General features: G+C 33.1%; 8 protein-coding genes, 1 long non-coding RNA gene and 1 other non-coding gene across 12 annotated transcripts; 6 read left to right on the top strand and 4 right to left on the bottom strand.

Moving 5' to 3' along the window:
* Positions 1 to 12,988: 12,988 nt before the first annotated feature.
* LOC144559652 (uncharacterized) lies at positions 12,989 to 13,874 on the bottom strand. The gene is made up of 2 exons (XR_013513196.1): positions 13,592 to 13,874; positions 12,989 to 13,223 (listed from the first exon to the last, which is right to left on the bottom strand). It is a non-coding gene; the product is annotated as an uncharacterized LOC144559652 (long non-coding RNA).
* A 1,191-nt stretch (positions 13,875 to 15,065) lies between these two features.
* LOC144559709 (Alkaline phytoceramidase (aPHC)) lies at positions 15,066 to 18,348 on the top strand. Of its 2 annotated transcripts, XM_078308815.1 has the most exons (7): positions 15,072 to 15,316; positions 15,413 to 15,512; positions 16,026 to 16,146; positions 16,518 to 16,639; positions 17,066 to 17,187; positions 17,537 to 17,696; positions 18,084 to 18,348. In XM_078308815.1, exons 1-7 carry the CDS (start codon positions 15,118 to 15,120, stop codon positions 18,091 to 18,093), a joined length of 834 nt encoding a protein of 277 aa, XP_078164941.1. In that variant the 5' UTR covers positions 15,072 to 15,117; the 3' UTR covers positions 18,094 to 18,348. The 2 variants fall into 2 exon arrangements, with proteins under 2 accessions (XP_078164942.1, XP_078164941.1); XM_078308816.1 differs by lacking the exons at positions 17,537 to 17,696; positions 18,084 to 18,348 and adding an exon at positions 17,335 to 17,487 and having other exon boundaries at positions 15,066 to 15,316.
* Positions 18,349 to 18,722: 374 nt separating this feature from the next.
* LOC144559961 (GDSL esterase/lipase At1g09390-like) lies at positions 18,723 to 21,695 on the top strand. The gene is made up of 5 exons (XM_078309127.1): positions 18,723 to 19,045; positions 19,293 to 19,478; positions 20,283 to 20,443; positions 21,166 to 21,436; positions 21,541 to 21,695. The coding sequence occupies exons 1-5, from the start codon at positions 18,814 to 18,816 to the stop codon at positions 21,693 to 21,695; spliced, it is 1,005 nt and encodes a 334-aa protein (XP_078165253.1). The 5' UTR covers positions 18,723 to 18,813.
* A 2,534-nt stretch (positions 21,696 to 24,229) lies between these two features.
* LOC144559131 (GDSL esterase/lipase At1g09390-like) lies at positions 24,230 to 27,831 on the top strand. The gene is made up of 5 exons (XM_078308086.1): positions 24,230 to 24,523; positions 24,618 to 24,800; positions 26,652 to 26,812; positions 26,936 to 27,206; positions 27,523 to 27,831. The coding sequence occupies exons 1-5, from the start codon at positions 24,295 to 24,297 to the stop codon at positions 27,750 to 27,752; spliced, it is 1,074 nt and encodes a 357-aa protein (XP_078164212.1). The 5' UTR covers positions 24,230 to 24,294; the 3' UTR covers positions 27,753 to 27,831.
* A 10,108-nt stretch (positions 27,832 to 37,939) lies between these two features.
* Positions 37,940 to 38,013, top strand: TRNAV-CAC (transfer RNA valine (anticodon CAC)). The gene has a single exon. It is a non-coding gene; the product is annotated as a tRNA-Val (tRNA).
* Positions 38,014 to 39,630: 1,617 nt separating this feature from the next.
* On the top strand, positions 39,631 to 42,404 carry LOC144559130 (putative cinnamyl alcohol dehydrogenase 1). Its single transcript, XM_078308085.1, has 7 exons — positions 39,631 to 39,737; positions 39,910 to 40,005; positions 40,483 to 40,596; positions 40,981 to 41,208; positions 41,409 to 41,694; positions 41,782 to 41,932; positions 42,052 to 42,404. The coding sequence occupies exons 2-7, from the start codon at positions 39,917 to 39,919 to the stop codon at positions 42,255 to 42,257; spliced, it is 1,074 nt and encodes a 357-aa protein (XP_078164211.1). The 5' UTR covers positions 39,631 to 39,737; positions 39,910 to 39,916; the 3' UTR covers positions 42,258 to 42,404.
* Positions 42,405 to 42,459: 55 nt separating this feature from the next.
* Positions 42,460 to 45,981, bottom strand: LOC144559132 (CA-responsive protein). Its single transcript, XM_078308087.1, has 6 exons — positions 45,467 to 45,981; positions 45,158 to 45,210; positions 44,956 to 45,043; positions 43,687 to 43,785; positions 43,186 to 43,298; positions 42,460 to 42,918 (listed from the first exon to the last, which is right to left on the bottom strand). Exons 1-6 carry the CDS (start codon positions 45,911 to 45,913, stop codon positions 42,870 to 42,872), a joined length of 849 nt encoding a protein of 282 aa, XP_078164213.1. The 5' UTR covers positions 45,914 to 45,981; the 3' UTR covers positions 42,460 to 42,869.
* Positions 45,982 to 46,619: 638 nt separating this feature from the next.
* LOC144559133 (uncharacterized) lies at positions 46,620 to 49,741 on the bottom strand. Of its 2 annotated transcripts, none has more exons than XM_078308090.1 (7): positions 49,441 to 49,741; positions 48,982 to 49,106; positions 48,248 to 48,337; positions 47,917 to 47,969; positions 47,735 to 47,837; positions 47,370 to 47,485; positions 46,620 to 46,848 (listed from the first exon to the last, which is right to left on the bottom strand). In XM_078308090.1, the coding sequence occupies exons 1-7, from the start codon at positions 49,643 to 49,645 to the stop codon at positions 46,755 to 46,757; spliced, it is 786 nt and encodes a 261-aa protein (XP_078164216.1). In that variant the 5' UTR covers positions 49,646 to 49,741; the 3' UTR covers positions 46,620 to 46,754. The 2 variants fall into 2 exon arrangements, with proteins under 2 accessions (XP_078164216.1, XP_078164214.1); XM_078308088.1 differs by having other exon boundaries at positions 48,982 to 49,109; positions 49,441 to 49,724.
* A 954-nt stretch (positions 49,742 to 50,695) lies between these two features.
* RH20 (DEA(D/H)-box RNA helicase family protein) lies at positions 50,696 to 56,979 on the top strand. The gene is made up of 10 exons (XM_078308002.1): positions 50,696 to 50,958; positions 51,617 to 51,861; positions 52,206 to 52,385; positions 52,698 to 52,859; positions 53,235 to 53,389; positions 53,487 to 53,579; positions 53,936 to 54,021; positions 54,632 to 54,858; positions 55,993 to 56,223; positions 56,688 to 56,979. The coding sequence occupies exons 1-10, from the start codon at positions 50,903 to 50,905 to the stop codon at positions 56,735 to 56,737; spliced, it is 1,485 nt and encodes a 494-aa protein (XP_078164128.1). The 5' UTR covers positions 50,696 to 50,902; the 3' UTR covers positions 56,738 to 56,979.
* A 2,893-nt stretch (positions 56,980 to 59,872) lies between these two features.
* LOC144559070 (cytochrome P450 90D2-like) lies at positions 59,873 to 68,786 on the bottom strand. The gene is made up of 7 exons (XM_078308001.1): positions 68,358 to 68,786; positions 67,828 to 68,152; positions 66,293 to 66,442; positions 65,945 to 66,202; positions 64,845 to 65,120; positions 63,522 to 63,643; positions 59,873 to 60,091 (listed from the first exon to the last, which is right to left on the bottom strand). Exons 1-7 carry the CDS (start codon positions 68,681 to 68,683, stop codon positions 60,007 to 60,009), a joined length of 1,542 nt encoding a protein of 513 aa, XP_078164127.1. The 5' UTR covers positions 68,684 to 68,786; the 3' UTR covers positions 59,873 to 60,006.
* Positions 68,787 to 70,023: the final 1,237 nt, after the last annotated feature.

Below are 70,023 nucleotides of genomic sequence, written 5' to 3'. Positions count from 1 at the left end.
TATTATAAGATTTAATCCTAATTATATTATGAGGATGGTTCAAATGCACCCAAATTTTTGTGCACCCAAATGCACCCTATCTTTCAAATCTTTTTTCTCCGTTTTCAAAGTCCAAATAGTCAATCCGAACCGTTAGATGCGATCTATATATTAAGATGTGCTTGGAGACCAAATTTTACATTTTTTGGAATTTGTTTACTATTTATTAAACCACTTTGAATATCGCTGATCCAATGGTCCAGAAAATGTAAAATCAGCGATTTTCAAAGTGGCTTAATAAATAGTAAACAAATTTCAAAAAATGTAAAATTTGGTCTCCAAGCACATCTTAATATATAGATCGCATCTAACGGTTCGGATTGACTATTTGGACTTTGAAAACAGAGAAAAAAGATTTGAAAGATAGGGTGCATTTGGGTGCACAAAAATTTGGGTGCATTTGAACCCTCTTATATTATATTATATTATAATATACAACATAATATACAACATAATATTATATTATATTATAATATTTAATCCTAATATAATATCATATCCTGGACGGGGTTACTTAACCCGTCCGTTTTTTTTTTTTTTTTTTTTTGTGATCCGGGACGGGACCTCTTAACCCATCCAGGATTTATTTATTATTTTTCGGTCGGGACGGGACGCCTTAACCTGTCCGGCTTTTTGTTTTTTTTTAATTTCCGTGAAGGTTGATTAGGTTGGTGTAATCACATATTAACGGACGGGTTAATTAGACCCGTCCGGTGGGACGGGTTGTGTTACGTTAAAAAAAATAATAAAAAAAAAAAAATTGTGTGTGACATTTTGAAACGTTGTGTAACGTTTTAAAACGTGTGTAACGTTTTAAAACGTTGTGTAACGTTTTGCTCTGTAAATTTTGATCAAAAATAGCAACGGTATGAAGGCTGGATTCAATTAAAACGTTATAACGTTTTAATAAACGTTGGTAACATTTTATACACCAAATTCTGCGTTTGATCACTCTTTCTTGCGTTTCTCACCAGCAGAATCGTTATAACGATTTACCAAAACGTTATAACGTTTTATCCCACAAAATAAGGGTCTATTAGCAAAATTCCTGTGTCTCTTTCTCTCTCACTTCGTCCCTTCCCCCTTCTCTTGTGTGTTCCACCAAAGGAAGAAGAAAAAGAGAGAGAGAGCTCCCTCTCCCTCTCAAACCACCGAAACTCCCAAGAAAGTGAAGAAGGAAGCGAGAAGCCGGCCGAATATCTCTCCTAACTCTCCCATTGGTACTCATTTCTCTTCTCTCCCCCTCTCAAAACCCGAATTTTCACCATTGTTACGGTTCTTGCTTAAACCCGAAATTGGTGCATCATTTGTGAGTAATCCCTCTCCTTTGAGCTTCTTCGTTGTTTATTTGGCAAATCTTCTCTCGATTTCATCTCAATTTCATATTACCATTTTAGGGTTTTGAACCACATCCGAATTTTGGGAATAATTGTGAATTGTTTAGTCCAATCCAACCCAATTAGAGGTGTTAATTGGTAAGATTCCTTTCTCTCTTGCCAAATCTGAAATTATTTTGGTTTCTAATTGATTTAGGGCTAGTATCTTGGATAAATCGTTGGGTTACCTCTCAAACCCTATATATGTACAACTATCCAAATTGGTATGAAAACTTAATTAGTAAGATGAGAAATGATTAAACGGGTATTCTTGCAAAATGTTGCATAATTAGAATTTTGTATGGTTTAGAAGACCCAAACGTAAACAATGTGAATTTTATAGGTATGAGTAATAAAGATGAATGACAAAAGTATATGGATTTCGTTCAGAAAAGTATAAAGCAACTCATATAACTCAAGGGTATCAATCGTCGAACAATGATTAAAATCAAGTATATATGTAATATAGGTGTAGGCTCGGTTGAGCAAGACGTTGCGGGACCATTCGAGACGTCCGAATCGTAAGCGCAATATACGCTCGTCGTAAACAGGTGCGGGATTCTTGGACTTGTTTGATATTTCATTTTCAGGAATTAAACTGTTTATTCGTTTGTCATGTTGAATGCTTAATTGTTGCATACTTTGAAATTCATGCTGCATATTGATTCTTGCATAAATGAGAATGATTGAATTGTTCGGTTAAGGTTATTTGGCATGTTGGTATGGTTATTAATTGATTAGTTCTATTAATTGTTCTATACGTGAATGAATCCGCCAGACCGACCTGTTTAGGCGGCTGGATTAAGGTGACGCTGCTGACTTATGCGTTGACCTGTTATGAATTTGCCAGACCGACCTGTTTAGGTGGCTGGATTAAGGTGACGCTGCTGACTTATGCGTTGACCTGTTATGAATTTGCCAGACCGACCTGTTTAGGTGGCTGGATTAAGGTGACGCTGCTGACTTATGCGTTGACCTGTTATGAATTTTCCAGACCGACCTGTTTAGGTGGCTGGATAAGGTGACGGTGACCTATCCGTTGACCTGTTTAATGAATTTTGCAAGGCTGATAGCCGACTTTGGTTCTATTTGAATGAAATTGCAAAGTTGAGCAGTATGGCTGACTTTGATTCCGTGTGATTGCATTTTTGTCAAGTTGACCTGTATAGGTGACTTGTAACCAGACCTTAGGAAATGGTTAAGCCAAACAGCTACAGATGGGTGTCAGATAAAGGGTCCAGCTTGGTGGGCCATCTGTAGGTGCCAGTAACCCTACAGATGTGGGTTTGATAAAGGGTCCAGCTCGAAAGAACATCTGTAGTTGTTACCAGCCCTAATGAGTCGAGTTAAGCCAACTACGTATTTATTTTGGAAATTCACCTTGGAAATTCCGTAAACTATGATTCGGTTTATTATTTTGTTGTCGAGCATATGCATTCCTTTTTATTATGAATATGTATTGGTTTGAATTGCTATTGAATGGGTTTCATTTTTTAATATGGAGTTTGATTGCAAGTCCAATAATCTAACTGTGGAAAATTCGCACTGAGAATTTATTCTCACCCCCACCCTTTGGGTTATTTTACAGGTTCTGGTGCGACTGATTCCGGGGAGGTACGCAAGTAATAGGCCTTTGGTAGTATACCCTTATATGACCCTAGATATATATATTTTGTTGTATAGTTCTAGGTTAGGCCTTGTGGTTGGTATCCGGATGAGATACTTTTGATGTATTATATCCTGACCGGACTGTGTACTCTGATTTATATATATAAACTTGTTTTGTATTATTTATTGTCTTGATTGTCTGAGTGGAAATGTTAATTGCCTTGTAAGCATACACGGCATTGTATGCTTACGGCGGGGCACTGTCGCGAGCCGTGGCCGCGGGGTGTGACAGGTTGTGACAACCCGATCTACCTACTTTTCGCAAATATTCAAAAGTAACCCCGTTTTTCGATATTTATTTTATTTTATTTCTATTAATAAAAAATTCGGTGTGTTTAACACTTCTAGAGCTTTGATTTTGACTTCCGAATTTTATGTGATGTGCTTCACAGATTTTTGAAAATGATGGAATTTGCTGAGGAATTCCATATCCTATGAGTTAACATTAAATTTACGTTTGAATCACGATTTTCTGATTGAAATATGGATCAATTTGATTTGAGATGAAATATACCACTAGTGGAAAAATAGGAATCAGGATCGGCCTATCTGGATCGGCTATAAGAAACAACCGATACTAATACCTATCTGGATCGTTCTTATTAATAAAACCGATCCTAAAAACTAATAAGATCGGATTTTTTGGTCAACTGATCCTAATTTATGAACTTTTAGTATCGGTTCTTATTAAAAATCGATCCTGATAGTATCAGAATCGATTCTAACAAACAACCGATCCTAATTAGCATATATTAGGATCGGTTGTTTATAAACAAACGATCATGATACTATTAGGATCGGTTATTTGAAACAACCGATCCTAATACTTTTTTTTTTCAAAGTTAGTTCTGCAAAGCAAAAAAAAAAATAGTATTAGGATTGGTTGTTTATAAACAACCGATCCAAATAGTATCAGGATCGGTTTTTTATAAACAACCAATCCTAATACTTTTTTTTTCAAAGTTTGAAAAAAAAATAGTATCAGGATCGGTTTTTTATAAAAAACCGATCCTCATACTAATTTTTTTTTGGCAGAACCAACTTTGAAAAAAAAAATAGTATCAGGATCGGTTTTTTATAAAAAACCGATCCTGATACTATTTTTTTTTCAAAGTTGGTTCTGCAAAAAAAAAATATATATATATATATATCAGGGTCGGTTTTTTGTAAAAAACCGATCCTAATAGTTTTTTTTTTTTTTGCAGAACCAACTTTGAAAAAAAAAATAGTATTAGAATTAGTTGTTTCAAATAACCAATCCTAATACTATTTTTTTTTTTTGCAGAACCAACTTTGTGTGGTGCGCTGTATGTAGTCTATATTCTTTTTTTTTACAGAACCAATCAGTTGTTACATTAATTCTTTTTGATGAAAATTAATGTAATTTATATTATTAAAATTTTTGTGATAATATAATTAATTATTTGACATTGATATTTCATTTTGAAGTCATTTTGACTATTGAATTTTTTTTATACAATCATGCATGATGCATCAATGACTTGTGCCATATAATAATATACATAGGACTTGAACCTTTGTTGTGTGGGGTTGTGAAGGAACGGATACGAACATCAGCATTTGGTCGATCGGAACTGTTAAAATGAAAGAATGTCATATTAATTTCACCATTATAAAATTTGATACAATTCGGGATTCATTTACTAGTTCATCAAAGCAAAACAATATAGCAACATCACACGGCCGTAAATAGTTTACGTTGGATCAAGACTTACAGTTGTCGGGCCTTCGGCACTTTTACATTATTAATGTTCCATGTTATATCTTGATCATTTTAAAAATTATTACATGTCATTTAATTACAAACCCACCGTTGGATGATCATGCAGAAATGAATGGTCTGCATTCCATTTAACAATTTGATGCCATTAATAATAATAAAATTGTACAAAATTGATCATGGTAGAGTTGATTTGGCCATACAAACACAAATAAATAATTTTTATATTTTTCACATTTTTCTTAATATTTATCCGTGTACATGCATTACCAAACAGAAAAGAAAATAAATGGTAGCCGTTTGATGGTTGATAAACCATCAATATGAGTGGGGTTTACCTCAATGATTTTTCTCATATATAGTATCAGGATCGGTTTTTTATAAAAAACCGATCCTGATACTAATTTTTTTTTGGCAGAACCAACTTTGAAAACAATTAGTATCAGGATCGGTTTTTTATAAAAAACCGACCCTGATACTATTTTTTTTTTTTTTTGCAGAACCAACTTTGAAAAAAAATATTATCAGGATTGGTTTTTTATAAAAAAAACCGATCCTGATGCTATTAGGATCGGTTTTTTTTATAAACAACCGATCCTGATACTATTTTTTTCAAAGTTGGTAAAAAAAATAGTATCAGGATCGGTTTTTTATAAACAACCGATCCTAATGATAACTCCCTATATAACCTGCTTAGGGTTCTTCTTATTTTCATTTCGCGCCTCTCATTTTCAACTTAGCGTCTCTGTCTCTGTGTCTCCGTATCTCCCTCTCAAATCTTCAGTACTCTTTGTCTCTCTCTCTCTCTCTGTCTCCGTCTCTCCCTCTCCTCCGTGTCTCTCTCTCTTTCTCTCCGTCTCTTCCTCTCAAAGCCGAGCCTCTCGCACCTCCGGCTCAATTGTGTCAGTTTTTAATTTTTTTTATTGTTTCAAAAATTAATTAATGGTGTTTGTATATTGTTTTACAGTCTTGAGGACATCTCTCTCAAGTTACTTAATCATCCGGCCGATCAACTATCATGGTATTAGCTTTATCTAATTTTCTCATTATTATACTTTTAAAACACATTTTTTTGTATTTTTTATTGGAAAATATTTTTCCATCTAATTGTTACCATTGTTTTTGTTTTTAGGGTCTTTTTTAATCTCAAGTGATGTGATTGCAAAAGAGGTAATTATTGATTTTTTTATTGTTGTGCTTTACATTAATTGCATAAATGTGTATATTGCATAAATGTGTGTTAATTGAAGAAATAGCCCAATTAGTCACTTGTATGTTTGTTAATTAATTTTTTTTTGGATTTAAATTTCTTGTTATAATATGTAATGCTTCACAAAACTTTGTATGAACATGAATTTTTTGTAATAGTTTAAGATGTGTATGATAATTAATTTAGGATGTGTAAATGATATTTGATTATTACTTCTTATTGTGCAAAAAAAAAAAAAATTTAGAGTGCTAGCTAGCAAAATATATATGGAAGCTAGTCAAATAAATAAAAATATTTTTTTTAGCTTCAATAAAACATCAAGATCGGTTATTTTAAACAACCGATCCAGATTACTACTATTAGGATCGGTTGTTTACAATAACCGATCCTAATTCTAAAAAAAAAAAAAAAAACTTTTAGGATCAGTTATTAAAAAATAACCGATCCTAAAAGTTTTTTTTTTTTTTAGAGAATTATATCAAGATCGGTTTTACAAGAAAAACCGATCCAGATACTTAACTATCAAGATCAGTTTTTATGTAGAACCGATCCTGATAGTCTCATCTGGATCGGTTTTAATGAAATCTGATACTAATTGTGTTTTTTTAATTGGTATTAAAAACGGGGGAAAAAAATATTAGGATCGGTTCTCCGATATAACCGATCTAGATAAGTACTTATTAAGATCGGTTGGGTACAAAATACAAAACCGATCCTGATAGTATCAGTATCGCCTTCATCAAGATCGGTTATATACCGATACTAATAGGCTTATATAACCAATCCTGATTCCTTATTTTCCACTAGTGTACGGAACAACTTTAATAGTCGTGTGGATTTTGATTGGACGGTTCAGATCTAAACATAAATACTCTGTTATATACCTTATGTGATACGAATTCAAAGTTGCGTGCTACTTTCTAATATTAATTTAATTAGAGAAATCTATCACGTTAGAATACTAAAATACGAATACTAAAATACAAATAACTATTGTTAACTGCATACAAATCTATCACGTTAGAATAAACAACACTAGCTAGTAAAGTCCGATAGAGATGATCCTTCTACAAGAGTCATAAACGCACAAGAAAATATATAAGACAAAATAATTATTTTGTTACATGTAGAATGTAGATCGAGTAGATAGAACATAAAATGAGCTATATATATATCAGCATGATGTCTATTCTAGCTAGCTTTCTATATTTCTCTGTGTCTCGATAATGTGGATTCATTTTTTTTTGTAATACGGTAAAAACATCTGTACGTATTGCAAGTAAAATCAATGATTTAAGTTGAAGACTGCAAGGCAACACATTTAGATACAACGGGAATCGTTGCACCAAAATGTTGTGCAATAAAAATGTAGCGGATCGAAACAAGAAAACCAAAGAAAAAAGAAATGACATCACAATTTGTTTCACGGACATCAATCATTGCCGAAAAACCATTAAATGATTCAAGTTTGAGGAAAGGGAGTCAGCATCGTCTGCATTAACTCAAAAGAGTATCCTTTGAGTTAATATATATTGGCGGTCTGATTGGAAACGGAGTTCATCTGATCTGCCTAAAACATAGAGAAATATTTAATATTAGTGCAGATTTAATTCGTACGAATATTGAAGTTGATCAGACGGTCCAGATGCATTAACTCAAAAGATTCCTTATTATTATGTAATAGTCTATACTTTTATTTATTGCTTCTATGCAGGGTTCTAAATAGCTAGCTATAGCGGCGCTATAGCTTTTCCGTACCATAAACGCTAAGCTATGAGATAAAATTGCGCTAACTCAGCTACGACCGCTATAGCTATAATAGCTTATCGCTATTACCGCTATATGAGACCCGCTATGCTACATGTTTTTTTTTTGCAATTTATATGGACTTCTTTACTTCTATTATTATTTCTAATGCTACATGATCTTCTACGATAAGTATACTAAACCAAACAATATGCTTCTATTTTTATTTGTGATTTATTCTATCATTCTATATCGAGAAATATTCAAATACTAATTCTTCATTTTGATTACTCTTTTTATAGTATTCATTTGTAAAATTATTATTGTTCGTTTCAATTGAAAGCTGATTTTGATTATTATTATAATTATAAAATGTTTAAATATGTATATTGACTTCATTTACCTGATAAAATTAATTGCTCTTTGTCTATTATAATATTTAATACCATGAAGTATAAACTATTAAATAATGTTACTTTTTAGATTTTTTTTTTCTTTCTTATTTGTGTAATTGATAAAAAATATAGACTTAGATTAGTTGTCATTTAGTTGTTACATCAATTCTCTAATATTGACTATGTTGATAATTAGTAGAAATATAGAATATAAAGTTTGAAAAGGAAAAATCGCTATGTGTGATACCTTCCGCTATAGCTACGCTATTCGCAATAACTTTTTTTTTTGTCTCCCCGCTATGCCGCTATAAACGCTATTTAGAACCTTACTTCTATGTCATTCCTTCATGGTGGTCCAGTAATAGTGATTCAAAAGTTTTATTCTTTTTCAATGGAAATAAAATGAAAAATAATATACTCAATTTGAGAAATTCAATTTCTTAAAATTAAGTTATCGTCAATATACCTCCCTACTGTTCTAATAATAGTCTATTTTGTTTTTTTTTAATATTTATCATCTAAAGAAGTTGATGTTTGGTATGATATTATTTGCTTAGAATTGTAAAGTTATAGTCACTTTGTGTTTGCACAAATATTTTTAATTTTATCTTAAAGTATTAAGTGGCACTTTGCATCTTCGTCTTTGCTCAAAAATGGAAATTGACAGAGCTATTTCAAATTAATTGCGTACATTTATATCTCACAAAATTAAAGTGTATGTAGAAACAACAAAATTAATTGTTAATGAACTTTTTGTACTTTCAGAATTCAGAGAAAAATCAAGGGCTTTTATGTAAAGGTGCTCTACATATACATGCTTGTTGAGCTCTAAAAAGTTGGTCATTTTTGAGTTAATGGAATTGGGGTTGAATGACCATAGATTTACTTGGTCGAGGTGCTAACTCTTTATCTAGGATACAATCGGATCATAATCCTATTATTGTTAGTACCAATGCAGTTTTCTTTGTAGATCAAAAATCTCTTAGGTTTGAGAAGGATTAGTTACATCAAGAGGGTTTCTCGGAGTTGTTAATTAAGTGGTGGACCTCATATACTTTAACTAGTGATATAGGAAATAGTTGGCAATTAAAACTTCAATTTATGAGACAAAAACTACGGGGTTGGAATAACAATCTTAGAGCTTCACAAAGGAAAACTAAAACACAATTGCTACATAAGTTAGATAGGTTTGAACGTTTAGCTGAAATGAACTCTTTGGAAGAGGTAGACCAACAACAATGGCAGGAGTGTCAAATTGAGTTAAAACAGTTATTTAGAGATGAAGAGACATATTGGCAATGTAGGGCTAAGACTAAGTGGTTGGTTGAAGGGGATGCTAACACTAAATATTTTCATTTAAATGTTTCTATTAGGAAAAAGAAAAATTCTATTTTTGCTCTTATGATTGATGGAGTTTTGGTCCAGCGTGTTAACTTAATTAGGAAGCATATCACTTTATTTTATCAGGAGCTATTAGGTACCACTACTGTTAGGAAAGTTTCAATTCAGTCTTTATGGGCTGATTCTGAGAATTTGACTTTTGAGCAGCAACAGGCTTTAGAATCTCCTTTTACATTAGAGGAAATTACAAGAACAATTTTTTCTTGCAATCCATCAAAGGCCCCAGGGTCAGATGGGTTTTTTTTCTTATTTTATCAAACATTTTGGGCTGAGATTAAACATGATTTTATGAAACTAGTTACTACTTTTTATAATAATTAGCTGGATTTAGGAAAGATTAATATGGCTTCTATATATTTAATTCCAAAAAAAGACAATGCAACTGATGTTAAGAATTTTCGACCAATAAGTTTGATAAATTGTAGCTTGAAAATAATTACTAAATGTTTAACTGATAGACTTTCTTTATATATGGATTCTCTAATTGATTCTTCTCAAACTGCTTTCATTAAAGGTAGACTAATAATGGACAATATTGTGGTGACCAATGAGGTATTACATACGGTTAGAGTAACTAAAGAGAAGGGAGTTTTATTCAAATTAGATTTTGAAAAGGCCTACGACAGGGTCCATTGGGATTTCTTGTTGAAGGTCTTAAAATTACGAGGTTTTGGTGATAAATTCATTTCTTGGATTTCCCTTCTCCTAATTAGTGGTAAATCTTATATCAATTTAAACAGGGAGTTAGGTGATTATTTTCATTGTAAGAGGGGACTACGCCAAGGGGATCCCCTTTCACCTTTGCTGTTAATCTTATTGCTGATGTGTTGAATAAAATTTTGGGGAGAGCTCAAAGGGCAGGTTTGTTACAAGGTTTGGAGAATTATACTAATTGTGCTAATGTGTTAAATCTGCATTTTGTAGATGACACATTGCTTTTCTTAAAAGTTGATAAGAAAATGATTATTGTCCTTAGATGGTTACTGCTATGTTTTGAGAATTTATCAGGTATGAAAATTAATTTCGATAAAAGTGAGATGGTTCCATTGAATATTAGCGACGAGGAAAGACAAGGACTTGCAAGGCTACTAGGTTGCAAAGTGGTCAAGTTACCAATAATGTATTTAGGGGTGCCATTACATTGGAGGAAATTAAGTGAATAAGATTGGTTACCTTTAATAGAAAAATTGGAAAAACGGTTACAATCATGGAAGTGCAAATTAATGTCATTAGGGGGAAAAGTTACTTTGTTAAATGCTATTGTTTTAGCAATCCCTTTATATTCGTTATTTCTTTATAAAATACCTTGTAAGATCAGATATAAAATTGATAGGCTAAGGCGCAAGTTTTTGTGGTATGGTGGGAATACGGTTAGGAAAAAACACTCACTAATTGCTTAGGACAAAGTTTGCAAAGTAAGACTCAAGCTAGTTTGGGGGTTTTAGATATTCAACGAATGAATAATTCTCTACTAGCTAAATGACTCTTTCGATTTTATGATAATAGAGTAACAGGTACTTGGAAGGATATTATTTTTGAGAAATACTCTCCTACAGGTGATAGACGATTAAAGTCTACTTTGTGGAATGATATATTAAAAACTAGATCCATAATTCATGTTAGTTCCTCATGACAACTAGGTAATGGTAATAATGTTAGATTTTGGCTAGATATATGGTGTGGTGAGTCATTATTATGTGTTTAGCTCAATTTAATCATTTTTGCTTTCAGGGTGTTTCTATCGGGGACCTTTGGGAGTTAGATTATTGTATTTCATTAAAAGACCCAAATATTGTTGAAATTATTCGAGGGGCGGTGTTATGGAATTTGTGGTTAGATAGGAACAAAATTATTTTTAATGGGGGACAGGTACAGGATGTTCATATTTTAGGGGCAAAAATTTTAGCCATTGCTAGATTTTGGGTTTTGAATCAAAATCAGATCTTACTTTTCAATTGAACTTAATTTTTCCTTGTGATTTGAAGGACCTAATAGGGTCTACACTGGTAGTTTCCATGGTGGATACACTGGCTTCAATCCCTATGCTTGGAGCAGAGATCAGTTCCAGTGGAGGGGATGATAGCTCTTCTGAAGATTATGACTGTAGTAGCAGCATACAGAGCTATGAAATTTCTTAGTTTGCAGGGTCTTTTGGCATATGTGGGTATATTGGGGATATGATAGCTCTCTAGGGGTTGTTTTGCTTATTTCTATAGATAGCTGTGTGATATGCAGGGTGTCATATGTTTCTATCGGTTCTGTTATTTTGGTATACTTTGTTTTGTCTTTATTGCTTCTCAGTATGTTTGTATGGTGCTTGGTACCACTGGTACCAGTAAACTTTGTAATGGTTTCTTGCACTGGAAATCGGTGGCATAGTCCACTTCTTTCAAAAAAAAAAAAGTTGGTCATTTTTTTAAGAAACTTATCTAAGTATTTTTTTAGAAAATTTGTCAATTCAACGTCTTACAAATCGAATTTCTTGAAATTCACAAAAATGCGATTTGAATTTCTTAAAATAAAAATCCATGATATTATTATACATGTTAAACTGATAATTTTGATATAAAGAACGCAAAATATCTCCAAACAATTGATTTTATATAGATTTTAAAAGATTTTACAAGATACAAATACGATTTTAGATGCAATAACAAGGTTTGCTCTTCTTATGTTTTTCTTTTCAATTTTCTCCCTACCACTTATTTTATTAATTTTTATTGATAAAAAGTTTTATAATTCCAAACTGTCTGGAACGCTAAAAATGGTAAACTGCAGCTACACACAAGCACACTGATTTTTGGAAAAAAAAAATGGTTTATAGAATTTTCAGCTGAAATCATTCGTATTAAGAGAAAATAATGAATTTCTAAGTCAATTGATGACAAAATAATAATATAACACATACACACAAATCAGACGTATTAAGAGAAATATTTTCACACTTGGGAACTGTCTGGAGTATTTCCTATGGTCGTGAGTGGAACCCACCTAAGTATTTCCAACGAAGCGTAACTGGACCCCACTTGAGTATTTCCAAGGCAAGTGAATGCAGGACTCACCTGTTTATTTCCAAGGGCAGCAACGTGGGACCCTCCAACTATTTTCAAGGGCAGGATACGTGGGACCCACCTTAGTATTTCCAAGGCAAGCGAATGTGGGACTCACCTGTTTATTTCCAAGAGCAACATATCTGGGACCCACTCTAGTATTTCCAAGGAAGCTGAATGTAGGACCCACATGTTTATTTCCAAGGGATAATATTTCCATGGGCAAATGATTTTCGTTATTTCATGGATTACCCATGGTAATAATAAGTCTAAATGGTATCAATAAGCAACTCATTCTACATTCTTTCCTGTACCAATCCAGTACCGAACTATTTACATTCCCTAATTCCTATTCAATTGAATTAACAGACACATTGAAATTACAACTAAGATTTACATAGTATAAATAAGAACAAGTAAATACATATCACATTGCTATTAAACTAAATCATAGTACATTTCCATATTGTCATCCAAAATACATTCGAAGAGAAATATATGAGACTATTTATTATTAACTAAACATATCACACATCTTTTCTATCAGTACCAATAATAAAGAAGACTGCACAGGTGAAAGATGCGCAGATCAATTTCCTGATATAGAAAAAGAAAGTTTGATGGTTAAATTGAAAAGAACTAAAGTTATAACTTTGGGCAACTCAGCTCTTGTTTTAAATTATTTAATAATCGTAGACATACTATTCTAAAGCTTGAGACATTAATAAATTCGAGTTGGCACTCCATTATACACCATGTGAATCAGCAACTCCATTTAATGTTTTTAAATTGTGCAATTTTCATATACTGTAGTAGAAACTCTTTCGGTTTAGCAAGAAAAGTATTTTTTTTTTTTTTTTGCATATATCTAATGAAATCAAAATATAGGACCATATATGGTTACCTTAAATGGTTTCATTATGTGATTGAATATATCAAGTTGAAACACTTATCCAAATATGTACCTTTAGACAAATAGAGATGCGGGGTGGTTTGCTTTGATTCTATCAAACGCTTTACAATGTCATTCACAAAAATAAAAACTAAGTTGAGAGATTTCAATATAAACTATACAAGTGCTTAAATTAACCAGATTTGATAGTTGTTTGAGTATAAGCCAATTAGTGATAACCTGTTTCATGAGAAATAAGAAAAGAAAATTATGATATACATCTTAATATAATTTGTTCTTTCCTTCAATTTAGCCCTTTTAACATTTTTAAGATATTAAATATTTTTGGTACCGGTCCTGATATTGTTACTGGTACAAGAAGTATCTCTCATCTATATTATGCATCTTAAATTGAATTGGCTGACAGAAACTTCAACAGTTAGGATTTATTAATCTAAATTTGAATTGAATCTGAACCCTCCAGTCAAATAATCTATCTTTTTTTTATTAAATACATCATTTATATATGTAGAAGTCTACATTTAGTTTAAATTAGACCTGCTACACGAATTATCACACATCTTGTCACACATCTTTGCATAGATCTGCAAAAAATTTCGCTGATCCGTAAATTTGTTCTCCCCAGTGAAATTGCTGCCCATCCCCTCCCCAACCCTTCTTCCCAATGAAAAAAAGAAACCTCCGATCAGCCCCCGTTGGTGTCTCGCCTCTACCCTAAATCGTGGTCGGAAGAAGCCCCTACGCCAACTTCCTGCGCCTTCCTCTCCCTGCCGCCCTCGGTCGAGCAAGTTCAAATTCGGTAGCGACGGGCCAGCTGTCCCGCCTCTGTTCCTCAAGCAAACCCTAGGTCAAGAATCTCAGATCGTTAAATTTCTCGACCCGCCTCTGTTCCTCAATCAAACCAAATTTTACATTTTTTGAAATTTTTTTACTATTTTTTGAAATTTTTTTACTATTTTTTGAAATTTATTGAAAATCACTGTTTTTGGATGGTCTAGAATTTCTAGATCAAGTGATTTTATAAATATCTAAAAAAATAGTAAATTTTTTTTTTAAAATGTAAAATTTGGTCTCCAAACACATATTAATATGGAGAACAAGATGAACGGTTCGAATCGACCATTAAAATTTGAAAACTCGAATATAGAGCCGTAGCACGGTGTCAAATCGTAATATGCATAGTACCATAGACTCACTCTTATTCATTTATAAATCTTAAGAAAAAAATTAACCATGATTTACATGTAACTAATACTTAATATTGATTTAAAAACTTTTACCTTCATCTCTTGTTAAATAATATTTTTTTAAAGTGTGATGGTGACAAACTGACAATGACTGCCGTAGTTTGTCATGCTATCAGTCATTAGTCATTACTAGAGTTTCAGAGTTGATAAGATTATCATTACTAGAGTTTCAGAGTTGATAAGATTAAAGAACATAAAACCTAATAAAGTAACTTTAGCAAAGCAAACCCGAAACATGAATAAATATAACAAACATGAAAAAGATTATTTAAAATTAACCCAAAATAAAGGCCTAATAAATAAAATAAAATTAAGGCGAGTATAGAATCAAATGCGAGCCGTGTCGAAGCGGAAAGCAATGTTCCTCTCGTCGGAGCTCCACCACCTCCGCCATCTCCTCCGCCGCGAGAATCGCCTGCGCCTTTCTCTCTCCGCCGCTCTACTTCTTTTCGTTCTACTTCTCGTCACCCCTCGCGTCCCCCACTCCCCTTCTCTCCACCTCTTCGCCGACATGCGAACCCTCTTGGCTGGTTAGTGTTCAATAGATGCACGAGATGAAATTGATTTCTCTTTATTCTGTGTCAGTTTAATTGATTTCTTTCTTTCTTTTGTTTATTTGTATAAAGGGGTACCTAATACATTGAATGTGCTCACTACCTATCCTCTGTTGCTTTTTGGTGTTCCTGGTTTAGTGCTGTGCCTCTTTGGTGGTTGGTTTGGGATCAGGTAAATTACTTATACCCTTCTGGCATTACATCTTATTGTAAACAAATTGTTTAATTTTGTGTGTTTATAAGTGGAAGTCAGTAACTTTTATTGGGCATCTGTGAGATGTTTGAAGAAATGCCTCGGAGAGAATGTTTTTGCAATTTGCTGTGTCCCCTCTATTTGGATGGCGGAAAGTATTGTACTAACCTGTAAGATGTTGGAAGAAATGTCTCAGAGAGATAGATTTGCAATTTGTTTTTTTGTATTATGTCTCCCGTTTTTTTGGATGATGCAATGTATTGTGCTTACGCAATTTGAAGTTCGGTGTATTGTTTAGGCATCCAAAACTATTGGTCTGTTACCCATCTCCATTCATCCTAATTTGCACATAGTACTGTTATTTTGTACCCTGAATGAAAATCGCAAGTCTTGAGTGGAAATAAGGACTTTAAGAGTATATTGTTAGATTTCTGGCTTATTGGGTGACGTTGTGCAGTTGTTAACTGAATTTGTTAATTTCTTTTGGTGAAGTTTGAGAGGAGAGACAGTAGCATGGGCATTTTATTTTGTGGGAAATGCTTTAGCAGGATTTGGATCTGCCTATTATCATTTGAAGCCTGATGATGACCGGATCATCTGGGACAGGTTACCGGTATTTATGTATTTTGTTTGCAAAATAATTTACTTTTTACTTTTCTTTTTCTATATTGACGTGCTGCCAAATGGAGTTCAGATATTGGAATGTTTTACTGGAGCAAATGAAGTTGTAGATAAATCACGAAAATGTAAAACCCAATAATCAGAACCATAACCCCCTCCCTAAACACTGTTACAACTAAATCATCTCAACTGGAATTCCTTTTTATAAAAATATTATCACTGGTACCATGAAAGTTTTCACCACAGACTAAGTGTATTATCAGAAGATATTGCACTTTTTTTTTTTTTTTTTTTTTGAGGTACACGAGTTGTTCCTTTCTTTGCCACCTGAATCTATGTGTATGATTGTTTTCCTTAATACAGATGATGATTTCGTCATTTTCACTTGTATCTCTACTAGTGATAGAGAGAGTCAATGAGCGGCTTGGACTGTCATGCTTATTTTCCCTTTTAGCTCTGGCATTAGTTAGTATTGCATGTGAGAGGTGACTCATTTTGTTCCTCTTTTCTATAATTTTCTCCATTCATATAGAAAGAAGGTTTTGCATATCAGTCCAGTATTTTTCCGTGTTAATTTTTGCAAAATTGTCTGAACAGTAGCTGCTGTATGATTTTTTTAAATAATATTCACTTGTTTATCGCACTCCTAATAGAAGAAAAGTTTGAGGTCGAAACCAGGTTTAAATTTGTATAAACTGGATATTATGTGATATTTCTTTTCACACGGGAAAATACTTTTAAGCACAATTATGTCATCTCCCTTAATTTGTGCTTACTGTTAATGGTCCGGTGTTATTGTAAAAAGGTCCTATAAAAGCAAGAAATATTGGCTGGTTATGCTACTTTCGGCAAGATGCATGTAAAGATTAAATATTGGGACAGTGAAGGACTTAAAACTGAATTGGTTGCAGGGTATTTGACGATTTACGGTTATGCATCTTGCTTCATCTAATGCCTTGCTTCGCAATTCCCTCTATGGTTTACTTGCTTACCCCCAAATACACTTTTTCCAGATTTTGGTTCTTAGCTACAGGTTTGTTAATTTATACCCTGCTAGTGATTTAAAGCTATTCTGTACAATAAAATCCAGTTTTACCCAATTTCTGCAATTAACCCTCAATTAATTCTTATTAGCTTTCATTAGTCCCTGACTATGTAACTGACCCTCAATTCGACACAGTTGACACTTTTACCCTTGGTTGAACAATTAAGCACTAAAGGACCCAACATTAGAAGAAGAAACAGAAAGGGGTTAAATATGACCCAGCCATTGGCAATTACTGAACAGTACATTTTGGCTCCTAACCTTCTCACAGGACACAGGTACAAAACTGAAATTTATTCATATAGTATTAATTCTCGGTTGTGTTCTTTTTCACTAGGTTTCTATCTTCTTGCAAGATTTGAGGGTTTTGCTGATAGAAAAGTATACAATGCAAATGGGTACTTTATAAGCGGCCACTCATTGGAGCACCTATGCCTGTCCATGGTGTCATTTATTCTAACATTAATGTTATCTTTTCGAAGTATAAGAATTGCCAGGTACTAGATTGAAATACGTATGCTCTTTACTCCTGTGCAAATACTGTTTCTTTACTGATAGATTCTGAAAGGTTTTACATATTGTATTCTTTCAAATAAGTGTGTTGTCTACTTGGTGTCGTCCTGCAAAACAATAATAATGATCCATACTCACTAAAAAATGTGTAATATCATGCACTATATGTACAACACATGGGATGTCCAAACTTGACACTATTTTTCTTGTGATGGCATTCACTGTAAATGTGACAGGAGAGAAACTAGAGCCTCTTTTACAAATTTTGGTATGAAGGGAATTGTAGATATTTCTCATCTTTTTATGAACCATAAAACTATGCTTAGAATTTTGTTGCTCATGAATTTTGTCTGCTGTTTATTTATTTACAGGGATTCCTAACCTAAAAGCTTATACATCTCATATACCTTATGGATATTTTGAGGTTATAGATTATGGGGCTTCTAACCATTTAGAAGTAATATTATTTTGACAATAGCAAAAGGAGTTCAAGCTGAATTGAATTGTAATCTATCATTCTTCTAGATTTTTGACATCAATAACTAGATGTCTTATGTATTTTTGATTTAAAATCACGTGTACCTGTACAGATGCTGCTTGGATCATTTAGTGCAAAGATTTGTAAATCTCTATGAATTTTCTGTTCCACCAACTTATTACTCTTTTCAAGTTATAAGCTCATGATAATTGAATGCTTGTTTATAAGTTTCGAACATTTTACCTTAACCCTACGTTTTTTCTTGGTTCTAATTCTAACTAATGTAAGAATTCCACTTGACAATAAAAATGATTTTTTACTGATTATTACACAATCAGTAACAATTAAGAATATGAAACCTTTTCCTGCCAGAAACATTTCATTTCTTGATAAATTCCAAGTCAAACAGTTGCTTAACATTATCTTCTAGGTCTTGTATTATTGTCAAGTGGTCTCAGTCTTTAAACCAATCTCCAATACCAATGAAATAAAATATTAAAACTAACATGGGCATGTTCCATGCATGCTCAGTCAATGCTTCTCTTCCATTCCATGTACAATTTCAATCACACTCAAAAAGAAGCATCTAAATTAAAACAAGAGAGCTGCTAAAACTGGAAACAATGGGGACAATACATGGTTCTTTTTCTCTGGCGTTGATCCTTGTAATAATTGTTCCATTGATGAAATGTGTTGATTCAAAATGTGTCTTGTTCAACTTTGGAGATTCAAATTCCGACAATGGAGGGCTCATGGCCGGACTCGGCTTGTATCTTGGCCCACCAGCCGGCCGAACATTCTTCAATCGGACCACTGGCCGCTTCTGTGATGGCCGTCTCTACATTGATTTTATTTGTATTTCTTCTCATCTGAATTTTTATTTCTCTGTTTGTTGCTTTGATTAGGTGAAATTTCACTTGAGGCCACTTACTATATAATATGCCAATCTGCCCCATTTTCCCTATTATGAATGTTAACATATTAAAAAAAAATGCTGATTTTGGTTCTTCAAAATGTATACATTTCATGCAAAATTGAAGTTAAGTCTCTATATTTTATTTTATTTTCTCTGCATTGCATCACTTAAGTTTCTTAATTACAGGTGAAGGATTGAAAATAAATTTTCTGAGCCACTATTTGGAATCATCAGGAGCTAATTTTGAGCACGGAGTTAATTTCGCAGTGGCCGGAGCGGCTACTGTCACCACCTTCATTCCATTTCCTTTATCAACTCAGGTGCTCCAGTTCCTCCATTTTAAGAACAAGACCAGAGAACTTAGGCCACAAGGTTTGTTTCTATGATCCTTAATTAGATTTTAATTTTAACTTTTTAATTAATTATTAAATCTATAAGTGATAGCGTTCATATAATTGATAATTCTATGTTTTTTATCATTGAACTTTCATACTATCATTATACACGCTTAAAAATTATAACTATATACATGTAAGGGAAATTAACAAATGTTAAAAGAAAGTAGCTAAATATTTGTATGAATATTTTCTTTATCAATAGTTTGTTTATTTATTAGATAAAGTATTATAATATTCTTTTATATTTATTGATGTTAAATAATACTTATATAATAAATTTTCCGAAGCAAAAACGACATTCTTCACATCTATATGTATCTTGTAGTAGGCCTATATTTTTTATAATTAAAATCTAATGGGCTGAGTTGACCTAATCCGGCATTATTTATTTAAACCGATCTAAATCCAACTTGAGACAATATCTTAATATTTCAATCAATTTTTTTTTAACCACAATGAGTTGTGCAGGTGAGCTTAAACTAGATCCTGAACCTGTAAAATAATGAACTATACCTTTCATGAGGAACAAAGTCAGACTTTCGAACTATGGGGTCAAACCTCAAACACATGAAAGTCAATCATGTGTGTGTGTATTTTGCGGAGAATGAGAGTCAATTTTATAATAACATGACATTTTACTCGTAAGTTACATATAAAATCATACAAAAAATGAGTTCACATCTATAATTTTAATTTGAATAATATTTTTTAAAATACATATTTTAAGTGTTGATCAATGACGTTAGAATTATAATGTTGTGGACCATATATATACAAGGTCTTGGATCATTAATCAGTGAAGATGAATTGAAAGATGCGGTGTATTCATTCGACATGGGGCAAAATGATGTATTGATGGGATTTACAGCCAATTTGACATATCAACATGTTTTGGAGACTCTTCCAGCTAGTGTTTCTCGGATCAAAGATGCAGTTATTGTAAGTTCCATTTTAAAAAATGTGTTACTAGCAACATTGCATGGACAAACCCTTTTTCTTTCTTTTTTTCTCTCTTTCTTGCTTTTGCATGCCCTTTGTTAAAAAAAAAATAACTGTTTTGCTAATTAATTCCACTTATGTGGACAGAATTGAAATATTTAAAAACACTAAATTTAATGGCCTGTATGGACTTGATAATAGAAATGATGCATATGCTGAGGTGAGACTCAATATGGACTTGATAAATTACCATTTTCTTATTAGCGAGGCTATAATTGGTACTATGTATAGCGTGGATTGGTCCGTACGATGGATGGATATTTCCATTTTCAAGCTTCAAATAGTCCATCTGAGCCGTTCAATATAATCTCCACATGAAGATGTACTTGAATACTAAAATTTCCATTTTTTAGGAACTTTTAGTATTTTTTAGATAGGATGAAAAACACTAGTTTTGAATGGTCTATAATTTTTAAATCAAGTGATAAAAGAATAATGAAAAATTCTAAAAAAATCTAAAATTTAATTTACAAGTATATTATCATATGAAGATCATGTTGAACGACAGATCGAATGTTTGGACTTAAAAACAGAAATATTGTTTCATAGTATAGACAAATCTGCATCATGCATTGTACCATTGCCTCACTCTTTTCTTAATATCGGCTAGTACAAATGCTGAAATTTATTGATATGAATCATATGAATCTGTGATAAATCAGTCAATAATAGCAAATGGAGGGAGAAAAATATGGATATACAACACTGGGCCACTGGGATGCTTGCCACAGACGCTTGCACTGAGGAAGAAAGAGAACAGCACGCTTGATTCCGTGGGATGCCTTGCGGATTACAACAATGCTGCTATGGCATTTAATGCTCTTCTGGATCAGATGTGCGATGACTTGAGATCTCAATACCACAACCTCACCATTGTTTGCACTGACATGTATGCTATCAAGTATGACCTCTTTGCAAACCCCACAAAATATGGTAATTAAGATTTGGTGTTGCTCCTAGCTAGCTATAGTTTTATTCATCATGGTTGAAATGATAAAGGGAAATTTCTTTAAAATCATTTGATATTTGTATTTTAGGAATTGAGCATCCATTAATGGCATGTTGTGGCTACGGCGGACCGCCATACAACTATAAAAATCTAATGACGTGCGGGCAGCCAACTGCAACGGCATGTCCGGTTGGCACCCGATCTGTTAGTTGGGATGGTGTTCATTCACTACAACAAATCTGACTTTCTGCTACCGGTTTTCCGGTCGCAGAAAGTCCAGGCGCCGGTCGCTGATAGTCATTCCGGTCGCAGAAAATCGATTCCGGTCGCTGATACTCCGGTCGCTGAAAGCATTGTCGCAGATACTCAACTGATGACGTCACCGGTCGCTGAATGACGTCACCCAGTCGCTGTTACTTTTTCTGCGACCATTTTTTTTGTCGCTGTTCTTTTGTGCTGACGTCACGAAAAGATTTCTGCGACCACAATTAACGGTCGCTGATAGTAAAACCCGGTCGCTGATACTATTCTGTTAGTTTTTTTTTTGTTATTTACTTTTCTGTTAGTTTTTTTGGATTTTTTTTCATTTTTACTTTTCTCAAAACATACATAATAGATCGATTCAATTGTAACATCAAATATTATACAAAATTACAGTTTTGATTTGAGATACAACAATAACAATATCAACACAATTGTAATTTTGCCATAGTATCAATTACAATTTTCTCAAAATTCTCAAGTCATGAAATAAAAAAAAACAGCACATATTCCTCAAAATTCTCAATTATAATTTTCCCAAATTAAGCTAGCCTATTGTTATTTTGCATAATATAAACCTATAACACTGCAAGTAAAGGATTTGAGCCTAATGTCATAAACCTATAACTGCAAGTAGAACCTCTTGAAATATATTAATGAAATGGCCTACAACAAGCACATAATTAGTTAAATTTATGCAATATGATCCGTAAAAGGATATAAATTAAAAGTGAAGCATAGCATACCTGAATTTTAATGGGGAATTGAATTAAGATAAAGCATAATAAAATTGTACATAAAAATATAAAGAAAAAGATTGGAACTCACTATTCATAAGTGCCATATAGACGAACTAGAAGCTCAATCTTGAATTTCTGTCTCGGTACTTCCATCACACTCTATATGCAAAAGAAAGAAAAATTACGAGAGTATTTTAGGTGTGAGTTTAAAGAACTTAAAAACAACAACATAAATCATACATATATGTAGAAAGAATAGAGGAATACCTTAATAGGACTTATATAGATGGGCTGTCAAGAAAAGTAAACAACACCAGGTTGTTAAACCAAGGTTAATAGGACTTATATAGATGGGCTGTCAAGAAAAGTAAACAACACCAGGTTGTTAAACCAAGGTTGAATCATACCTGATTTTCCTTTCATTTGTGATGTAAGCACTTATATTTCCTTATTCTTTGAACTAAAAATTCTGAAAAAATCAGATTAAGTGCCTTTAAGTGCTGTTAGTGCTTTAACCCATTCTTAACCTTGTGATTCACCACTTATTAAGATGAAAGAAAGGTAATAGGTTTATGAAACTCTATACATAAATTCCCAGTTATCACAATCTCTCTATACAGCCCCAAATTGGTACTAATTTATCAAATAAGGAACTAAAACAAAGGGACTAGATCTTACCACAGGAGGAGGCAAAGGCGAGCCAGATAAAGCGTTGCCGTTCGACGACGATCGCTGCTTCCACGCCTTTTTGGGGCTGGCGTTGCCGCTAGGGTTAGGGTTCGCCTTTTGGGGATCTGTCTCTGGCGCGAGTTGGTTTTGGGGCGAAAAATTTGGGGCGACTGTCTCTGGCGCACGCGAATAATGGTTTTGGGGATTTTCGGCAAATCAGATCATTGCTTCCAAGATTCTTTCTGCTAAATATTCCAAACCTTCCATAAAATTGTCATGTCTCTGTTACTGAAATTTGTTATAATTCTTCTTCAGTTATGTATTTGACTAACTCTAAACTTAATATATTTCAAAGGAAATAATTGAATAAACATTTTTAATAATTTCTCTATTTTTTTGTGAATCTAGAATTAAAAGTTCCAATAATACACATTAGATTGAATAGTTCAAATCAGTTGGTTGAGTTGTAAAATTAGAAGTTTGGAGCCAAAGTATGAGAAAATCTGTGCTTTGCTTCCATATGTGTGCCGATTCAGTTCCTTGGGAAGATCCTTCACGCCTTATCAACATCTCTTTTTATAAAGCATCGGTTAGCACCTAAAATTGATTGTTATTTGGGGACTACAGATTTATGATCACGGAGTAGGTCTGATGCCCATCGGATCTACTTTTGGGTCCAATGAGCTCCATGACTGTCCGATCCGTTTTAAAATTTGTACGCACAAAAATTGAAGCAGAAACACATGAACTTTGAAGCGGAGCGCATGAATCTTAAAGAAGATCAGACGGTGTCTTTATCCGTCGAAACAAAATAGGTCGAGATTGAAATTTATCTTGCACTGTAGAAAGCGTTCCAGAAAATTAATATGTAAATTATACAAAGCAAATTTGAACAGTGGCCAGAAACAATTAATTAATTTCTTAATAAATTTGAAGTTAAACATTTGTATTTGTTTAAAGATATTTTCTAGCTCTTATATTATTGTCAAGTGGCCTCATGAATGTTTAAACCATTCTTCAATTAATGCTCAATTGCCGATGAAATAAACTAATAAAATTAACATAGGCAATGCAATTAAGTGCCATGCTCAGTCAATGGTTTCTTCCATGTACAATTTCAATCACACCAAGCTAAAGTAAAACAAGAGAGCTGTTAATCAGTACTGGAAACAATGGGGACAAGATATGGTTCTTTTTCTCTTGCGTTGATTCTTGTATTTGCTCCATTGGTGAAATTTGTCGACTCAAAATGTGTCTTGTTCAACTTTGGAGAATCAAATTCCGACAATGGAGGGTTCGTGGCCGGCCTTGGCTTTTATCTTGGCCCGCCATCCGGTCGAACATTCTTCAATCGGACCACTGGCCGCTTCTCTGATGGACGACTTTACATTGATTTTATTTGTATTTCTTCTCATCTCATCTCTTATTGTTATATTTCTCACTTAATTAAGGCAACTTAATGCATTGCATCACTAGAGTTTGTTCTTAATTACAGGTGAAGGATTGAAAATAAAATTTCTGAGCCATTATTTGGAATCATCTGGATCTGATTTTACGCACGGAGTAAATTTTGCAGTGGCTGGTGCGTCTACAGTGACCAACGGAACATTTCCTTTAGCCACTCAGGTGCTCCAGTTCCTCCATTTTAAGAACAAGACCAGAGAACTTAGGCCACAAGGTTTCTTCTTTAATCTCCAATCTTTCCTTCTATTTACTTATTTCTTTTCGGTGCTTGGGGAATAGATTCAATAATTACTACCCCTCTGCTCTATTTTTTTTCTCCATCTTTTACGAACTTCTTCAGAATTATGTATAGATCGTCTGTGAAATAAACTATACAACTAGACTACTGGTACAGAAAGAAGTCCATGAATATCATCAACTTGAGCGGTCTAGAGACCTGATGAGTTGCAAATTTGTAGCGCGAAAGGTCAATACTTCAATATTTAAGTGAAACTTTGACTAGTTTTTATAGACACTCAAGCTCAAAATTTTTACCAATTACCACTTTCTATCATTTAAGCACCAACAGCATTTGAAAAACATCTTAATTGTGACTCTTTTTGTATTTATCCAAAGTGCATGTGTCTGTATTTTTTTAATAGATGGTTCTTAGAGGAGAGAAAGAGATCGGTGGATATCATCAGCTTGAGTGATCTAAGAAGCTAGTCTGACAAGTCGCAAACGACTATTGCGAAAGGTCAAAACTTAACTATCATAGTGAAAATTTGACTAGTTTTCATTGATACTCAAGTTCAAAATTTCCATCAATTCCTACTTTCTTTCCTAAAAAACGAATAGCAATTGAAAAAAAAAAATTGATTGTAGCTCTTTTCGGTCACCCTACGCGTGTTTGTATTTTTGAAAATTGGTAAAAAAAAAAAAAAAAAAATTATCTCCTTCACTCCATCCCACCTCTTCTCCCTAGTTTTTTCTTCTATTTTTTTCCTCTCGTTTCAGTAGATTGAATAAAAGAGTAGGAGTCTTTATATGGTTGATGAATTATGTAGTTTTATGAAACCTCTTTAATATTTGCCAATAGTTTTTATTTTGCCCAAGGTTTTATAGTAATTGATGGTTTCATAAAAGTTGCAACAAATTTTGTTGAGTCATTTTGGTAAAGTCTTTTAACAAATTATCTCCTTCACTCCCTCTCTCCTCTTCCTCCCTAGTTTTTTCTTCTATCTTTTCATCTCGTTTCAGTAGATTGAATAAAAGAGTAAGAGTCTTTTTATAGTTGATAAATTATGTGGTTTTATAAAACTTCTTTAATATTTGCAATAGTTATATTTTGCTCAAGGTTTTATAGTAATTAGTGGTTTCATAAAAATTGCAGCAAGTTTTGTTGAGTGGTTCTAATAAAGCCTTTTGAAAGTATTGTCTACATATTTGTTTCAGTGAATCTAATTATATTATTAGTCCCATGGTTTTACGATATTGGTGGTCGGTTATGTATAATTTTTTTTTTTAAATGATAATTACTTTTAATATGTCCACGGTTTTGTATTGTTGGATGGTTTTCTAAAAATAATGATAAGTTTTACTAAGTGATTTTCTATAGTCGTTTTGAGAAATATCCATAATTTTGTTTTAGTGGGTCCCACATTTTTAGTATGCATGTATTTTATTAATTAATATTTATTTAAATTGGCTGAATCAAACCAAATAATTTAATATTGTGTTTCTGCCGTCTTGAATATCTCATAGTGGGCCTAAATTTTTAATTAAAGCCTAATGGGCCGAGTTTACGTGATCCGGCCTTATTAACTTAAGACCAATCTGAAATCCAAAAAGTTTTGCTGGTGAGTGGTGAGCTTCAAACTACATCAATAAATTTGTAATATAATGAACTCTAATAATCTTATTAACCTTGGCAATTATGCAATACTAATCCAACTTGTGTGGACCGAATCAGACCTACAAATGTTGTTGAAATAAAACTGTATACATAAAAATTAATTACTATTATATATATATAATATATAAATGTCTTCATAACTAATTATGCCATGGATCATATATTATTAAGGTCGTGGATCATTAATTGGTGAAGACGAGTTCAGAGATGCGATGTATTCATTCGACATTGGGCAAAATGATATATCTATTGGATTTACAGCAAATTTTACATATCAACAAGTTTTGGAAACGCTTCCCGCTACTATTTCTCGGATCAAAGATGCAATTCTTGTAAGTTCAATTCATTTCTTAGACATTAATTTGTTGATAGAGCTTTTAAAAATTAATACTGGAAATTAATTTATAGAAGCTGGAACTGATATGAAATATATATATGAATCTATGATAAATCAGTCAATAATAGCAAATGGAGGGAGAAAAATATGGATATACAACACTGGGCCACTGGGATGCTTGCCACAGACACTTGCACTGAGAAAGAAAGAGAATAGCACGCTTGATTCCGTGGGATGCCTTGCGGATTACAACAATGCTGCCATGGCATTTAATGCTCTTCTGGATCAGATGTGCCATGATTTGAGATCTCAATACCACAACCTCACCATTGTTTGCACTGACATGTATGTTATCAAGTATGACCTCTTTGCCAACCCCACAAAATATGGTAAGATTTGGGGATTCAAATCCGCTACTATTCTCTTTTCGTGAACAGTAACCCTGTTATCTTTGTTTTTTTGAATCCAACCGTTCAATTATTTTCAAGAATGAATCTCAAAGCAACTTTCTCATAACTTTCCTGTGCACACATCTCGAAACAATTCAACGACTGGATTTGAAAAAATAGAGATAGCAGGGTTATCGTTCATGCACGAGAATAACAGCAGATTTAGATCCAAGATTTGGTGTTGCTTCTGTAGTTATATATTTTTATCTTTCATGCTTGTTTAATGTGTTTTTTATATTTGTATTTTGTATCTTAGGTTTTGAGCATCCATTAATGGCGTGTTGTGGGCATGGAGGACCGCCATACAACTATAGAAATCTAATGACATGCGGGCAGCCAACTGCGACGGCATGTCCGGTTGGCACCCGAGCTGTTAGTTGGGATGGTGTTCATTACACTGAAGCAGCAAATGAAATCATTGCTTCCAAAATTCTTTCTGCTAGATATTCCAAACCTTCCATAAAATTATCACGTCTTTGTCACTAAATTTATTTTTCTTCAATTATGTATTTGGTTAATTCTAAACTTAATATATTTCAAGGGAAATGTAGGAACAAATTGAACTATATATATATGGTGATTATTTCTCCGTTAGTTGTAAATCTAAAATTAAAATTTTCACTGCATTAATTACTATGTTATACACACAAATGTAAGTACAAATTCGTAATTCAAACGAGTATTAATTAATTCAAATTGCTTAATTTTCATGCATTGACTCGATCTTATGATGGAAAGCCACATCACCACTCACAGGACAATTGAGAAATGATTAAAAAAGAGCTTGAGCTCTACCTGACAAATTAAAAAAAATATAATATCAATGGAAAATCGATCATTAGGCATGGAAGATTCAGAAACCAAATTTCAATATATTTACTTTTATTATAAATTGTTATCATAAGATGGTAATAAATAGATATATTTATTCATTGAATTAACATATAAATAAGAGATGGTTTGTTAAGGAGAGAAAGTAAGTCGGTAAATATCATCAACTTGAGTGGTTTAAGAAGCTGTTCAAGTGAAAATTTAACTAGTTTTCATAGACACTCAAGTTCAAAATGTCCACCGATTATCACTTTCTATCATTTAAGCACCAATAGCAATGGATAAATATCTTGATTGTGACCACTGGCGGATCTACATAGGCTCAGGGGTAGGTGCCTACCCCTGGATTTGAATTTTTTTTAGGCCTAGTACGTTTTTACTTTTGTGCCTAACCCTGGCTCAGATACAGTGCCTAACCCTGGCCCAGATAAAATTATAACAAGGCCTGCTCCGCTTTATTGAATTAAAAGATAAATAACAGGCTTCGATCTGACTGCTCCGCTGCCTAATTCCGATTAAATAAAATACTACTTTGAATCTTTGATTGATTCGCTGGCCCAATAAATAAAATACTGCTCCGCTGCTTTGAGGCTTTGATTGACTCACTTGCAACAAAATAAAAAAAAAAAGTCACTTAATTCTCATTGGTTGCTAGGAGAGGTGAGCAAAACCAAAACAAACAAAAAATACTATTTTTTATATGTGGTGAAAAACGACTCAAGAAATAGCATGGGAGATCAATGGTTGAATGATTGTTTGGTTACTTATATTGAGAGGGATTTGTTCAAGGGTGTTAATAATGAAAGAATTATGCAAAGATTTCAACATATGAAGAACCACAGAAACAACCTTGGTTCATCGTCATCGACTTGATTTGACTAGATAGGTATTATTATATATTTTTTTATATGTAGAACAATACTATTTTTTTATTTTATAGTCTTATTAGCATTTTGTACTTTAGCTCATGAGATTATATGGTAAAAAAAAAAAAATTGAGCTCTTATTAGTGTTTTGTGCCTATCCCTGACTAAAATCCTGGATTCGCCCCTGATTGTGACCCTTTTTTGCTCATCCCAAGTACATATGTCTCTATTTTAGAAGAAATAGTTCTTAAAGGAGAGAAAGAGATTAGTGGATATCATCAGCATGAGTGGTCTAGGAAACTAACCTGACGAGTCGCAAATGTCTATTGCGAAAGGTCAAAATTTCACTGTCATAGTAAAAATTTAATTAGTTCCCATAGACACTCAAACTCAAAATTTCCACCAATTCCTACTTTCTTTTCTAAAGAACTAATTGCAATTGGAAAAAAAAATGAATGTGGCTCTTTTCGGTCACCCAACATGCAGATATTTGTATTTTTGAGAATTGGTAAGAAAAAATTATCCCCTTCACTCTCTCTCTCCTCCTCTCTAATATTTTCCTCTCTTTTCATCTCGTTTCAGTAGATTGAATGAAAGAGTATGAGTCTTTTATAGTTGATAAATTATGTGGTTTTATAAAACCTCTTTAATATTTGACAATAGTTTTTATTTTGCCCAAGGTTTTGTAATTTTTGGTGGTTTCATAAAAATTGCAGCAAGTTTTGTTAAGTGGTTCTGGTAAAGTCTTTTGAAAGTATTGTCCACATATTTGTTTCAGTGAGTCTAATTATATTATTAGGTCCATGGTTTTATAATATTGGTGGTCGGTTATGTTAAATGTTTTATTTTTTTTAAAATGATAATTACTTTTAATATGTCCACGGTTTTATATTGTTGGATGGTTTTCTAAAACTAATGATAAGTTTTACTAGTGGTTTTCTATAGCCGTTTCAAAAATGTTCATAATTTTGCTTTAGTGGGTCCCACTTTTCTAGTATGCATGTATTTTTTATCATAATTAATATGTCTTGCCTCTTGGCCAACTCACTTGTAATAAATTAATTCAGAGCAAGCTACGCCATACGAGATTCAAAAAACATATTTGCCAAATGCCATGATCACAATCTCGCATTCAAAAAAGAATTGCCAGGCAACGCTAACACAACAATATTGTCTAGGCTGGTAGCTAAGCATTTTAATTAGTTTTGCACAATGAGTCTCTTATTTAATTACTTATTTTTTGCAAAATAAGTCGAAGAAAGTTGAAAGAACATTATAAATTTATACAGTTCCTAAATTTAAAAGGACAAATTATATAATAATTTTCATCGAAAATTAACAATTTCAAAATATTGTAAGATTGGCTTAAGTTTTTATATTGTTGTTTTTAATATTAGAATGCTAATATTTATACAATTAGAACGATGGCAAAATAATAAGTTCATGAAAGGTGAAAGAACATTATAAATTGATTTTGTTTCTTAAATAAAAATAGATTTTATATAATATTTATCATATGAAAATTAACAAGATGTAAATATTGTAAGTTTCACTGTATCTTTTATACTAGCGTTTTTTATATTTGAATAATAATATTTATTTTAGTTTAATAAACCTTGGAAAAAAAAGTTGAAAGAACATTGTATTTTTCAAATTAGTACGCCAATATTGCTGGTGCAAGAACATATCTTCAAATTTTATTTCAATTTTGTATATATGGTTAAATTTATCAACTCAAGTTCATCATCAATTCAACTTTCTATATATTAAAAGATTTGTAGTTCTTTAATACCACTTTTCAACTTATAATCTATTTTGACAGATGGGATCCATCATGATATAATTCAAAGATATTAAAAGAAGATACAGTAAATTAGTAAAATGATTAGAATAAAGAAATATATTAGATACAAATACAATGAACACAAAATTTTACGATAGATACAATCAATAAATAAAAATTATATTCGATGAATAAAGAAATATATTAAATGCAAATACAGTGAACACAAATTTTTTACGATATATACAATCAATAAATAAAATTTAGGTATGGTGAATAATAAATAAAAAGGTACAAGTACAAACGAACCCAAAATTACGATTGATAGAGTAAATAAATATATGGTTGATCATTGATTAATTCATGTATATAATAAATGTGTTTCCAAGAAAGCAAGACCCAAAAAATATCTAAAATTGCAGTAAGTTTTGTTGAGTGGTTTTGATAAAGCCTTTTAAAAGTATTATCTACATATTTGTTTCTGTGAGTCTAATTATATTGTTAGGCCCGTGGTTTTTCAATGGCGGTCGGTTACGTAAAATATTTATTTTTAAATAGTAAGTACTTTTAATATACCCATGGTTTTTTATATTGTTGGATTTTTTTTTTAAATGATGATAAGTTTTACTAAGTGGGTTTTATAGCCGTTTCAAAAATGTTAATAATTTTGCTTTAGTGGGTCCCACATTTTTAGTATGCATGTATTTTCATTATAATTTAAAATATGTCTTGTCTCTTGGCCAACTCACTTGGAATAAAGCTGTCCGGAGCGAGCTATGCCACAGGAGATCCGAAAATCAAATTTGCCAAATGCCATGATCATAATCTCACATACCAAAAAGTATTGCCCGGCTGGCAACGCTAGCACAAAAATATTGGATTTTTTTTAAATAGAATTACTCAAAATTATTTCAACAGAACAACAATTTTCGAAAACTAGCCTCCACCGATCTCTAGGATCGGTGTAGCAAAAAAAATCCATTCTACACCGGTCCTAGGGACCGGTGGAGCCTGTTTTACACCTGCCACACCACGTTGCACCAAAGGCCACACAAATAATCTACACCGGTCCGTAGGACCGGTGGAGCCTCAAATTGGCTATTTCTGCCAGAAACTGGAACCGAAACAGGCTGTTTCTACCTGAAACAGTCCAGTTTATGCCAGAAACCGTTGAACTGGAAACAGCCCAGTTCTGGATAGGCCGAAATTGGTTGTTTCTACCAGAAATTGGGACCGAAACAGGGTAATACAAATAGCATATAGGGTAAAAGAACCCTACACCAATCCTACGGATCGGTGCAGACAAAATTTTGATTTTCTGTGGCAATACTCTACCAAGTGCAAAAAAGAGTAAAAATTTGCTCCACCGGTCCTTAGGACCGGTGTAGGAAAATCAGAACAGAGAAGGCTTGTTTCAACGAAATGATTTAAAGAAATTCTATTTTTTTTAAAAAAATCAAAATATTGTGTAGGCTGATAGCTAAGTATTTTAGTTTTGCACAATTAATTTCTTGTTCAATTACTTATTTTTGCAAAATAAGTCGAACAAATTAGTTGAAAGAACATTATAAATTTCTAGAATTCCTAAAATAAGAGGACAAATTTATTAACAAGTTCATCATTTCATCTTTCTATATATTGAAAGATTAGTGGTTTTTTACTACCACTTTTCCATTTATTTATAATCTTGACCGATGGGTTTCATCATGAAAATAGTACAATTCAAAGATATTAAAATAAGATACAGTAAATTAGTAAAATAATTAGATTCGGTGAATAAAAATATATATTAAATACAAATACAATGAACACAAAATTTTTACCATATATACAATCAATAAATAAAATTTAGGTACGGTGAATAATAAATAAAAAGGTACAAGTACAATGAACTCAAAATTACGATTGATAGAGTCAATAAATATATGGTTGATCATTGATAAACTCATGTACATAATAATTAAATGTGTTTCCAAGAAAGCAAGATCCAAAAATGACAACATTTTACCCATATAGAAGTACAACAAATGTTTTACTTGACGTCTATATCTTCAATTTTAAAGTTTAAAATGTTGATCCAAACCGTTCAAGTTGATCTTCATATTAAATTGTGCTTGGAGACCAAATTTTACAATTCTTAGAAACTTTTTACTATTTTTTTAGAATGTTTTAACATTAATTGGCATGGTCTAGGAAGCTGACATAACAAGTTGCAAATTTCTAATGTAAACGATCAATAATTCAGTATTCAAGTGAAAATTTGACTAATTTCCATATACACTCAATTTCAAAATGTCCACCAATTACCACTTTCTATCATTTAAGCACATATAGCAATGGAAAAAAAAATATTGATTTGATTGTGGCCCTTTTTCACTCATCCCATGTGCATGTGTCTCTATTTTTGAAAAGATGGTTCGTAAAGGAGAGAAAGAGATTGATGGATATCTTCAGCATGAGTGGTCTAGGAAACTAACTTGACGAGTCGCAAATGTCTATTGCGAAAGGTCAAAACTTCACTGTCATAGTGAAAATTTAGTTAGTTCCCATAAACACTCAAGCTCAAAATTTCCACCAATTCCTACTTTCTTTCCTAAAGAACTAATTGCAATTGAAAAAACAATTGATTGTGGCTCTTTTCGGTCAACACCCTACGTGTATGTGTTTGTGTTTTTGAGAATTGTAAAGAAAAAATTCTCCTTCACTCCCTCTCTCCTCCTCCTCTCTAATTTTTTCCTCTATATTTTCATCTCGTTTCAGTAGATTGAATGAAAGACTAAGAGTCTTTTATAGTTGATAAATTATGTGGTTTTTTATAAAACCTCTTTAATATTTGCCAATAGTTTTATTTTACCCAAGGTTTTGTAGTTTTTGGTGGTTTCATAAAAATTTCAGCAAGTTTTGTTAAGTGGCTCTGGTAAAGCCTTTTGAAAGTATTGTCGACATATTTGTTTCAGTGAATCTAATTATATTATTACGCCCATAGTTTTACAATATTGGTAATCGGTTATGTAAAAAAAATTTATTTTTTTAAAATGATAATTACTTTTAATATATCCACGGTTTTATATTGTTGGATGGTTTTCTAAAAATAATGATAAGTTTTACTAAGTGGTTTTCTATAGCCGTTTCAAAGATGTCCATAATTTTGCATTAGTGGGTCCCACTTTTCTAGTATGCAAGTATTTTTTTTATCATAATTAATATGTCTTGCCTCTTCGCCAACGCACTTGTAATAAATCAATTCGGAGCAAGCTACGCCACACGAGATTCAAAAATCATATTTGTCAAATGCCATGCCCACAATATCTCGCATTCAAAAAAGAATTGCCAGACAGGCAACGCTACAATATTGTCTAAGCATTTTAGTTTTGCACAATGAGTCTCTTGTTTAATTACTTTTTTTTTTTGCAAAATAAGTTGAAGAAAGTTGAAAGAACATTATAAATTTATAGAATTCCTAAACTAAAAAGGACAAATTATATGATAATTTTCATCGAAAATTAACAATTTCAAAATTTTGTAAGATTAGCTTAAGTTTTTATATTGTTGTTTTTAATATTAGAATGCTAATATTTGTACAAGTAAAACGATGGCAAAATAATAAGTTCATGAAAGGTGGAAGAACATTATAAATTGATTTTGTTTCTTAAATAAAAAAATATATATTTTATATAATATTTATCATATTAAAATTAACAAGATGTAACTATTGTAAGTTTCACTATATCTTTTATATTAGCGTTTTTTATATTTGAATACTAATATTTATACAAGTTTAATAAACCTTGAAAAAAAAAAGTTGAAATAACATTATATTTTTCAAATTAGTACGCCAATATTGTTGGTGCAAGAACATGTCTTCAAATTTTATTGCAATTTTGTATATATGGTTAAATTTATCAACTCAAGTTCACCATCAATTCAACTTTCTATATATTAAAAGATTTGTATTTTTTTAGTACCACTTTTCAACTTATTCATAATCTATTTTGACAGACAGAGTCCATCATGATAATAGTATAATTCAAAGATATTAAAAGGAGATACAGTAAATTATTAAAAATGATAAGATTCGGTGAATAAAGAAATATATTAGATACAAATACAATCAAGACAAAATTTTACGATAGATATAATCAATAAATAAAAATTAGATAAGGTGGATGAGAAATAAAAAGGTACTAGTACAATTAATGAATTCAAAATTCCAATTGATAGAGTCAATAAATATATGATTGATCATTGATAAATTCATGTATATAATAAATGTGTTTCCAAGAGAGCAATACCCAAAAATACTCAAAATTAGAGTAAGTTTTGTTGAGTGGTTTTGATAAAGTCTTTTAAAAGCATTGTTTACATAGTTGTTTCAGTGAGTCTAATTATATTGGTAGGCCCATGGTTTTTCATTAGTAGTCGGTTACGTAAAATGTTTTATTTTTTTTAAATAGTAAGTATTTTTAATATACCCATGGTTTTATATTGTTCGATGGTTTTTCAAAAATGATGATAAGTTTTGCTAAGTGGTTTTTTATACCCGTTTCAAAAATGTTAATAATTTTGCTTTAGTGGGTCCCACATTTTTAGTATGCATGTATTTTTATCATAATTTAAAATATGTCTTGTCTCTTGGCCAACTCACTTGGAATAGAGCAGTCCGGAGCAAGCTATGCCACAGGAGATCCGAAAATCAAATTTGCCAAATGCTATAATCACAATCTCACATACCAAAAAGTATTGCCAGGCTGGCAACGCTAGCACAAAAATATTGTGTAGGCTGATAGCTAAGTATTTTAGTTTTGCACAATTAATTTCTTGTTCAATTACTTATTTTTGCAAAATAAGTTGAACAAAGTTGAAAGAACATTATAAATTTCTAGAATTCCGAAAATAACAAGACAAATTTATTAACAAGTTCATCATTTCATCTTTCTATAATCTATATATTGAAAGATTAGTGGTTTTTTACTACCACTTTTCCATTTAGTAAAATAATTAGATTCGGTGAATAAAAAAATATATTAAATACAAATACAATGAACACAAAATTTTTACAATATATACAATCAATAAATAAAATTTAGATACGGTGAATAATAAATAAAAAGGTACAAGTACAATGAACCCAAAATTACAATTGATAGAGTCAATAATATATATGGTTGATCATTGATAAATTCATGTACATAATAATTAAATGTGTTTCCAAGAAAGCAAGACCCAAAAATGACAAGATTTTACTCATATATATATAGAGAGGGAGAGGTGAGCTATGGTACTTTGCGAAGTACAACAAATATTTTACTTCACGTATATATCTTCAATTGCAAAATTCAAAACGTTGATTCAAACCATTCAAATTGATCTTCGTATTAAATTGTGCTTAGAGACCAAATTTTACAATTTTCAGAAACTTTTTAATATTTTTTTAGAATTTTTTAACATTGATTGACATAGTCTAGGAAGATGACATAACAAGTTGCAAATTTCTAATGTAAAAGATCAATAATTCAATATTCAAGTGAAAAATTGACTAATTTCCATATACACTCAAGTTCAAAATGTCCACCAATTATCACTTTCTATCATTTAAGCACAAATAGCAATGGAAAAAAAAAAATTTGATTTGGTTGTGGCCCTTTTGTACTCATCACCAAGTGCATGTGTCTCTATTTTTGAAGAGATGGTTCGTAAAGGAGAGAAAGAGATTGATGGATATCTTCAGCATGAGTGGTCTAGGAAGCTAACTTGACGAGTCGCAAATGTTTATTGCGAAAGGTCAAAACTTCACTGTCATAGTGAAAATTTGGCTAGTTCCCATAGACACTCATGCTCAAAATTTCCACCAATTCCTACTTTCTTTCCTAAAGAACTAATTGCAATTGAACAAACAATTGATTGTGGCTCTTTTCGGTCACCCTACGTGTATGTGTTTGTGTTTTTGAGAATTGTAAAGAAAAAATTATCTCCTTAACTCCCTCTCTTCTCCTCCCAGTTTTTTCTTCTATCTTTTCATCTTGTTTTAGTAGATTGAATGAAAGAGTAAGAGTCTTTTTATAGTTGATAAATTATGCGGTTTTATAATACCTCTTTAATATTTGCCCAAGGTTTTTGTAGTTTTTGTGGTTTTATAAAAATTACAGCAAGTTTTGTTGAGCGGTTTTGGTAAAGTCTTTTAAAAGCATTGTCCACATACTTGTTTCTGTGAGTCTTAATTATATTATTAGGCCCATGGTTTTACAATAGTGGTCGGTTACGTAATTTTTTTTTTAAAACAGCAAGTACTTTTAATATGTCCATAGTTTTATATTGTTGGATGGTTTTTTTAAAATGATGATAAGTTTTACTAAGTGGTTTTTTATAGGCGTTTCAAAGATGTCCATAATTTTACTTTAGTGGGTCCCATATTTTTGGTATGCAGTTATTTTCTGAATTAACGCTGGATTATCTAGCGATATGGTTATTCTTGGAATTTTGTTGAAAAATGGATTATTTTTTGTAATTTAAATATGAGGAGGGTTCAAATGCACCCAAATTTTTGTGCACCCAAATGCACCCTATCTTTCAAATCTTTTTTCTCCGTTTTCAAAGTCCGAATAGTCAATTCGAACCGTTAGATGCGATCTACATATTAAGATGTGCTTGGAGACCAAATTTTACATTTTTTGGAATTTTTTTACTATTTATTAAGCCACTTTGAAAATCGCTGATTTTACATTTTCTGGACCATTGGATCAGCAATTTTCAAAGTGGCTTAATAAATAGTAAAAGAATTCCAAAAAAATATAAAATTTGGTCTCCAAGCACATCTTAATATGTAGATAGCATCTAACGGTTCGGATTGACTATTCGGACTTTGAAAACGGAGAAAAAAAATAGAATGCATTTGAGTGCACAAAATTTTGGGTGCATTTGAACCCTTCTCTTTAAATATTTGGTTATTAATAAAAAATTCGGTAGTTTTTTTGGCAATATTTTTCTCCTGTTTTGACGAAGGAAATGCCTTGCTCCAAAGTTGTTCAAATTAATCTGGTACAGACTGAATCTAAAAAGGATCCTTTGGTTCAAATTTTTTAATATGCTTCAGTTAGTTTTCATCTTAATTCTTACATTATTCAAAGTGTATTTGTGCAGTCCAACAATATGTCTATTTGTTAAGATAGTTTCAAGAATGCAAACCGAAACAAAAAGTCTGGGTGGTGTAGTTGGTTATCACGCTAGTCTCACACACTAGAGGTCCCCGGTTCGAGCCCGGGCTCAGACAAATTTGTGTTTTACCAGCTGTTCTATTCTTTTGTTTTACAAATCTTTCATAAAAGATGGTTTTCTGTATTCTATTATTTGGGCTTTATTGGGCTTGGTATGAGTATTTTGGGTTTTAACTAGGCTTGGACTTGATTCCAGTTAATTTGAGATTTATTTGGGATTATATGCCGCTTACCATACTTTGATATTTCTCAATATGACGATGGAAAGAGAGAAATCTATTTTGTATTATTCCGCATTAGCATTTCAACTTTAAGATTATATATTCATAATTTGAGTTTTACAATTTTATACCCATTATTGCAAAAAAAAAAAAAAAAATTGTACTATAGGTTTCCTATACGAACAGCAAAAGGAAAGCTTATAAAAGATAAAATCAGAGCCATCACTAGTGACCTCAAATCTTAAATGGCTCTTTGACCTTTTAAACGTCACTAGTGACCTCTTAGCTAATAAATATGAGGTGGACAGTTAATTAAAAATCAAATTATATAGTCAAATTTACAGCTGAAATTTTTATTAATACTTGTCACGCCCCGGCGGTCGGGCCGGGCACATGACGCTACAGAACGACACTCTCGCATCCATCTACTGTTCTGTCAACCTACGTCGCAACAGAAATAAACAAAAACAATACGGGATCAGCTACAAAGCCGAGTAACCAGTTATTTAACGATGCAGCTTCTCTATAATTGGCTTAATAACAGTAAACAACCATTTCAACATGATTGGATTAATCCACACAATTAAATATCAAATTACGTATGCACATTTAACTGACAATATCAATTGGGTCTAGGTTTTCAATAAAATCCGTTTCATTTCAGTTGGAATTCCTAAAACAGACGATTCCCAGAAACAATTTCAGTATCTAGACCCCATATTCCAGTTAAATATGCTATCATAATCCGATTACCCAATTCAATAGCAAATAAACCAAACAAATCGAAAACACAGATTATATAGAATTCTGATTATCTGTTAGCGATCAATCCAGAAAATCTAATTCAAATTGCATAAACTGTTCAGAATCAACGCGGCATAGTCAGAATTTCAATCGGACATGCAATCAAACAATAATAAATATTTAGAAAATATTTCTTTTATTTTTTCCAATTTCCTTTCTTTCTTTTTTTACTCTTTTTTTTTTCATCTTCTGTTTCCATTTTTTTTTTCTCTCATGAATTTAGAAAGGAGAGAGAGGAACTATATTTAGGAGATTCAAATGGCTGCCACGTTGGTTTTAAGTTTTGTCATTTTACATAATAAACCTTCCATTTTTTATTCTTATAAATAAGTTCAAAATAAATAAAAATATATACCGGAGTGTTACAATACCATTTCAAAAAAAAAAAAAAAAACACGCCATTGAAATTGGGGAATTTCAAAAACATCGGGCCGCCAATTCAATCTGCGGTCTCATTCTTGAGGGGCGCACATTGAATTGGAAGCTCCCAAAAATCTAAATATCAGTATATTACAGTGCATTTTTGAGTTTTTGGAGGGCCGTAGATTGAATTGGTGGCCTGGATATTTTGAAATTTTCCAAAAAATATGGTTTTTTGGTTTATTTTTTATTTTTGGAATATGGTATAAATAAAAATTTCAGAATTTACAGGGCTCATTCCATATATTGTTAACTTCATATATAAAGCAGAGTAACTGGGACATTCATTAACAACAAGTGGAAGAAAACCAAGAAATTGGATCACCTGCCTCCTTGTAAGTACATAATTTCTTTTGGAGATGCTTTCCAGCAAATTGGAAAAAAAAATGCTCATCACAGAACTGTTCCTCAGTCTATTTTTTTTTTTTTTGATGTCAATTATTTTGTTGAATACTTGAATTACTTGGTCCCTATAAATTTTAAGTTGCCTTCTTATTCATATGACAGGTAATAAATGGTGTCAGAAGTAGAATCAGGAAACTGTCTTGGATGGGCAGCAAGAGATGCATCTGGGGTTCTTTCACCTTACAAGTTTAATCGCAGGTACGCTTATTTTCATATCATGTTAGGAAAAACATAATTCCAATTATTATTAGTATGTAAATTATCATATATATATAAGGTGATGACTACCCCCACTGGTACAGCAACAAATACCCCCACTGGTACGGCAACAAATCGTTCGATCGATTGGCTAAGTCTAGAGTTTGTTTTTGTTGCTGATAATTATTGGTGTTAGTACTGATATTATCATTACTAAAGTAACTAATAAGATAGAGAATCAATTAATTGATTAACTAAATCCAAGCAGTCTGAGTTCCGGTGGGTCATGTGTAAATGGTGCCGAACCTAAGCTAGTAGCTGTGAGTTCAATGAGAATAGTCATTTCATAGGTTTGATATAAAAACTATATTGCCGCGACATAATTACAAAATAGCCCAGACGAAATCATTTTTTTCTGCTATCTATTTCTGCTATTTGTTATTTTCATATTTTAATCAATCTTGTGTACTGATGCAGGGAGATTAGAACTGATGATTTGTCAGTAAAGATAATGCATTGTGGAGTGTGCTATGCTGATTTCCTCTCGACCAGAAATAAATTTGGTCACACCATGTACCCCTTGGTACCGGGGTATAATTGTCACATCCCATGAGATTTCAATTTATACAACATTCAAAAGCCAAGAAAATTCAAATAAACAATAAAAAAAGCATGAAAATCAGTTAATGTTGTTCGACGTTGGGTAGAATCTCAAATGAAAACAGCATTGGTGTCAGTACAAAAGCTGAGCTGTACAGGATGAGAATGCGGCACTTAAATATTTAATCAAGAGTTTAAGATTATTGATTGCTCATTCAGGAGATCTGTACAAAACCGGTGCTTTACCAATATATATAACACACTGCCAAGATAATTTAAGGTTGAATGCTGGTAAATACCACAGTAAGAGGTATATGTTAAATCATTGTTTTCTATAAAACTCTAATCAAACCTAACAATTACATTCTTTTGTAGGCATGAAATAGTGGGGGTGGTAAAAGAGACTGGTACAAATGTGAAACGCTTCAAAGTTGGAGATTATGTCGGTGTAGGTACTTATGTCGATTCATGTAGGGATTGCGAGTACTGCAATGAATCGAGAGAGATCTATTGTGATAAAACAGTTTTTACATTCAATAGAGTTGATAAGGATGGCACAATAACTAAAGGCGGATTCTCAAGTCATATAGTTGTACATGAGAGGTGAGTAATTTACTGGTATGTATGTATTGGTGTTGGACATACATACCAGTAAAATTATGAATTCTAGAAAAACTTTAAAGAAAGTTATAGTACCTTACTGCAATTAAAATATAATTCAAAATGAAGAGAACTAAATCTAATAGAATGAAGAAAGTGAGTACAATCACAACTTAAAAGACTCATGGATATTCACCTTTTAGGTATTGTTACAAGATACCAGATGGATATCCATTAGAGAAGGCAGCACCGTTGCTTTGTGCCGGAATTACAGTTTACACGCCTATGATTAAACATCATATGAACCAACCTGGTAAATCTTTGGGGATAATTGGTCTAGGTGGTTTAGGCCATATGGCTGTGAAATTTGGAAAGGCATTTGGTTTGGAAGTTACTGTGATCAGTACAAGCAAGTCAAAGAAAGAGGAGGCAATTGATCTTCTTCTGGCAGATAGATTTTTGCTATCCACAGATGAGAAACAGATGGAGGTAATAACAAAATGATTTTTTTTTTCTGCTAAAATGAATGAAATTGCTTAACTAATCATTTAATTTGCATTTTTTTTTTTTTTGAAGTCAGCAGCAAAGTCTCTGGACTTTATCATTGATACAGCATCTGGAGATCATCCATTTGACCCGTATCTGTCTCTTCTAAAGGTGGATGGAGTTATGGTTCTAGTTGGATTCCCAAGTGAAATCAAAATACAGCCGATTAACTTAAATTTTGGTATTTCCATTTCTTGCAACTTTTTTTTTTTTTTTTATAGCATCAAAATCAAATATTACCAATTGCCCAGTACCAAACTAGTTAATATTCTTAGCATATATACATATTGATTTTGATAGGTTCAAGATGCATTGCGGGAAGTCTCGGCGGCAGTACAAAAGATACCGACGAAATGCTCGAGTTCTGCGCCAAAAATCGGGTATATCCAGAAGTGGAGATGATCAGTATAGAGTATGTCAACGAAGCTCTTGATAGACTTGAGAAAAGGGACGTCAAATACCGATTTGTGATTGATATTTCGAACTCCCTCAACGATGATTATTGACAAAAATAATCATATATCAGGACCAATTCTGTATAAAAAGGATTTAATACCTTTCCCCTGTGTAGGTTGAAGCCTTTTGAAAAATAGGAGTTCAATTTTATACGTCTAGAATTGAGACCTCTGAATATGACAGCAGAATAATAAAATGGTACTATTGATTGAACGTGCATCACTTGTTCTAATTTATTATATTAAGCGTCTCTAGCATTCTTACCAAAATATTTAATTCAAAATTAGCAAAAGATTGTACATCTAATCTTACAGATAGTTCTCACCACGGTGCACATCCAACGGGTGCACACCCGATACCCACTTAGAACTGTTTGATTCGTTTCATAATTTTGTACGAGCTTAATCCACACGAATATTGAAACAGAACACACGAATCATGAAGCGAATCAAACAATTCCGATATTATACATATAGATGACTTCCCATGATAACAAAATCTCATTTTACACATTCATGACTTCACTAACCAATTAACATTAACTAATTAGAGGAAGAAAGTTAACACAGCCAAATAACAATAACAGAACCAAAACCTAGCTTGGCAAACATGTTACATGAAGACATGAAGTTCAGTCAGAGAAAAAGGCTAAAGCCAGGATGCTATTTCCCTGTGTTATTTTGAAATGACCTCATTTTTCCATTTCTTTGCCTGAAAAATAAAATAAAGATGTCAGATTGCTTTGACATTTAGATGAAAACAATTGCAATAATAAAATAACAACAAACAGAGAACAGATATACTTTTATATTTTGAGAACCACATGCTATCAAGTTCCTCAAGTATCTCAATTATTAGATTGATACTCCAAACATCTCATGCTATTATTATTCTTGTTCCAACTTCCAAAATATGCACTCAAAAGTTTATTATCTTTTCGGCCGAACCTGATAAATTTCTAGAAATTTTCAAACATACCAAAAGGAATCTTTCTTTTCTTGAGCAAGTAACTCTTCGAAGGAGATATCAGGATAATCTTCTATTTGTTCATTATCAGCTTCTTTTTCCATCTTAGTACTAAGCTCAAGCAACTGTGGTAGAATAAACTACAAAATTTAAATCCACATGCCACAACACGACATCTGAGCAACTTAACAAGTTTTTGTTCTGTTTTTTTCTGACATGAGTTTCAACTCAACCAAGATAAAGTGTGTGTGTGTGTGTTTTGGGTTGGGGGGAGGGGGTCAAATCCTTGATAGCGAATACACTCAAGCAACGTAAGAACGAAGGTTGTACAGTTTTATAAGCTGGGGACAGCAACAATTGCTCCCGAGAAAGATGCAGCGTCTCTACTTTTTCTAACCTGAGTTTAAACTAAACCAAGATAACTTTTGTGAATGTGTGTGTGTGTGTTTTGATTTGGTGGGAGGAAGTCAAATCCACCGGTACAATGAAGCAATGGAAAGACAAAAGTTGTACTGTTTTATAAGCTGGGGATAGCGTCAGATGCTCCTGAAGAAGATTATAAATGGCAGCATCTGACTCTAATCTCTTGTGCTCCTTTTCCAACTTGTCCACCTGAAATACATTGGAATTATGAACAATGCCAACCGATCAACCAAATTTTTGCTACTCTCACTTTTATTGATAACCAGATAATAAAAAAAAAAGAGAGAGTGATTATCACTACTCTCTCTCTCTCTCTCAATTTCCATGATGCAGCCTCTATAAGATAAGCTACTGTAAAAGTAAATCTCAAGGCCTATTTACCGATTAGAGTTGCCACCAAAACCATTGGATTAAGAGAAGAGAACAATCGCAAGTCACTATTATGTGGCGTTTTAGGTGTTAGAAAGCCAATTATTTTTGCAAAATCACCATGTCAAACCTACGGAGGAATTATCAGCTAATCACAAAACTACTAATGTAAAACCCTAGAGAAGGCCCATGGTTTCACAAATCACTCACATGCTAAATTTTCTCATTTGCAAATACACTTTTCATTTTCTTCTTACCAGCCCAGTAAGGCATGCTACTGAACAAGCCCCGTTTTGTAATACAATAAAAGAGTCTCAAAATAATCCATGGACAATCATATTAGGTTCAGTTAATACCTCCAACATTTTTTTAGGTCAACCTTAACTCTCTTTTTTTTAATTGAGCTGTTACAGAAGGTAAACAAGTCAAGGTGCGCTGATGCGGTGTGCATCTAATGTTTGTTTCACTTCCAAAGTTGGGACTTGGGATGGTTATCTGAACAAATATTACAAATAATTAGGATGTGGGGTCCAATTTTCTCACCCCTTAGAGTGGTAACTACAATCCCTTGAGGTTACCCCACTAATTGCAGTTTCTCCCTTCCTTACCATGTTTGATATGATTTTTAGTTGGGATGAATTTGAGGATTAATTTAAAGATATACAAAGCGAGAAGCAAGTTTCAAGAATTAATCATGCGAACAAATGATTCTTTTCTGATTACTTTGCAAAAGTAATCTATCAGGCACAAAAGCAGTGCCCAATTGGAGACCACAAATAGGTATTTAGGCGGTCTTCAGGAACCCAAGAATAGTAATTAATGTGATTATCATCAATCCCAAAAAAAAAAAAAAATTCATGAGGTGCGGAGGTGAGGTTTATTGGGCTCACTATTTTGGAAGGTTAATTCCACAAATTGTTGTTAACAAAAATTCATTAAACACAGTCCCAAACTCTCAAAACAAAATTTTACAAACTAATGAAGGCAAACCTCATTCCACAAGCGATCGTAGGAAGATTTATTTGCCGTAGCCAATAATGCCTTCTTTATTTTAAAGCTGCGCTGTATCACTCCCAACCTAGAACAAAAACATGTATATTAATTATTCAAAACTGAAAATATGTAGTACATAAAATTAAAATTATTGAATATATGTTATTTAGTATGTCATTGTAGAAAAAAAAAAGTGTACCTATGTTGTAGTTCATCTCTTGCCTCAACCAGGCAATCAATAAATTCAGTTACCTGAAAATTTGAATTCAAAAAATATCGTTCTTGATTAGTAATTAATCTGATTATCCTTGTCAAATAACATAAGTACTCCAACTTATTGGAAACATATAAAGTAAACCATATCTATTGAGTGGTCATAGTTCAAGCTCATGCATCTCCAATTAAATACAGCAAAAGCAATTAACAAGACAACAAAAAATGAAGTCTTGAACTTGCAAGATTTAAACTTTTTGCAAAAATAAAATTTTCAGAGAGAGAGAGAGAGAACCTGAAAAACAGTCAACGAGCTAGATTGATTGGCTGATCTGACAATGTCATCATATTTCAATTTAATCCTTCTCTGGAGAGAACTTGTGAGAGAAGTAAATGGGAACAAGGGATAACTGGTACCAGCACTGCCCTTTCTGGAACCAGTACCGACCACTCTCCCCACCTCACCATCTCCAATCCCACTTTCAGACAAAGTCGGTTCCTGTCTCTTCTTCTTCGCTCTCCTCTTTTTCTTCCTATCCTCCTCTTTTGGAGGTTCTTCTTCTTCGGTAGAGAAAGTTAGGAGAGGCTCAGTCTGACAAGATGGGGGCTTTTCCAAATGGGGAGCTCTTCTCGTTTTGTGGATTTTGAGAAAGAGAGACAGAAGGAAAAGTATGAAGAGAGACAAGGAGAAGAGGAAGCTAATTAGTGGTAAGAGAGAGTGTGAGGTAGTCGCAATCGCCATTAACGAGAGCTGGTCGTTTGTCCCATGAACGGAGAGAAGAAGTGAGGAGGGAAGAAAGAGAGTTGAGGTTTCATGTGGCCTATAACGACTGGATCCATATGTAACAAGTTATCAAAGCTTTATCTAACATTTCATTTCACTGAATGATCTCTAGTGTGAAACATAGTCACAAGATTTACGAATAATTCGTTAATTCGTATTTTTAGTGATGACAAACCGAACGTCGAATTATTCGGTTGATTAAATTTTGACCGAATTATTTCCAAATAATTTGTAAATTTTATAAATTTTTCCGAAATTTATGAATTATTTGTGAATTTTTCTGTATTTTTCTCATAACATTTTTTTTTGTTTCCTTGTAGAACTGAGATCTCTAGTCTGAATAATTCCGAATCATTCCTAAATTATATCCGAATTATTTTCGAATCACGAATTTTTAACCTCGCTAAACCGAATCCGAATAAATCATGTCACTATGGTTTGAAACTAGGAGGTTCAAAATTTGTCATCAAATATAATTCACATTCAATATATTTCTTGTAATACAAATAATGTATCAAAATATTTGCATCTTAAGAGTAAAAAAAAAAATCTTAAACTTGCGAAATAATTCTAGTACTAATCGACATATTCTACTTGGACACTAGCACCGCGACAAAAATAAACATTCTTATCCCCAGTCAGACGGAATGAATAACATTCTTATCATGGAATAATCTCTTCTACAATTTCAAAAAAAAAAAAAAAAAAGGGAAAGAAAAAGGGAAGATTAGCTAGTTCTATCTGCTTTGTGGTAATTATTACTAGTCAGGGGTTTCCTTTCCCCGGTCCCCACTTATTCCTATTCAACAATCAATGATGTGCCAGTATCTCCAGGTTCATTCTTTAAGGCATCACTTGTTGCACGAATCTCCAGGACCTGCTGGTTGTTTTTCCTGTAAATTGTTACTCCAATTGCTTAGTTGAACTTGTCATTAAAGAATAAATGCAATTTTGGCACTAATTTTTTTTTCAGTACTAATTATTACAAATATTTTGAACCTTTCCATTGGATCTAATAACAACTGTCCAATTCTTACTAGGAATTTTTGAAGGCTATATGAATATGAGGAACAAATGTTTTATGCCTTTGTCATGTTTACATTTCTTAAAAATAAACAGCAAACAATCTAAAACTCAAATGATGATAAAACACATGATGCTCTTCATGCTCATAAAAAATGGAACTAAACATCACAACATTTTTGTAGTAAGATTTATTAAAGACGAGACATGATAGAGCCATCATGTTTCTTTCATTTTAAGAGCAATTTTACAAATAAAAAAGATATATAATTTACAGATATTAAGCTAAAGCAAAAATAAATAAGGAAATGGTAAATTTGAAGGATTAGTTTATACAATATACCTAGTACAAACTTAAGGGAATAAAGAAAGAAAGAGATAGAAGACTTACTGGAAGCTTGAGCGAAGTTCGTCAGAGATACTCTGAGAAGAAGTGCCGACAGAGAAACCTAATCTAAACATAATCTCTTCCAATCTCTCCACATTCGTCAAGTATAAATACCCAATCTAACCAAAAAAATTATAGGAATTATTATACAATTGAGCTTCTTATTCATTTTTAATTTCAGTTTATTTTTTATTTTTTTTGGTTTGGCTTGAGTTTTATGTGTGCGCACATGTGTGTGCATGCGTGAGCGTGTGCGGGTGAGGGACTTAACTAAATATGTATAAAATACTAGAATCAATTGGTTCTTTATAAAAACAATAAATTACAAGAAACAACTTAGCAGAAATTTTAATTCTGTTTGAACTAACCAATGTCTCAAGTGAAGAAGCTCGGCTATAAACAGCTGCGCCTGCTCTCTTTCTTGTTTTTGTTTTGTTGGTCATAATGTTCTTACCCCACCGTAACACATCCCTTCAACAACAAAAATTAGAATTCTTTTCAAAAATCAGGGGCCTTCACTTAATTTATTAATAAAGAAATCTTTGCATACCTTTCTTCGTCTGTTAGGTAATCCTCCTTTACAAGTTTCTTCAGTAAGATATCCTAAAAGAACAACAAAATAAAACAAAATTCTTCTTAATTGAGCCAATCACTTGACAACTAATAGTTTGTTTAGAGGCATATCATTATTAAAATTTACACGTAATTTATTTCATTCAGCATCGCATATGAATTTTTTTGGCATATACCATCCAGGGATTCATGAAAATATATAAACAAAATGTTAAACTTTGTCGGGTATAAATTTAAAACTCAATTAAAAGAAAAATACTTCTAGGAAGCATCATCCTAAAGAATTTATAATAGAATCAAAGGCCTACCTGGGACTCACATCTTACTACTTTCATAACCCTTTCATTGAACTGATTGATACTTAGAGGTGGATACAAAAAGTGCCTCCTTGCATACAACTACACATTTAGAATAAAAAGCATATCAAAAGATTTATATTCAACCTTATGAAAAGCTAAATTTCAGCCCAGATCGAGTACTTAGACTGGAAACCAAACAGTGGCAGACCAAGTAACTGGTGCAATGAAGCTACTACTATTTATTTTGCATCAACTACAGAGCAATGAAACACCAAAATGGCCAAGAAGTTGAAAACAAAATAGACAGAGGAAAAGTTCTTCAACGCCTACATTAATTTATATCTAGCAGGAAATGCCAATAATTTTCAATAATTAGTGTCTGCCCATGCGCTCCTCCAATGAAGTAAAAAATACAGCAATATTTGCTCCCATAATGAGAAAAGCCCCTGACTTTGTTATAATATCCCCCGACATTCAGTAAAAAACTAAATAGAATGGAGCAGTTCCATGAGACTTTTACTTTGGACAATTATGACCTCGAATGGAAAGACGCATGCAACACAGTAAATAACAATACTCAAGTGAACAATGTTCATCCGTAAGGACAAATTTGCCCTCTATCAGCCTTTTCTACTGCTGCATGAATCCTTTTTGTTTTGAGGGATTCACAATTAGAACAAATAACGTGAAATTGTTTCAAAATACTCCAATGAAAGTAAACCAATTAAAGGCAGTAACAAAACCTCATATATGCAATCTCCAAGATATGCTAATGAAACTGCATTGTATGTCGAACGGGGCTTTTTCACCTTAGGTGCTGCTGGAAGCCACCACCTTTCAAATCCCATATATTTCTCCTCTATTTTTCCTGCTAAATTACAAGACTTATTCAAAAGGTGTACCACTTTTCCATCTTCCACCAAAAAGAAATAAACTACAACAATAGTAACAACTAGTAGCCATGGCCGTGTACAGATACAGCTAATCTATTCAAGCATGCTGCTGTTATTGCAATAACTAGAATGCTGGTAGTGCTATTTTGGTATTTCCATATTGTTACATTTGACCTTTAAACCTTTATGTAAACTTAAGTTAGAACCAGGAAATATATTCTCAGTTATAATCTCTTATTGTAGTGATGTTCTAACTAAGAAAATGCATATCAATTGAACTGAATAGTGAATTTTGCAGAATTATCTTACCAGATTGAGAGGAAAGAGGCGTGGAGTCTCTTTCTAGTAAAGCAGTACTGGTTGGGGCTGGAGATGGCACGGGGGACGCAATTGTGGGGATGCGAGGAGGAGAAGGTTTAGAGGAGGGCTTGGAGGGGACTCGAAGCGGCTTCGGGGTGGGACACGTGTCCCACGACGCGCGGACTTGGAAGAGAGAGTAGGTTCTTGTGGCCATGGCAAATTGGCAATGGCTGGGTTTAAGCTAGTTGGATACTCTCTGGATTGGGTTTAACTTCTTGGGAGAAAAAATGAAGGGATATTTTTGTGGCAAGTTGCAGACTTGTCCTTGACATTTATGATTTTTCATACAGATATCACGTATGTTATGGAAAATAAATTGTGCTATACTGCTTAACTGCTATGACAAAAAAAATTATCAATATAAAACTTCGTTATTTCACAAATTGTATAAATGAGGGGTGTTTGTCAGTTCCTCCATCGGTATAAATTAAATTAAAATAAGCAAATTTATATTTTATTTCATTTTCAAAAATTCGACTAAATTGATTAAAATAAACTTATTAACTGAACAAATCGAGCTAAATTTTAGTTTGTTCATTTGAATCGAAATAAACATTATTTTGTTAATTTTTTTAAGATTGATTTAAAAAAAAAATTTGGAAACATACCTGATAACATAACTTCAAATTATAAATTTTATATTACAAGTATTTTCAATAGTGAATGTAATTTTAATTTATGATTAGTAAATTAATTGAAAAGTAATGATATGATCATTACATTAAACTTGGTTATTTCAACTTTTATTCAAACTTTTTCTCATAAATTTAATTTCGAGAATTACATATTGTCAACAACAACAAAAATAATCTAAAAAAAATCAAATTTAACCAATAAAAATTATTACAAAACATGAGTCTATAGTTTGAAAAGAAGAATGTTTGCACATGATGAGGAATATTAAAATTTCTCTCCTCCGGACTACATATAAATATTGAAATTCTGCAGGGTTACATATGAAATGTCGCTTCAATCCGACTAGGCGACCTTTCCCCGTTGGGACATGAATTCAGATCATCCCCGGTACCGTAATAGGAAATCTTTTAGAATTAGTGAATCTGGACTGTTCTTATTAACTTTGCACGAATCTCAAATCCAAATTAATACTACTACCTCTGCGATAGCCCGAATCTCGAAGCGTCTGACAGTTAATCTCAAACCGTAAACGGAAGGGAATCTTTTACGGTACCTGGAGGATATTTTTCCGTTGGCCATTGCCCGTATTCTGTCGGCTCGACCGACCGTCTGTTGAACACTAATTCCCTTTCTTCCCTGAAGCCTCAAGGCTCAAGCCCTTGGCATAAAACCTCTCCTCCAGTAACTTCTCCAGTTCTAATTTATTCGCTCCAGTACCCCGCGCACAAAACCTAGCTCGAAAGAAAAAGACAACAGCTGAAGCTCGGCGCCAGCCATGAGCCGCTACGACAGCCGCGCAGCTGACCCCGGCTCCTACCGCGATCGACGAAGGTGCTCTTTTTTGTTGTTGAATTCATTCTTAGTGAAACCATATTCTCTCACTGGAGGGGTAAACTGGCAGTTTGAATGTGTAGTCTAGAAACTAGAAAGTTAGAGAGAGAAGTAGCTCAACCAAAGATTAAGGACTTGAACTTTGATACCATGCTGGTCAGGTGTGGGCCCAGTGCAAAATGACTGGTACTGGTACAGTATGATATGTTAACTGAGAGCTGTGATAGGCTAACCTCCTTATACCAGTGCGGTTCCAGAGGACTAATTAGGCACAAGTTGATGCTACAATCAAACTGGATCATTTTTATAGATGAGATCTTTGCTTGTAATATTATTCAAATTTCAATTCAAATTTTGTTGTTCCAGTAGTAAGTCCTCTCATGTTTGTACCACTGTGCTGTTGTCTACCTAAGGGCCCTTTTCTTAACCCCTTTTTTTGTGTTAATGATAGCAATCATCACATTTGTTTGAAGTTATGCAAATTTTTATCAATGGATGAATAAATGTAATATATGCCGAATTTTTATCTACGATGTTGGCTTGGAGCGCCACCAATTTCATAGAAACATTAAGTTAGAATATATCCTGGAATTAAAATAAAAGCTCTCTCTCTCCCATTCTCTCTCACTGTGTCCATTACTGTTTCTCCTATTTTCAGTGAAGGGGGCTTAGGTGGTAGCAGTGCAGAGACATATTCTTCAAGCAAGAGAGAGGAGGCGGTAGCAGCAGCAGCTGAGCTGGATGGCTTGCCGAGGTTTGAGAAGAATTTCTACGTGGAGTCAGATTCAGTGGCAGCAATGACAGAGCAGGAAGTGGAGGCATACAGGAGGAAGCGTGAGATCACTGTCGAGGGAAAGGATGTGCCTAAACCAGTCAAAGAGTTTAAAGATGTCGGATTTCCTGGTATGTGTACTGTGCCCTTTGGCTAAATTTTGTCGGGCTTGATTTGAGGATTCTTTTGCAAATTATAGAACATGAAATATGATTTAATGTCATGATTTCTTGGGAAATGTTAAATAGCACAGTCACCTGTTTGAAAAAAAAAGAAAAAAAGAGAAAAAAAAAAATGCACAAACTCACATAGAAGAACATAAATGTTTGTTTGACAAATGGAATTCTTAGTGGTCAATTGTACCCAAGAATTGCTTACTATATTAGTTATGATTTCATTTTGTTTAAACTGTTTCATCTTTTTATGTCACAATACTAATAACCTTTTTCACTATACCTAATGTACCCCTTGTCAGAATATGTTCTGCAAGAAATAGAAAAGGCTGGGTTTGTTGAGCCGACTCCTATCCAGTCCCAAGGGTGGCCAATGGCAATGAAGGGCCGAGATCTAATTGGCATTGCCGAAACAGGTTCTGGAAAGACCATAGCGTACCTTTTACCTGCCATTGTCCATGTCAATGCCCAGCCAATTTTGTGTAAGTCATTATCCTTTATTGTTGTCCTTTGAGGTACATTTGCCTTTACACTTAAAACTGGAACATTTTTTAACATTGGGAGAAGAATATAGTTTTTTTTAAATTAGTACATATACACTAAGCCTTGTTATTGGCACGAGCATAATGCTTGCCTACTGGTTGTTTAGGCACTTCAGAATCCCGTTGTTTACTTGGTGGTTGATGGGATTAGCCCCAATTTAAGTATTATGTTGTTTTAGAAAACATATGCTAAGTTATTCTTCTTAACTTTTAGTAAACCAAATTATAATGAAAATAAGTTGTTTTTTTAAGCCCCTGGAGATGGCCCAATTGTACTTGTATTGGCACCTACACGTGAGCTTGCGGTACAGATACAACAAGAGGCAACTAAATTTGGTTCTTCGTCTAAGATTAAGAACACATGCATCTATGGTGGTGTTCCCAAGGGCCCACAAGTTCGTGATCTCCAAAAGGGTAACCTTCTGATTTTATAGCCTTGCTTATTCCCTTTAGTATTATTCTTTTGTGCTCTATCAATGTTCTCATTTTCTGATATTGGCTTGTGAGGCACACAGAAAGTAATAGTGTAATATGTGCACACACAGCCTACGCATACCACAAATTTCTTAAAAATAGAACAGAATCTCACATAAACTCCTTGGTCTTTGTTTGCAGCCAGCAATCTCTGTGGCTGTTTGTTTTTGTGTCTTTATTCATGAGAATGAGGTTAAGTTTTAATACAATTGTACTAAAACAGGACAAATGATGGTATTGAAAAAACAGAAGAAGCATCATCATCTTCAATTATTTTGTGGCATCTATTTTTGACCTTTGGTGCGATTTTTGTAGGTGTTGAAATTGTAATAGCAACCCCTGGCAGATTGATTGATATGTTGGAGTCAAACCAGACAAACTTGAGACGTATTACCTATCTTGTTTTGGATGAAGCCGACCGAATGCTTGATATGGGCTTCGAGCCTCAAATCAGAAAAATTGTTTCTCAGGTAACAACCATTTTAATTCACTTCGCTTCATTTGCACATATTTGTTACTTATTATGATGAAAAATTATGATTTAATGTATTCTTTTGTTTCATGAAGATCCGTCCTGATCGTCAGACACTATATTGGAGCGCTACTTGGCCAAAGGAAGTCGAACAACTCGCTAGGACGTTCCTCTACAATCCATACAAGGTACAAGAAGAAAAAAATATCTATTTTACATCATAAATTATTTGTACTAAATAAGTCTATAGGCTACCCAAGAATTGTCATGACAAGTAGAATACTTCACGAATTATGTTTCTTACCAGTGTGCACAGAGCAGTATAATATATTTTAGTCTGCATCAATTAAGTCTATTGCCTGCCCAGAACTTTTTAGGCCTGGTAGAAATACTATTATGTTTGTTACCAGTATGCAGAAACCAGTAAAAAAATCATTCCAATTAGGTTAGTTAGTTGATCTATGATGTGTTCCTTTTCTCCTCTGGTAATCAAGTTTTGATCACTGCATATGGCATTGATCTCTTTCTTTCGGGAAATATACAGGTTATTATAGGTTCAGAAGATTTAAAAGCTAATCACTCAATTCGCCAGATTGTTGAGATCTTGTCAGAGAGTCAGAAATATAACAAGTATGATAATTTTTTTTTTTTTTTTGTACGTTAAAATATCATCTTTTTATACAACCCATCAAGGAATACTGTCACCATGGCTTAGATTCCATAGGCAAATACAAAAGGTAGTAGAACTGGAATTTATTACATTGAGATGAGCAAATTTGCAAAGTTTTGATTTGAGATAATTGTATGTCTGAAAGATCATTATAGACAACCGAGGATTTGCAATTTTGGCTTGTCACAATGCTAAGCATGCAGTAAGGTGCTGATTTGGTGTCTATGTTTTGGTACTGTTGTTTTATCAATTTCTCTTAATTTGGCCTCAGTGAGATATTAGAAAGTTTTAAAGAAACGCAAACTAAATCATTTAATTAATAAATATAATGTAATAGAAAATAAAACAAACATTTGCAAGTAATGTGACTGAACTCATTTGCAAGTAATGTGATTTTCTTAAACAAACAGTTAGATTTAATATGTTGAATCGAGATTTTTTTTCTGAAGGTGCCTTGCAGGCATACAGAAAGGCAACTGTTGGGGAATTTTCCAACAGAGAACCCAAGGAAATTAAGCATTTTTATATTTCCATCTAAAATTTTCAAAATAATGCTATTTTTTTCTACAGATTGGTGAATTTGTTAGAGGATATAATGGACGGGAGCAGAATTTTAATATTCCTGGATACTAAAAAGGGGTGTGACCAGGTCACACGTCAGCTCCGGACTGACGGGTGGCCCGCACTTTGCATCCACGGTGACAAGAGCCAAGCTGAACGTGACTGGGTCCTTTCTGAGTTCAAGTCTGGCAAGAGCCCCATTATGATGGCCACTGATGTTGCTGCCAGAGGATTGGGTACGTGCTCTAGTCTTTATACATGATGCATTCATATTATTTTGGGTGCTTGGAAAGGAAGGCTCTGTTTTGATTGTTTGCAATATATATATACGAGATTTTTATTTTTTCATGTTAAGATGGATAGCATCTGAGGCATCATTATCTATTCATTTTTTGGTGAGATTGACCATCAGGAATGATAAAGAAAAAGCCTGCAAAAGATAGTGCTATTCATGTTTTGATAGAGGAATAATTAACAGTTAATATCCATTAATCATAATATGAGCTGGTATTGGCCATAGGATTGACCTCATTCTATGCCTGTGGTATTGTTTGGTTGCCCTTGGGTTGGCTAGTATTATTTGCTTGAGTAAGCTCAATTTGTGGCTCAGTGGTACTAGGGTGCATCTAGTTGAGCTAAAATCAGGTTAAATAGGTATGAACTGTCATACGCCTGCCAGTATACCTGTACTGTTAACTGATGGTTTATGAGCACCTTGTTGCTTTGTTTCACAATAATTTGTTCTTCTTTTTGAATTCGATGGTGTTTGATTGAAACAATTGTTCCTAAGGTTCATATTCCAAAGGTTTATGAACAATTCTTCTTTTCCAAAGGTTCATATTCGATGGTGTTTGAAACAATTGTTTGATATTGTGTTGCTTAACTGATGGTTTATGAACAATTCTTCTTTTTCAATTATATAAGCTGAATTCCTAAGGTTCATATTCCAAAGGTTTTTAGGCATTTTTCTTGTGGGCATTAATTGAAACAATTGTGTTGCTTAGCAATTTGATGAACTAAGGTTTCATTGAAAAGTGAGGGTTCTACACTTCTACTTGCCCACAATTGGCTTAAATTTTCTTAATAGCACAATGAGTGATTAGATGGGCCACTATGAGTTGAATTGTGGCCCAACTCCAGGCCTAGGTTTTATTGTTTAATGAAGGTTGAGGTTTAGCTACAGATTTGTGGGAGCCAATACCAGTTGATCTTGTGAAGTAGAGATTACCATGACAATTACAATACATGTCAACACCTTGTACAAATTGCTTGAACTGGAAGTTCAATTCTAATGAACTTAATAATAAGCTTTTAAGATGAAATAAAAAAAAGTATGACCTTTTTGTTTCCTCTGCATAATTCTGCAACAGACGTGAAGGATGTGAAGTTTGTGGTGAACTATGATTTCCCTGGCTCCATGGAAGATTACGTGCACCGAATTGGACGGACAGGCCGGGCCGGTGCAAAAGGCACTGCATACACCTTTTTTACAGCTGCCAATGCCCGATTTGCAAAGGAGTTGGTCTCTATTTTAGAAGAGGCTGGCCAGAAGGTCAGTCCTGACCTGGCCAGGATGGCCCGTGGGGCCCCTCCCTCCTCAGGTAAGTCTTCTTTTTTATCTAACCTTAATTAATCTTTTACTTAGATAGCTTTTGTCAGGAGCCAGAAACAGACAGAATTTGGTATTTGTTGGTTATTTTCAGCCAGAATGGATGTCAGTCCCAATGTTAAGCATGTTTGCTCTCAGTCACCCTGAAACAACTAAAAATATAAATAAATTGAACACTAAAACCTTTAAAAAAAACTGGTGGGGGGAGGGGATGGTGGGATTGTTTTTTGATTGGGTGTGACATAAATTGTATATAATTTGTTCAGAATTTTTAGCTAGATTCATATTCAAATCAAGGATTAACATGTTTGCCAAACCACCTTATTTGAACAAACAGCAGCATTTAATTAATCTTGAATTGGTACAATGATGTAGTTAACTGTTCTATTTGTCTTTGCCTATATAAGTAATGTATGTGATTTAATGGATATGCCTTAATTTGTATTTAAATACCAGGAGCCCGAGATCGGTACAGGAACTATGGAAGTGGCCGGCCATGGAGTTGATTCACATCTTATGTAAATTTTTTAGCTTAGAATTTAGATAGAGCTATGTAATATTTCTATTCCAAAACTTCACTGCACATATTGAAGCAATCTATTTTTCTATCAGGGGAATTGAAATTTGCAATTTATTTCCTGAACTTGACACAATGCACCAGACATTTACAAGGCAAAAATTTTGATAGTGTGATGTACTAATTCATCATGGAACAACATCAATGTTGCAAATTGAGTTGGATGAAAAAGATTTAGTGCTTCATTGTAGACCTTGAAATGATAAATGCTACTTTGATTGACCTCCTCTTTTCACTGAAAAAGGAAGAAATTTAAGACTGCTGTTTTCCAAATGCATCTTGATAAAATCACCTCGTTCTGATGCATGGATTTTAATGTTGTTTTATTAACTCTTATAAAAATGAAGTAGGATTTGGTGGGTATGTTTGCAATTTTTATGAGGGCCATCTAAATGTAATTAAATTTGATAGTCTTGATATTTTTTTATACCAAAATGATAACATGCTTATTAGTTTTATGAATTGTATTTGTAGCTATAACATTTTCACAGAAGAATTCGCCAACAATGTGTTGCTGTGTTTGTTAGAATTATCTTTCTTAAAGGTTTATTCGATGGGTAGTCACAGCTCATACCTCATGATGTTTTATATTCTGCTAAAACTGAAAAGTAAAAAAAAATAATGAAAATTTTCTAAAACCGAATTTTGGAAAAGCAATTGACAATGTTGGAGAGAATCCGAATTGGGGCAAACAGTGATGAAGACATCACTATCAATTGTGGGGCAATTTAACAACAGTTCCATCTCTCTTTACTTTTGGACCAATCTATTGAATTGAATGATTTATCTAAATATGATTAGTTTTGAGGCACTATAATCTCATATTTCCCTATCCTCCAATTGCAAGGTGGCTACAATTGAAACTTCCCCATCACTGCTGGTACTGGTTTAATAACCCACCTGCTTTTCACATAAGTTTGTTCCCACAAAGCTCTCTTCCTTTGATCTGATCTCAACGAATCTCTTCTTAGATCTTGCATTAAACAACCCTCTATCAGATCTTGCCTCTTTCCTTTGGTCCCATCTTTAGAACTAGCTTGTCTCACAAAAGAAATCAGTCCCATAATATCTGAAAGTTTGAATGAAATTTCGGATGCCTTATCTTATAAATGAAAGCCCAATCAAACACACTACACTGGCCGTGTCAGACAAACTAATGACCCAGAAATTGTCACTTTATTTGATTTGCCAACTTGTTCCTTTAGGAAATTAAGAGGTCCACCCTTCCTCCCTCTCTCTCTCTCTCTCTCTCTCTCTCTCTCTCTCTCTCTCTTCTGAAGGACAACCTACTCCAAAATTGTGGGCGGTAGAAAGCTACAACCAAATAAATTAGGTCCTTCCATCTGCTGTTATCAGGCAAAAGAAAAAAGTCTTTAAGACCCCCTACTGGTTCTTTTTCAAAAACACAAGTTACTTTCAGTCTTATGCTCACAGATATACTTGCCCCTTCTTTTAAAGACCCCTACCCCCCCCCCCCCCCCCAAAAAAAAAACCCCACCCCTTTATTCATAATTAGTTCTAAATTTGTTTAGTTTGCCACCAGCTATTTTTGCATAATAAATTCCGAAAATAAGCGGTCATTTGATTCTGATATATACTGGTTCAGTTGTTATCCATCCAACTAATAATTTGTTTTGCAATTTATACCTCTTAAGGGTTTCTTCATAACAGTGTAGCAATTATTGTGCTATTTGACAGTAAATACAAATATATCATGAACTGTATTGTTCTAATTCAATGAAAAATTAATTACATTTTGCGACAACATATGATTGTATTAGACCCCATGTTTTTTTTTTTTTAGTTCCAACTTATGAAAAACTCTGACCAAAACATAAACATAAACATATTCCAGATAGGGTATATCTGATGTTTCATGAGGTGGTGTTTCCTAGCATGGTTTCCCAACTAGGAAGATGATTTAGGATGAGGGGCTTTTAACAAGCACCACACAAACATAGATCCAATGGGCCACCTTATGGGGCTCCCAAATGGGGCTAAATTTACATGGACCAATGTACCCACCAAGGAAAGGGGGGCAGATAGCTATTCCCTCATCCCCTATTCTGTTTAGATATATGTATAATATTCAATGTAACTTTAACATCATTTTGTTTTGAGATTACAATTATTAGATGAAAAATCAAACGATTCTATAAGTTTGCAAAAAAAATGTTTAATATTTATATAGCGAGCTCTATTCAAATAATGAAGATTACAGTTATAATTTTACTTTATTTCATGGGTCTTGATATTGACAAAAAAATTAAATTGTCTCCAATCTGTGTTTTATTTTTCTGAAACCATGTTGTGCAATTCATAACATATATAAGCAAAGACAAAGGTGTTTAGTCACTAAGAAGCAATAAAAAAAGGAGGAAAGAAAAGGCAGTTTGTGTTCAACAAAACATGATGGCATCCTTAGAAAGAAAAAAACAAACCCAAAAATGGATTCAGTGTGCTTTCCCTTTCTCTCCACCACAGCTAGCACTCAATTATCACCTCTCACCTCTCAATCCAATCCAATCCAAGCTAGATATATGCAAATATACATTTAGCAACACTAGCAAGTGCATGCCAACGGGCTTATTATTAATAAAGAAACAGCAACCCCCATCACCAGATTATATTATTATTGTTTGTTCAATGGCCATCAAGGACTGAAGCACCTAAGTCTCTACTTGCATTAGAGAAAGCTTTTTATTATTATTATTATTATCTATGAATTGTGTTTATTTTTATTGAATAATTTGATCCATGGTCAAAGTCATAGATCTTGCTGGACTCAATCCAAATCCAAATCCGGGCCCATTGCTGCTATAAATTTAGGTAGTTGGTAGTTGTGGGCCCACACACCTTGCACTCTTTTCTGTGGCTTGAAGGCAACCCCTATGGAATCTCTACATATATTTATTACTGTATCTATATACAGTCTACAAAAGTGTACAGATAGTAGGTTATTGGGGCTACATATATATATATATATATATATTAAATATATATCCTTGAACTTATGCTATACATCGCCAATGCATTGACCTTCATGAATTAATTCTTCATATATACATGGAGAGGTACTTAATCAGTTCCATAATCACTATCTCTGTTTTGTGGACCCAGAATTTGATCACCTCCATTTCTCTTTCTCATCAAATCTTGCTCTCTTGATCAGTCTCCATTGATCTTTAACAAAAATGATCATTTTCTCGTTACACGGATAGGCATGCCTCGTTTAAGCCTTACAGTTGGGAAGTTGATAATTTGATCTGATTCAGCCACCCATCTGTAAATAAATAAATAAAATTATATATATTATGTGATTAGTCGTTACAATGTCTATCATGATGTATGATAAAGAAACACCAAGAGTGACTTGTGGAATTGAGTGCACATGCAGAGAGGGCTCCTTCACGTGTAAGCTTATGGTGCTTGTTTGCCATGCATTTTGTTTTGTCAGTTCATCAAAATTATTAATTATAGACAAGTTCATTATTGGTCACCAGTGAATGGAAAATATTATGCGTGTATATATTTTTATTATCATCTAATTGTTCATGATCTGGTTATTTGTTAATAATATTTATTCATTGATGAGTAAAACTATGTGATTATATATTCTTGATAAAAAAAAAAAAAACTTTACCAAATCGACATAATTGTGTAAAAAGTTATTTTTGTTAATAAAATCATTAGTAAATTTTTTTAAACAGATAATTAATTATTCTTAACAAATAAATTGGCCAATATAAAGTGGTGGCCCATGTAAGTTTCGATACATTGTAATTTTTTTTTTTAAAAAAAACTTTCGCAGAGGCTGCGAAGTCATAAAAGGAATCAAATTCTCGACCTTTAGATAACTAATAATTTTAGAAATTTTTCCAGCCAACTGTACTACCTCTCCTCTCTTAGTTTTGATACATTGTCATTCATCAACTTTTGGATATGTTATTATGTTATTAATTAATGTAATAAAGTAATAGAATACTTGAATAATTATAGCACTAAAGTTCATCAATGAGTTACATAGAGAGCAGCCTACCCCACAAATATAAAATATGCTGGTCAAAAAAGTATATATAGCACCAATTTAAAAATAGTCCAATCTCCAAATCCAATTAAAATTTTTATTATAAATTTCGTGCTGCAGTGATGGCATCTAGTGTTACTTCAAAAAAAGATAATATCTAATGGGACCACACATTTCTGGCATCAAATCAAACCTAAAATTGGGCCATGGCCTTTGACCGACATCATCTCCAATTGATCAGACAATTCAAATCAAAACTGTATGAGCACCCAATATATATATCACTAATTTATCTGCTGAAAATCACTTGTACTAACAAATTAAAAAATATTAGACCCTAAAATAAAAAAATTTACATAAAAGATAATTAGTTTTAACTTGCAAAAAAATTATATATTTTGTTTTAAAATGATGTTGTCATCAGAAACTAATTTCATTTAAAATCAAAAAATGAGTATAAAAGTAGGTATAAACCCATCAATTTCTATTAAAATCAAAAGAGGTTTTACGAGGACAGGTATCAAACGACTGGTACCAGGCCCAGTTATACAGTCATAGCAATTAGCAACATACATGAACATGACAAATGTCTGAAAATAAAGCTAACCTATTTGTAAATACTCGACCTACTTAATTGCAACCAATCATTTACACATTATACTCCACCGAATTATGGTAAATTGGTGCCAACACCTAACATTCATAGTCATAGGTGGATGGTAATGAGGAACAAAGAGGACCAATCATGAGTCAAAATGTGTGGAGGACAAATTTATCAAAAGTGTGCATGAGAAAAGATATATTACCAAAGCGGACCAATCATGACTCAAAATGTGTGGAGGACAAATTTATCAAAAGTGAGCATGAGAAAAGATATATTTTCTCTATTGAGGAATATATAAAAGAAAAGGAATTCACTCACACTCGTTTTTGGTGACACCAAATTACACTCTATATTTTCAAAAATTTTAAAGTCCAAACAGTTGATTCAAACTGTTCAACATGATAGATATATTAAAATGTACTTGCAAATCAAATTTTATATTTTTTTAACTATTTATTAAGATGGCTACAAAAGTTCAATGGTCTGAAAACAACGATTTTGTAAAATACTTAATAAATAGTTCAAAAGTTCAAAAAAAAATGTAAAATTTGATCTACAAACACATTTTAATATATCCATCATGTTGAACGGTTTGAATCGACTATTTGGACTTTAAAAATGTATGGTGTAATTCGGTGTCACCCAAAAAGAGTGTAAGTGGATCTCTCTTCATATATATATATATATATATATATATATATATATATATTATGCGAGTTCATAGAGTAGGAAAAGTGGTACGGTGGAGTCGGCTTCTTCACGTAACGGTACGTCTACATTACGGAATGGCACGATACGCATGTCAGTTACGTATCATGACCATTCACGTGCTATGACCATCTTTTGAAAACTTGGCACGGCACGACAAATGATCACGCGACTCATGTGTAATTAAAACTGTTAGATCTTGAATAAACTTATGATAAAATGGTCACGCAAGTTACGCGAGTCACGTTTGGTTACGGTACGTTTATACACGGCGTAACTCACGTGGCATGACTATTCACATGCCGTGACTATCCCGTGACATTTTAGTCATAGCATGACAAAACACATGAAAAATTAACTTGATCACAGCCCAGCACAATACAAGACCAAAATCACAGCGTATTAGCCATAGCACGACACCGCATGTCACGTTTTTTCCACTCTATATGCGAGAACGGACTGAGTCATATCAGTTGTGTATTTTCTCTGTTAATCAATTTATTTGTATAATTTCCACGGATTTATACACAAATCAAGGCAAAATGGGGCATAACTAGCTAGGTAGCACGTGACCAGAGACAGTGCGGCCAGACGCTCAATTCCAAGCCCCGACAGTTCCATAATACCAGACTTTATCTGGTCTGGTGTACGTAGTATAGTATATATATGTCATATGATACATGATATGTGATAACAATTTTTATCATATTACGTCGTATCATGTATATATTTCAATGACAAGTCAGATGAGATAAAAAAAAAATGAAAATATAGCCAGAGGCCAGAGAGGCAGAGGCAGACTACACACGTGCGGGTTCTGTGTTATTTTTGCCGCCTCTGTACGGTACGCCTCTGACCTGGTACCAGTAACCAGCTACATGCGACACAAAATGGCATGGCCATGCACGTGTGCGCTCTCCCCCACCACCATCGATCTCATCCTCTGTGCCCAACTTTCTGTGGCCTAATTTGCTATCTACGCCTAACCCGTATCAATCATTTCTCTTCTTAATATATAATTTTCTTACAAAGTTGTTTTACTAATTAAGTTTTTAGTATATATCCTTAATAAGTTAATCTAATTAGTGGCACTGTTTGCTTCTTAACATTTTCGTTGTTCATGTTTGTACTTGGAAATATTATTATGAAGAAACAGAGATTCCATTTGCTAAACCTGGTCATTTTACCAGATAGTGGAAAGAAAGAAAAGACAAAAGTTCCACTGGCGTTCTTTTCGGAAAATAGGAAGAGGAATAGAGGATGCATGCATCTATATATTCACTTTTGACAAATGAAAACAGAGAAGACCAAGAAAAAGAAAAAGAAATAATTCGCCTTAAAATGCAATAAAGGGTTGAGAAATATAAAACTTACGAGAAGGTGGTGACCAAGTGATGGAGAAAAATGGCAGCCTCCAGTCTTGCGAGATCAATCCCGGGACAGAGCCTTTGGCCACCTCCAAATGGCATAAACGTGCTTGTACTGGTCTCCCTCTCCTGTTAATCATAATGCAATATATTTAATACAAAAAAAATACATGCAACAATGAACAAAGTGTTTAGATTCAACAAGATGCAACAGAAGTTTAGTAAATTTTCACTTCAGAAGTGAGTAGCTACAGAATATTAGAATATAAAACAAAACAAAATTATGAAATAGTATTGTGTTATAATTATAAATGACAATAGTGAAACGTAGTACAGGTGTATAGTATTATAAATGATAATGTCCTTTGATGACAGTAATTATACTGGTCAAACTGTCAGGACAAAGTTACAGGGAATAAAAGAAATAGAAAGAACAAGGCCTCTTCTTTTCTTTTCTTTTTTTTTTTCTTTTCTTTTTGCAAATGAACCTGATACAGTAATGGTGAATGGTCCATTATGTGTAGTCATTTTTCAATTGGTCCCTTGAAGTGGTGATATTTCAAAAACTGTTCTTCAAATTTACTGGTTTGTACAATTTGATTCTCTCTCTCTCATCAATAATCACTCCCAACAATTGAAAGAGGAAGATAAATGTTGCCAAATAGTTTCATGTTCAATTCACCAGCTTTATTCTGTTCCAATAATATCTTTTGGGAGTATACTAATATAAAATGATTCTTGACATTTTGCTGAAAGTTAACAAACTTAGACATAATGCTCTGTTCTATAATAACTTTGAACACCTTTCAGTAAAACAGAGCATCATTATTTTTTACAAGAACTATTTTTCGGACTTCATCCCAAAATAAAAATAAATATTGAAGAGAGAATTTCATTTTTAAATTGAAACAACTACTATCAAATAGAATGCATCATAAAATATATATATATATATATAAATAGAAATAGAAATTGATGATCACATAATAAAATTAATTTGTTTTGTATATTGAATTAGGTATACGCATTGATGATTTATGAGTAAAAAAATTAAATAATTTCATTCATATGATAAAATTTAAAATTAATTAATGGAAAACGTTTGATGACTAGGAATGTTTTGAAATTTATTGTCAACAAAAGATATATTTGCTGAAATTTCCCTGATTAAAGCAAAGCTCTTCTGAGATTCTTCTAAAGGACCAAAATTCAATAAATTATCAGCTATTTATAATGCAACTGAACTCAAACAAAACTGTGTAGCAAGACTAGATTCTCATAGAATTATATATTATGCTGAAAACAGAGGAGTGATAAAAATGTCTATTACCTTCCATCTCCATGGATTGAACTTGTAAGGATCATCATAGATTTCATTGTCGAGATGAATTGATCGGAAGTACACAAACATGCACCAACCTTTCGGGATTAGATGCCCCTTGATCTCGACGTCTCTCACAGCCTTTCGCATTATCCCGGTGATAATGTTCCCTAACCGCAACGTTTCGGTAATTACGTGTTGCGTGAATGACAATGACATGTAGTCGGTCCACTCCAGAGGTTCACCGCTATCTTCCTTTTGCTTCTTTAGCTGCATGTTTTCTTCCTGTCATTGTCACAATTGTATGGATTTTGTTTAGTTCAAGTCATTATTTTCATATGATATTGGAGCTAAACTGTTACTTGAAAAGAGTGTTCATTCATTCAAATTGGTTCATAAATTAGACAGATTGCATTTTCTTGTTTGCAATAGTTTAAACTGAACTAAACATATAAATCTGCAAATTGAACCTAATAAACACAAATTAGTCCTTTTAACTGAATTAATATTTCGAACTCAATATCTGAAAAGGGAGTACGGCTACTAAATTGGTGTGCTAAATTTATTTGATATATATTCATTATTGAAATCAAACCAAACCAGAAAAAAAAAACTAATTAACATAAATTTTAACCAGCTATAATTAATCTAAAATCAAAACAGTTCAATCAAAATAAATAAAATTACTAAATGACTGAATCAATTGAACATCCCTGGACAGGGAAAAATGGGGGTGTGAATCTTAGTCAAAGAAAGCAAGTGTCAATTGATAATGTTGATTTACAAAAAAATAAAGCCTGAATTGTGTTTCCAAATTGTCAAGTGGGATTCAGGGCGACAAGACTAGCAAGTGACAAGAATTTAAAAATATTATCTCAAATCAAATCAAAAATTAATAGCCCAATTTATTATCTGATTCATTTAAAGCTGCCACCAAGGCAAGGTATGGGCCACTTCTGGCATGATTTTTTTCCTTCTCTATATTTCAATCTTTCTGTGGGTCCAATGCATGACAAAATAATAATAATTTACTACTATATTGCCAGTAAAAATTGGAATAAGAAAATATGGAAACAGCAAATAGGTATTGATTTAGTAACATTGTATACCTCTAGTTGCTTAAGTGCTAAGGGGCACTCGGACAGATACTTTGTAGCTAAGGTGACTAGAACTGGTACTGAATCCTCAGCTGGTATCATCAGATCGATCATGTTATCAGATATCAGATCATCTGTTAATTCATCATCACTGTATTCCATCAATACATCAATTGCATCCTGTGCATTGCAAGATGTTTTGCTAGCAATATTCCTTCGTCTCTTTTCTTGTATTATCTTTTGTATTAGAGACGCCATATTTTTCTTAGCCTAAGAAAATCATTGCATCCATACATGAAACAGTACTGAAAACAGGAAATATTAAAAAGAGGAATAATATATAACAGTTGCTCTAATTACCTTTAAAGATCTATATAGCCTACTTCCCGGTAGCTTAATAGGCAATGACATAAGTCCCGCAATGAATTCATGAAATTGTGATTTCAAGAATTGCATTTCTTTGCCTGGTTCTAGTCCGATTAGCCCCCTCACTAGTATTTGGAATATAATCTGCACAGTCAAACTTTAATTTAGCTATATATGCACAGATCAATATTTTGAATGAATGTTTTTCTATCGATGTTCAATTTTGATAACCTAGTAAATACTACTCTTTTCTTATACATTCCAAATTTATGTAACTTTTCTATATTTGCTAATACACGATCTAAAGATATTAGTTACCAGTAACATACACTTACATTTGCTTTTGTTACCGGTAACATTATTGATGAATACACGATGTAAAGATATTAATTAGTTACCAGTAACATACACTTACATTTGCTTTTGTTACCAGTAAAAATAATATTAATACTTTTTGAATGAATAGACGTAAAAATAATATTAATACTCTTTAAATTGATCTATGTTATAGTTAAAGTATAACTATCAGCTTTGATGTTTTAATGAACTGAAATGAGTTCATAATTAATAAGAAAAAACCATCTAAGATTCATATGAATCAATCTTTCAAAGATAGAGCAAACAAAACAATTCGGATGTTCATTTAATGAAACTCTTCATGGTAAACAAAAAGTTCCAATTTTCCAAAGTATATAATAAATGTCCTTAATTTATTCATTTGTGGGGAGTATAGCAAATGCAATAGCAATAGCATCTTATGGAAAATGGTACTGGTACATAGCCCCACAAAAATTTAAATGAATGATAGGTAAACAACGGGGTAGGCAAAAGCAGTGCCCCAAGCCAAGCTCATTAAACCCAACCACTGTACCTCTTCCCTTCCTCAATTTAATAGCTACCCCTAGACCTACCCTGTGTTGACACGAGTGCACGCACGTGTGCAGGCTCCTTGATCTACGTGCCAATTCCCTCTCTCTCTCTCTCTTTGGAATCACCAAAAGTAGCTGCTCTGTCTTTTCCCACGTACTCGCTTCTACTTACGTCTACTGAATTGAGGCATGGTGTACATGCATCCATATATATATATATATTGTTCTTCAATAAATTCAGTTGTGCAGGATTACAAATTTTGTAACAACACTTGTTACTTGTATGTATCATAATAAATATCCCTATGCAATGAATAGTAACTATTCAGTTTGGACTAGATAGAAATTTAATTATATATATAGACAAATAGTAACTATATTATATGTATATGTAGCAATGAAGCATCCGAACCAGGCCAAAGAGTTTCCTTTCTTCACCAAAGTAATAATATATAGCAGCGATATGTATAAATAATAGCAGTGATAATAGTAAGCAAAATATTAATTATTATAGGATGCTATATTGCTATTGCACCTCTCTTATTATAATACCAAAAGAAAATTACTATGTCTTATATATATAACAGGAAAGAAAAACAAAGATTTGAACACACACTTAAAGGAATTAATTAATAATAGGTGGATTAATTAATTACTAACCGACTTAGCCTCCTTTTGAATGAACACAAGCTGTCCATCTCTCCAACTATTCATGGAGGTCTCCACATAACTTTGCATGTCTCTGGTAATCTGAGCCTTAAGCTGGGTAGACTTGAAAAACGACCCGACAAGGCCGTGCACCCGCCTTTGCAAATTTCCATTGATCAATAAAATCGACGACTTCCCCATGAGTTCGGTTAGTGATTTCGGGTACCACGGCACAAACGATCTCGTGTCGCTCTGCAATACCACTCGGCTCACCTCGGCACTGGTCGAGACAATCGCCGGCTCACCGAAAAGGTGTGACTTGAACACCTTTCCGTATCTAAGAAAACACAACTGATGCACAGGTTCAGTATAGGCAATTAAAACAGAATGTATTGATGTATGTATAATTGTTCAGTTATCAGTTACGCAAATATTCCATTTCTTTTTTCTTTTCTTTTTTAATAAAAACAAGTACGTACGTAGGTATATCTATTTATGAGGAAATTAAATTATGAGAGAGAGAGAAAGAGAGAGAGACTGACGAGAGGCAGCGTTTGTCCATGAAGCTCTCTGGATTTGGCGAATAAGCGCAAGAGATGAAATCGAGCGTTTCGCCAATGATCGGCCACCCGAGGGTCCCACTTGGCAGTCTAGCCTTAATCTGTCTCTGTCCTTTTGCCCTTCTCTCTGTTTTCCATCTCCAATAATAAATCACTAATGAACTTGTGATCACGATAATCACGATAACTATATTGATAAACCACGCTGTTTTCTGAAAGCAAAATTTCTCCATTGTTTCGTCGAGAGAGAGAAAGAGAGGGAGAGAGAGAGAGAGTTGGGTTCGAGAAGGCAAAGTACAAAGGTGCATTTGAAAGGGAGGAGGGGTGGGGGTAGGCCCACAATAAATTTGGATACTTTTCCTTTCCAATTTCCAATAAAAGAAACAAAAACAGAGAGAAATTTTTGGATGGTGATCGGACGGTTCAGATTTAGTTCCAGTTCATGTATTGTTGAGAGAAAGAAAGAAAGAAAGAAAGGGAGGATGAAAATGACTTGTACTGTGAGCTTTGACGCCAGGGATTGTGTTGGAGTGGTTGCTGTTGTGGCCGGATCCTCTATGGCTGTCTCTATTATACAAAACATGTAACAGGTCGATGGTTTTAATCTCAGCCGTTTATTTTTTTTTTTTTTTTTTTTTTTTGCTTGTTCAGCCGTTTATTTTCCCAGTGATGATCTGAGAAGATGATATGGCTGTTGACGCGTAGCTTCCCGAGAAATTGAATACTGAACAAGTTGAAGTGTCCCTGTTAGTCCTAAACTACACATGATACGGCTCGGTACTTTGAACTTGAAGAAATGAATTAATTAATTCAGCAAAATTCATAAATATATATATATCTCTTCTGGTTCAATTACATTACATCTGATCTAGTTCAAGTTGATTAATTTGTCCTATTTGGAGAATGCTAAGTCACCTTTTTAGGTCCATATCACCATAGCCTAATTAAGTCAATATTAATCAAATTTGGATCAGAAATGAACCATGCCTTAATTTATAGACTGTTTTCTGGACAAAATGTTATATATATATATATATATATAGAGTACGGCTAACGCGCTTCCTCTAGCATATGGGCCGAAATACTTCCGGTAGAAATTTGAAATTTCAAAATCTAAAAAGTCGATCTGAACCGTTCATCTCCTTCTTCATATTAATATCTGCTTGGAGACCAAATTTTACATTTTTCTGAATTTTTTTACTATTTATTAAGCCACTTTGAAAATCGCTGATCCAACGGTGGCTTGACAAAACAGTAAAACCATTGGATCAGCGATTTTCAAAGTGGCTTAATAAATAGTAAAAAATTTCAGAAAAATGTAAAATTTGGTCTCCAAGCATATATTAATATGGAGAAGAAGATGAACGGTTCAGATTGACTTTTTAGATTTTGAAATTTCAAATTTCCACCGGAAGCATTTCGGCCCATATGCTAGAGGAAGCGCGTTAGCCGTACTCTATATATATATATATATATATATATATATGAAGAGGTTCAATTAAAGTACGTAATTCAGTCCTCTGGAAAGCTAAAGTAATTCAATCCGAACATTTTTTTTTCTGGACTAAAACTTGTGACAATACCTCAGACTAAAATTGAGTCCTATTTCTAAAATTTATGAAATTTGAGTATAATATAGATGTTATTT

This window comes from Carex rostrata, chromosome 9 (genome assembly GCF_964058835.1).
Source record: "Carex rostrata chromosome 9, lpCarRost1.2, whole genome shotgun sequence".
Lineage (NCBI taxonomy): Eukaryota > Viridiplantae > Streptophyta > Magnoliopsida > Poales > Cyperaceae > Carex > Carex rostrata.
Note: the sequence above shows the minus strand (reverse complement) of the source record. Positions and strands in the feature narration are given on the sequence as shown.

Bases quoted from the DNA above. Each gene is read 5' to 3' on its own strand.
- LOC144559709 (XM_078308815.1), top strand. From the start codon at position 15,118: ATGCGAGCCGTGTCGAAGCGGAAAGCAATGTTCCTCTCGTCGGAGCTC. The intron at 15,317-15,412 runs GTTAGTGTTCAA...ATTTGTATAAAG, and splicing joins CATGCGAACCCTCTTGGCTG to GGGTACCTAATACATTGAAT. The intron at 16,147-16,517 runs GTATTTATGTAT...TCCTTAATACAG, and splicing joins TCATCTGGGACAGGTTACCG to ATGATGATTTCGTCATTTTC.
- LOC144559961 (XM_078309127.1), top strand. From the start codon at position 18,814: ATGGGGACAATACATGGTTCTTTTTCTCTGGCGTTGATCCTTGTAATA. The intron at 19,479-20,282 runs GTTTGTTTCTAT...TATATATACAAG, and splicing joins CAGAGAACTTAGGCCACAAG to GTCTTGGATCATTAATCAGT. The intron at 20,444-21,165 runs GTAAGTTCCATT...GTGATAAATCAG, and splicing joins GGATCAAAGATGCAGTTATT to TCAATAATAGCAAATGGAGG.
- LOC144559131 (XM_078308086.1), top strand. From the start codon at position 24,295: ATGGGGACAAGATATGGTTCTTTTTCTCTTGCGTTGATTCTTGTATTT. The intron at 24,801-26,651 runs GTTTCTTCTTTA...TATATTATTAAG, and splicing joins CAGAGAACTTAGGCCACAAG to GTCGTGGATCATTAATTGGT. The intron at 26,813-26,935 runs GTAAGTTCAATT...ATGATAAATCAG, and splicing joins GGATCAAAGATGCAATTCTT to TCAATAATAGCAAATGGAGG.
- LOC144559130 (XM_078308085.1), top strand. From the start codon at position 39,917: ATGGTGTCAGAAGTAGAATCAGGAAACTGTCTTGGATGGGCAGCAAGA. The intron at 41,209-41,408 runs GTGAGTAATTTA...TTCACCTTTTAG, and splicing joins CATATAGTTGTACATGAGAG to GTATTGTTACAAGATACCAG. The intron at 41,933-42,051 runs GTATTTCCATTT...TGATTTTGATAG, and splicing joins GCCGATTAACTTAAATTTTG to GTTCAAGATGCATTGCGGGA.
- LOC144559132 (XM_078308087.1), bottom strand. From the start codon at position 45,913: ATGGCGATTGCGACTACCTCACACTCTCTCTTACCACTAATTAGCTTC. The intron at 45,211-45,466 runs GTTCTCTCTCTC...TCAAATTTTCAG, and splicing joins GCTCGTTGACTGTTTTTCAG to GTAACTGAATTTATTGATTG. The intron at 43,299-43,686 runs GTACAACTTTTG...ATTCTACCACAG, and splicing joins TATCCCCAGCTTATAAAACA to TTGCTTGAGCTTAGTACTAA.
- LOC144559133 (XM_078308088.1), bottom strand. From the start codon at position 49,645: ATGGCCACAAGAACCTACTCTCTCTTCCAAGTCCGCGCGTCGTGGGAC. The intron at 49,110-49,440 runs GTAAGATAATTC...CTTGTAATTTAG, and splicing joins GCCTCTTTCCTCTCAATCTG to CAGGAAAAATAGAGGAGAAA. The intron at 47,486-47,734 runs GTTAGTTCAAAC...TTTTTTGGTTAG, and splicing joins CTTCTTCACTTGAGACATTG to ATTGGGTATTTATACTTGAC.
- RH20 (XM_078308002.1), top strand. From the start codon at position 50,903: ATGAGCCGCTACGACAGCCGCGCAGCTGACCCCGGCTCCTACCGCGAT. The intron at 54,022-54,631 runs GTATGATAATTT...TTTTTTCTACAG, and splicing joins GAGAGTCAGAAATATAACAA to ATTGGTGAATTTGTTAGAGG. The intron at 56,224-56,687 runs GTAAGTCTTCTT...TTTAAATACCAG, and splicing joins TGGGGCCCCTCCCTCCTCAG to GAGCCCGAGATCGGTACAGG.
- LOC144559070 (XM_078308001.1), bottom strand. From the start codon at position 68,683: ATGCACCTTTGTACTTTGCCTTCTCGAACCCAACTCTCTCTCTCTCTC. The intron at 66,443-67,827 runs GTTAGTAATTAA...TTGACTGTGCAG, and splicing joins TTCAAAAGGAGGCTAAGTCG to ATTATATTCCAAATACTAGT. The intron at 65,121-65,944 runs GTATACAATGTT...TGACAATGACAG, and splicing joins TAGCACTTAAGCAACTAGAG to GAAGAAAACATGCAGCTAAA.